Genomic DNA, 66,572 nt, shown 5'->3' on the forward strand with positions numbered 1-66,572 from the left:
ACGAAAGCATAATGACGAGGATAAGAAAGAGACTACGCTCTAATCATTTTATAGTCTCTGCACCATCCAAGTTCATGTACACGTTGCTCTTGTCTTTGTTACTTCCTTTATTTTTTTACCTTTGTTATTGGTTTTTCCTCCGCATTTCTGGCTAATCAGATGTCGCACTTGAGATAAGCTGGACCCATTTATTGCAGTAATAAACGCTGTTCCAAGGAAGATGCAAAAGACGTGAAAGACGCCGAAAGAGAAGACGACGAAAGCGAAGATGACGAAGAAAGCGAAGACGATGCCGGAAGCGGAGACGACAACAAAGGAAAGATGACGAAAAAGACAATGTCGACAAATGGAACAAAATTGTTTGTTCTTTCTCAACACTTTTCTTTTTCTTTTCTTTTTTTTGTGAGGAAGAAGACGATTCGCTACGGTTACAGGTTGATGTCGTATTGCATTTTTTTGACATTTCGTTTGTGGTATTTCGCTTTTTTGGATTATCTATTAAAGTTGTTAGTCTAAATGTGTTGCATTGTTGCATACAGTAGGAAAATGAACGTGATGTAAGTCTTGTTAACTTGTTAAGGACATATAATAATTATGCTCTGAGCGGAATGTGGTTTCAGACGTTCTTACTTGACAAAGTAACTCAAGTTCAAGTCAAGTTCAAGTTTGTATGACATTTATTTTCCATCTTTTTTTTTCATGTAGGAAATCACATGCATGAAATTATTGTACAGGAAGGCAGAACCTCAAAAAAGCAAAGCTTGTGGTGAGCTGCCTTACAAAAATACATTACATCACAAACACAAACACAAAAAAACAAACCACGAAAACATGATAATAGTTCCCATGACAACATTGAAATGAAATATTCCTCAAAGGGAGTAGTATGGAACGCCATTACGGAAACAATACAAAATTCATTTCACTCCAGCCAATATTCATTTCACTTTTAACAAATACATTTCACTCACCAACATTTATTTTACTTTTAACAAAAATACATTTCACTTTTAAATAAAAAATTCATTTCACTTTTCACAAAAATACATTTCACTTTTAAATAAAAATTCATTTCACTTTTCACAAAAATACATTTCACTTTTAAATAAAAATTCATTTCACTCTTCACAAAATGTATTTCACTTTTTAACCAAAAACATTTGACTTTTCCCCAAAAGTCATTTCACTTTTCAAGAAAAAACAAAATCATTTCATTTTTTCCGTTAAAAAAAAAAAATCATTTCACTTTGGCGTACCATATCACTCTGACGAAACCATTTCACTGCGCTAGAATCATTTCACTCTCATAAAACCATTTCACTCTGATCAAAAAAAAAAAAAAAATACGTTCCTCTTTTTTCCCGGCCAAAAGGTGGCGCCAGTCTGAGAAGAGTCACAGTGCCATGGCACTTTGTTAGCACTGAGCTGAGGTGAGTAGCTGGCCGGCCGGCTGGCTATGCAGTACCTAGATTTAGCGCGCTACGCCGGCGCGGCAGCGACGCGAGGCGAGCTAGCAGTCGACGGCCCTCGCCTCGGCCTGTCACTCACATGCACGCTCGTGCCGTTACATGCATACTAAGTACTACATCGAGAATTGAATCTACGCCTGACTTGCTGAAGTAATGCATGCATCTTGGACTGGAATAGAGGGTTCGATTTATCGCAATACTCATTTTCAAAGGTGGGTACCGTACGGTATGGTTACGTTTCAGGCCCGTGACTGGGGGGGGGGGGGGTACAGGGGGTTCGAACGAACCCCCCCCCCCCCTTCTAGCGAGCAGGGTCCGCTTCTTCCCGCGCAAAGCTCCAAATACGACCGAAGAATGATTTTTAAAGATAAACAACAACAACAACCAAAAACAAAACAAAACAAAACAAAACAAACAAAAAGCCAGCATGACCCAAACTCAACTAACGTCTCTTGCGCTTCTTCATATTCACTACCACAAAGTGATCAACCTGGAAGAGGTGGTTGATATCTTCAGCAACACAAATCGAAGAAGGATGATGCTGAACTTGGTATAGATAATATAGGTATAATATAGGTATAAGAACAAGGGCGCCGGAAGCGGGGGAGGGGGAGGGGTTGCAGGGGTGGCACTTACCCCCCCCCCCCCAAAAAAAAAAATAAATAAATAAATAAATAAATAAATAAATAATAAATAAATAAATACATAAATAATTTTTTTTTTTTTTTGGGGGGGGGGGGGGGCAAAACGGTTCCCCCCCCCAAGTGCTCCCTGTAACAAATAATCAATCAATTATGTAAAGAACAATATGAACGATAAAGGCACTTTTCTCGTCTAAAAGGTGTCAATTTCATAAGTAAAAATGCAAAATGCGAAAATCATAATTCATTATTAATATGCATTATAATACCTATACACTATAACATTTACTTATGAGTGAATTTAGCGTATAGATGGTAGCCTCGCATCCTCGAGTGTGCCCCCGGAAACATACCTTTAGTAAACCTTACATTTTCCCTTTCTTTGATTTGATTTGATTTATTTCTGCTTAATTCCGGTTACATCAGATATGATTATGTACATGTCATTTATAACAAATAGTATTCCCTTTCTTGTATGCTTTTTAGCAATATAAGAATAATTTTCATTGCTCGAACAATGCGATCACGTTTAAGCTTTTAATGAATACATTTCAGACGAATGGCGAAGTGAAAGTGGCTAGCTCGCTCTGCCCGTACATCGGGGGGGGGGGGGGGGGTGGGGGGCTTCGAACCTCCTGAACCCCCCCCCCCCCCCCCCAGTTACGGGCCTGAAACGTACCCATACCGTATGGTACCCACCTTTGAAAATGAGTATTGCGATAAATCAAACCCTCTATTCCAGTCCAAGATGCATGCATTATTCAGCAAGTCGGGCGTAGATTCAATTCTCGATGTAGTATGCATATAACGGCACGAGCGTGCATGTGAGTGACAGGCCGAGGCGAGGGCCGTCGACTGATAGCTCGCCTCGCGTCGTTGCCGCGCCGGCGTAGCGCGCTAAATCTAGGTACTGCATAGCCAGCCGGCCGGCCGGCCACTCACCTCAGCTCAGTGCTGACAAAGTGCCATGGCACTGTGACTCCTCTCAGACTGGCGCCACCTTTTGGCCGGGAAAAAAGAGGAACGTATTTTTTTTTTTTTTTTTTTTTTTGATCAGAGTGAAATGGTTTTATGAGAGTGAAATGGTTTTAGCGCAGTGAAATGGTTTCGTCAGAGTGATATGGTACGCCAAAGTGAAATGAATTTTTTTTTAACGGAAAAAAATGAAATGATTTTTTTTTTCTTGAAAAGTGAAATGACTTTTGGGGAAAAGTCAAATGTTTTTGGTTAAAAAGTGAAATACATTTTGTGAAGAGTGAAATGAATTTTTATTTAAAAGTGAAATGAATCTTTATTTAAAAGTGAAATGTATTTTTGTGAAAAGTGAAATGAATTTCTATGTAAAAGTGAAATGTATTTTTGTGAAAAGTGAAATAATTCTTTATTTAAAAGTGAAATGTATTTTTGTTAAAAGTGAAATAAATGTTGGTGAGTGAAATGTATTTGTTTAGAGTGAAATGAATATTGGCTGGAGTGAAATGAATTTTGTATTGTTTCCGTAATGGCATTCCATAGAGTAGTACAGAGAGGCAACAATGAGTATGAAAATATATTGTAGTGACAAGCTACAGGCTGTGGCAAATGTTGCATATACCTGGGTACAGCAAACCTCGCACGAGCCGAAGCTCTAGGGACTGAAAAAGAAAAAAGAAAATGCGACTTTCGCGAGAGTCGATTTTTTTTTGACTCACAGTTATGTACATGTATAGTACATTTGCATGCATGCATGTGTGCATGTGTGTGAGTGTGTGCATACATGTGCTGTGTCTACAGTGCAACATAGGTAGCCACTGCTGGCAGACATTCTCTCAGCTGTGTGCTTTCATCCCTGCCGACCCTGAAACAAAACACTCTCCGAGACCCCCGGTACCCAAACTATACAGCCAGCCGGTCATGTACAAACAAGCAAGCTCCGCCCATTTGGCCTGTGTGTGTGTGTGTGTGTGTATGTGTGTGTGGGTGTGTGTGTATGTGTGTGTGGGTGTGTGTGTGTGTGTGTGTGTGTGTGTGTGTGTGTATGTGTGTGTGTGTGTATGTGTGTGTGTGTGTTGTGTGTGTTGTGTGTGTGTGTACATGTGTTATGTCAAACTTTCATGTTTCATGTAGTCATATCACGATCTTCCCTATTATCTTTTATTGTCTACTCGGTCCCTCTGTGAAGGTGCGCATGGAGGAATTGGAGAAAAAATGACTTTCATTATAAATCTATTCGTGATCACTGCACTATCCAATATGTTCTATTCACCGTAACCACCTTATGACACGTCTCTATAGATTCCCACAATATGTCAGAGACGATGAAACGTTAAGAACTACCTAGGTGTTAATTTTAGCAACTGCTTGCTTGCAGTCAAAACGTTTAGCGTATGAAAGGGAGTTCATCACATATTGTCTAGCTGGATGTTTTGAACACCATGCTGCCTAAACTACATTACAATTGGTGATTTGTGTGTGTGTGTGTGTGTGTGTGTGTGTGTTCAACACTGATATGCTATAAACACGAAAGGGTTTTCTTTAAAGCTGGTATCTCACTGAGCGGCGAACGCTTCTGCCATTAGCGACAGTTAGCGACTTTTAACGATGTTTAGCGACAATTAGCAACACTTTAGCGAATGTTTGCGAAAGTGTTTGCGAACACAGGTGGCGACTATTAGCGAATGTTAGCAAATGTTAGCGACAATTTTGCAAATGTTAGCGACAGTTTTGCAAATATTAGCAACTGTTTGCAAATCCTTTGCGACAATTTTGCGAATGTTCTTGGACCTAGAAAAGTACCAGGCGATTGTGTATAGTAAGACCCAAAAAACGACATAAAACCTTCCACTGAATTCACATCTCTTGTGACAATCGTTCAAGATGGATTTCCAGGATATGGAAATAAATTTCTGCCAAGAAGAGGCTCAAGGTGTTGCTATCCTTTAAAAGCTGCTTTGTCAGGCTGCTGCTACAGCTATTCCCTCTAAAAAAGAAAGAGTGAAAATGTTCACTCTTAAAGAAGTGAATAACAGAAAAGAGTGAGTTTCAAGTGAAATTAGAGTGATTTTTGAGTGAAAATGTTCATTTTCACTCATTTTTGAGTGACCTCAGGGATCACTCCAAGATTTTCGAGTGATCCCTGAGGTCACTCTAAAATGAGTGAAAATAGATATTTTCACTCAAAATTCACTCCAATTTCACTCAAAACTCACTCTTTTCTGTTATTCACTCCTTCAAGAGTGAACATTTTCACTCTTTCTTTTTTAGAGAGTTGTGCAGCATAAGAGAAATAAAATAGAGAAAAACAAGAAAGGAAGAAGAAAAGAAAGAGAGTCAGAGAGTGCTTGTCGCAGAGGACAGACTTTAGTCAATATGAAAAGCTTTTGAAGCAATTACAATCATGATGGAGATGTCAAGAGCTTCAAGAACTTTCTTAGAGTGAAACCTTGTCTGTTTCAGAAGCTTTTTTATAGGAACCATGTGGTTACTTGTTCGCTAGCAGTGGCGAATCATATAAAAATGTTAGCGACACCGTATTACGACCGTTTGCGAATTCTTACGAGTGTTTTGCGAATGTTTGCAACTGTTAGCGAAAATACAAATTCGCAAAGGTTCGCAAATAAGTTTTGAACATGTTCAAAATTTTTTTGCGACAAGAAAAACTGTTTGCGACAATAAAAACCGTTTGCGAACTTTCTTGCGAATGTTAACGAACCTTTTGCAACCGTTTACGAACCCTGGCGAATTCCCAAATTCGCTACGTTCGCAAACGTTCGCCGCTCAGTGAGATACCCCCTTAAACGTTTATGTCTGAATGCACAGTGGTAGTTATTTAAGCTTCAAACAGGAAATCATTGTCGTGTTTTATAGTTTTTCATGTTTTATTTGAAATACATATCGTAGTTTGTACATGTACGTGTTATTTTCACTTTGTGTAGCCGTTGATATATGCGATGTGTCATTGTATACAGAGTGCATTATGCGTGCATGTGTGGTTTGATGTTTTATTTCTTTCTGCACTTTACTTTAAATAACTAAGATTTATAGTATTCTACACGCTAACTGATTTACAAAAGTAAATCAGATCAAATCAAATCAAATCCAAGCAAATGAAAGAGTATGTAGATAGACATGACTGTCATATCTACATGATTATGGCAAAACAAAATGAAATTAATACTCATGTTACGTATCTATCTCTGCTTCCCCAAAAATGTGTATCTCAATGCGATCATTATGACATGTCTTCAGTGGTGTATATAATGAGAGTACAGTAATGTCTCCTGGTATTTACAACGGGTTTACACTGTTATACTTTTTTAAACGTGCTGTGCATATGTAGGTCAATTGATGCTTGGATATCTTAATAATTCACATGATATTGATATAATGTTTTGTGTATGTAAGTAATTGAACTTGAAAAGAAACGTTACAACAACAGATGTTATTAAGCACAAATCATCATAATTATCTTAATCAAAGGTGAATTCGAAACATGATTTCTTTTGTCTCAAGTAGTAATAATTGTATACTATTCTTATGGCTTATACTTGTGCAGTGCATGCATTTTGTTATTTCAATATCACGACATGTGAAAAGCCGATATTTCCACTTCTTTTCTTGTTTTTACTTGGTATAACTCACGTGAATTTCGTTTGTTTTTCTACCTTCTTCACTTCCCCCCGCTTTGGAGATGGTGTTGCTCCTTTTTCCTCGTTCTTCATTGTCCAGTATCTGTCTGAGTGCATTTCCTCAAATTCTGTTGTTTCTGTGTATTGTGTTATTGTTGTTGTTGTTGTCGTCGTTATGTTTTTTTTTGTGGCCGATTGCATATCTTCCTTTCCGTTCAATTTTCCTGGCACACCTGGCCCCATAGTGTCTGTGCCACAATGTGATATGTTATATAGTTTATACGTTTGCATCCTAAAATCCTAGTAAGTATTGTTCATAGTATCAACATCATTATATCAATGAGTAAAATGTACAATAGTATATAGAAGAATTTAAAATGAATATGTCTTATTGGTATAACAAATTGGTGCTGTTGTTGTTTTGTTCCAGTGTTCCACGTTTTACAAGCGTGGCTTTTTTAGTGGAACACTGTTTTCCATCATTGTGATTCTATACTATTTTTGTTGCCATGACAAAGTGCATTGTTCTTTTTTACGACATCATTCGTGTATAATTTATATTGTATTGAAAAAAAAATCCTTTATCGGACGAGTGTAAGAGAAATGAAAAAAAAATGTATCACTTTGGATTATGTCAACTTTTTCTTGTCTTTTCTTTGTGATGATGGAAATGAATAAACTATTGAATTGAATTGAATTGAATTGAATTGGTACATAAAATCTATGTTAATGAATGCATGACAATAGAAGCCTCCAAATTACAGCTCATCTTGATTTCACTGAGGTGTGTTCTGAAGAGATGCAGTCCTTTTGATATTTTACCCGAGTATGCATTTACCGTCTCAAGGCATTTATTTTTCCTTCATGATCGTTTAATATTATGAACCAAAATTCGTTAGTCAGTGTTGAAGTCTGAAGAATGCAATGAATGACAACAGTGAGATAATGGAAACGGAAAGGTATATGAAGTAAACAAGACTTTATTTGATGATAATCAGAAAAAAAAATGTTCCCTCACTCTCAAATTCATTCCTCATGTATCACTGTGTTATATGTAAATAGATAATTAATGCTGTGATAGAATGACAGAGATACCGTATGATACCCATGGAGTCGTTATAACGACACTTTGTCAAGAGTACCAAATAATCTTGAGAATATGAATAGTCATTTGTGATTATTTGAAAGGTAAACTCGAGTAACTTTGACAAATAACGACTTTTACTTTCCTTCTCTTGTTCTCAGAATAGTGCTGTGAGATGCTGTGTGTCATCATGGAAGGTCATGTGATTTAGTTAGATGTGGAAGTTGTGATAGATGCTTACAATATTCATATCTTTATGTACTATGTTAAGTTTTTTTTCTAAAGAATGTATAAATGTCAAACAATCTATTTCATTCCGCGAATATTTCGTTATGCATGAATATATAATTACACACGTGTAGCCATTGCATTATCATTGTGTAAGATATGTGATGTAGTTTTAATACTGTTAAAATGCTATATCAAACACAAATACATTTTGAATGATATCAAACTTTGGTTATTACATCGCAGTAAAGCATGTTTGCTTGTTTTGTTTTTTATCACAGGCCCTACTTTTGTCACAAATTGCACTTATGATTCTATTGTTCATGTGTTTGCAATGTGTTTAGTGTATTACATTATCTGTTATTTTGTAAGTGTTCTATCGCTTTATCTGTGGTATCACGTGTAATTCCAACCATGTATGAATGTTGCTTGTAATATATCGCATTATGTGAACTGAGCTAATACTTCTCTCGTCTTTTTGCATTTGCTTTCATTGTCTTGAATACATCTAATAATCGAGAAATAGGCCTATACATAATGACACTCTGATGTTATGAAGTTTGATGTTTACACGATATTATACGTTATTTTCGAATCATACATAATTATGCTATGCAAGAAAGGTTACACAAATGAATTTCAGCAGTATATATATATATATATATATACATTCAAATGACTTGATTGTTATGTATAACTTGTCAACGGTATAGTCTATACACATTTGTGTGAAAATCCATACGTAGCTGAACAATTACTAAATGATAACGACTCGATGAATGTTTTTGTTGTTGTTACGCAGTTGCATCTGATTTTAATCAATTAGCCATAATGTTGTGCTAGTAGTGAATTGACAGATGGTTATATAAGTGACGTCACAGAAACAATGTAAGTTTGGAAGGTTTGTGGATTGGTACACATTGATATCATCTTCATCTGGTGAAAATCAGATAAGAAATAATCTCGTTTGCATTCCATTTTCAAATGATTGCAGTAGTCTGCGTGTTTCTACAAATTTCCAATGTCGAACAGTAGTTCTTGTGTGGTAAATTCGATGTGAACGAAACTTGAGAGCTAATGATCTGATGAAACACCTTTAAAAGGGTGAGCTTATGATGTTATTTAGATTGATGCTGACAAGATATTTTACGTTATGTTTGAATCATGTAAATATGCTATGCCAGAAAGGTTACGCAAATTAATGTCAGCACATATGCATACATTATCCAATGGCTTGGATATTATGAATAACTTGTAACTCGTAGTCTATACACATTCGTGTGAAAATCCATACGTAACTGAACAATGTTGTTGTTGTTGTTGTTGTTACGCAGTTGTATCTGATTTTAATCAATTAGCGATACGATATAAGTTGTGTTAGTAGTGAATTGACAAACGATTTTATAAGTGACGTCACAGAAACAATGTAAGTTTGGAAGGTTTGTGGATTTGTACACATTGATATTGTCTTCATCTGATGAATATCAGATGAGAAAAAAATTTCGTTTGCATTCCATTTTGTAACGATTGCAGTGGTTTGCATATTTGTCCAAATGTCCAATGTCCAACAACGGTTTTTGTATAGTAAATTCGATGTTGTGAACGAAACTTGAGAGCTAATGATCTGATGAAACACCTTTAAAAGGGTGAGAGTATGGCCGGAAGAATTTCAAGTCATTTTCCCCCGTGAAACATATTGTGCCTCGGGTGCTTGAATAGCTTATTCCTTCACATGATGTTGATGTGATGTTTATGTATATAATCAAACCTGTAAAGAAACTCAATATCAATATCTGGTATCTCAATACGAATTATCATATCACAGTTAAAGTGAATTCCAAACATGATTTCTTGGGTCACAAGTTGTAATAACCGTACTTTTCTTATGACTTATACTTCTATAGTGCATGCATTTCGTAATTATTAAATCACGACTTGTAAATAGGCAACATGTCCACTACAGGCCTGTATTAATTTGTTTTGTTTTTTTTTTGTTTTTTTTTTTTTTACTTGATATAACTTGCGTTAAAGTACAGTTCATCGCAACTTCAATAAGGATTGTTCAAGAGACATATCGTCCTTTTGATATTTGAGTCTGCATTTACCGTCTCAAGGTATTAACTTTCATATGAACTGAATTTCGTTAGTCAGTTGAAGTCGGTAGAATGAGATTAGTGCCAGATGGGAGATAATGCAGTCCGAAAGGTCTGTGAATTAAGAAAGACTTTTTTTGACGATAATCAGAATACGTGTTCTCGCACTCTAAAATGCATTACATTATATGCATGTGTTTTATGCAAATGGATAATATTCCTTCTGTTATAGAATGACAGAGATACTTTATGATACCCATAAAGTCGTTACAACGACACTTTATCAAAAGCAGCAAATAGTTTTGAAAATGTAGATAGTCTTTTGTGATTATTTGAAAGCTTAATTCAAGTATGTATGACAAATAACAACTTTTGCTTTCCTTTTCTCATTCTGAGATATGAGATGTTGTTTATAATGCAAGTGAGATGTGAATTATTTTGATATGGAAATACTATTTTTACATGCTCACAATATATTTATGTACTCTATCAAGATTTTCACCAGTGTGTTAATGTCAAACAATCTGTTTCATTCAGCGAATCGATTGCAATGAATGAAATATATTATGTAGTATGCAGCTGTACAGACGTATAGCTACTGCATTATCATTTGTTTGTTAGGTGATGTAGTTTACTATCAAAATACCATATCAAAAATAAAGATACTTCCACGAATTATATCAAACTTTAGCTTTTACATCTCATTCAAATTTGATTTGAAACAATGGCAGAACTTTTTTCACAAATTGCACTTTTGATTCCATTGTTCATAATGATATGTTTACAAGTTGTATGGTGCAATGCATTATCTGTCATTTTGTAAGTGTTATGTCGCTTTATATGTGGGATATCACATGTATTTCCATCCATGAATAATTATGTAGCTTGTGATATTATGTGAACTCAGTTATTTCTTATCTGGTCTTTTCCAATTTGTTTTCCTTTTCTTGTATAACTTAATAATCGGGAAATGTACATGACAGTATGATGTTCTTTATAGTTTGATGCTGACAAGATATTTTACGTTATGTTCGAATCATGTAAATATGTTATGCCAGAAAGGTTACGCAAATTAACGTCAGCAATTTTAGATACATTATCCAATGGCTTGGAGATTATGCATACCTTGTAACTGGTAGTCTATACACATTCGTGTGAAAATCCATACGTAGCTGAACGATTACCAAATGATAACGACTCGATGAATGCGTTTGTTGGTGTTACGCAGTTACATCTGATTTTAATCAATTAGCGATACGATGTAAGTTGTGTTATTAGTGAGTTGACAGATGATTAAAAAGTGACGTCACAGAAACAATGTAAGTTTGATAAGTTTGTGGATTTGTACAGATTGACATTGTCTTCATCTGGTGAAAATCAGATAAGAAAATAATCTCGTTTGCATTCCAATTTCTAATGATTGCAGTGGTTTGCGTATTTCTCCCAATTTCGATGGAATCTGCTGTAAGATTATGCATGTGTAAAGAGAAACACAAACAAATTACAATTGCAAAAAGAAAAGAATCAGGATGATAGCCTTTTAATGTTGGAATGTGCAGATTTCACAGCTTTGTGCACTTGGAGTGTATAAACATTATTGTATATGTATAGAGAAAGCATTCTTTCGTTTGGAATATAAGTCTCCCATTCTTATTTCGTCTCAAATGCAGAGAATCAGAATTGTTCTGATTTTTTTTTGTTCAAACTGAAAAATTCGAAAAGGAGCGCAAGGAGCACCGTGATGTTTGTTTCTGATATTGGTAGACCTCTATTCCGTATAAGAGGCAAATGGCACATTTTACTGATGTGATGGAGTAGAACATAATACCTAGGCTAGCAATGCTTGGATTTTCTCACAGATAAAGATAATAAGAAAAGGTGAGAAATACTGAGGCATTTGTATAATGTTCAAAGTGTGACAGTTTTATCAATGTGTAAGAATAACAAGCATTTGTTGTTGTTGTTGGTGGTGGTGGTGGTGTTTTTTTTTTTCTTTTGTCGTTGTGTGTTTATGATATTGATATTCCTTATTCCGTAAGCGACGGAAGATATATTCCCTGAGGTGTTACATTGATATAGCTGTGATAATCTGGACATTGGTAAACTGACTTTTCTCAAGAGTTGAGAACTATTCTCAGAAAAGAATAAAAACATTTCAATATATATAATCTTTAAGAATGGAAGAATTGAGAGGTGTGAAATGAGCAGCATACATATAGGTCATTGATACTCCATATTCAAGGAACAATAGATATATTTTGCACCTTAACATGTGATAGAGAGAGGTAAGCAATGCACAGAAGAGCTGTGCTGTATCATCACAATACAAGAATGTATGTGTGTAGATGACATAATAGATGCTTATTGATAATGAATTGGATTTTGATGGTTACATAACCCATCACCGATACCAAACCTTGTGGCAAGTATAAGTGTATAATTTGTCGTCTACGAATTTCTCTTATTGATCAATTTCAGAAGTTTGAAATACATTCAAGTATCATCACATTCTGTTTGATACGACTTTACATTATCTTTTTTAATCTATTGCTTCTCTATGTTCAATTTATGTTCTATTTTTCATTGAAGTGCTAATGCAATTATATACGAATTACGTCGAACTAGCTAAATTCAGTCATGTCAAAGTCACATTTGTCAGTGACACACAAACTTGATCGTTGAATTTGGATGACGAATCTTTTTTTTTTACTCTTTACTATTATAGGAACACTATCCTAATCAAATTCAAGTCTCTGTCGTCCTCTCTATGGAGGTTTAACAGCCAAGACGATGATTATGTTTATAATGTATATTCCCTTCTATTTTGATATGATTATAGATGGATCTATGCATTCCTTACGGAACCTGAGTAGATAAATGACAGAAGTGTTTATAAGCTCACATGTTATGATTCGTTTTTTGTTTGGTGGCATTGCTAGTTTTCTATAAGCTGTGTTATGTCGTAACTAAGACGATTGTTATTGTGCATGCCGTGCCGTATATATGTATCTTTCTTGTTTAGTAAATACTTGTGATCTTTTACCTCTTCTTTCAATTATATCCAGCTGGATTTGTGGTTTATATGAGCTTAGGAATGCAAAATAAACAAGCGTAGTATGTGCACATCAAAATGTGTGTTTCCTCTGCGTATGTATTTGGTTATTTTGAAAATGTGTTTTACATTATACATTTTATATATTATATGGATGCATCTATATGTATATGTACGTATATATATATATATATATATATATTATAAGTAAACATATTAAGGCTTTCATTTTGAGATTAATTGATTTTTTTTCCTACTATGAATGTTGTTCATTCTCCAAATATTACCTCTCCAACTCCTATACTTATATGTATATATATATATATATATATATATATATATATATATTAATACATATATATATATATATATATATATATACATATATATATTCGTGTATGTGTGCTTGTGTGTGTTTTTCACGTATTGTATATCGTATATTGTGTGTATAGGAATGAAAAGTATTGAAAATTATGTTGTTGGTTCCGGCTTTAATGCACATGGAAGGTTCACTTTTCAGTAAAATGCCGAAAAGCAAAAAAAAAAAAAAAAAGGACATTACGAATTTACAGTGTTACTATGTTGTAAAGCGAAAAATGATAATTAATCTTAAATAGTTTATTTGACGAAAATCGGTTTTGAAATCGCTGAGATATCAAAAAACAAGGTAAAACAAAGAGATCCTAATGAAAGGCGTGGCCTGTCGCCTTTTATTATTATCACCTTTTTGATATCTCAGTCATTTGAAAACCAATTTTCATCAAATAAACGTTGAATCCTTTTTTAAAGTAACATGCTCTTTCTTATTTCATGAAAGGTTTCTCATTATCTCACTTAAGAATGTTATAGACCTCAATCTTCACCTCAACCAGTACTGTACAATCCCTTTAAGATAATTGTATACGCGTATAGGCCACCTGTTAACGGAATAGAGATATGAGTAGAAAAGAGATACCGAATTTGAAGGTATGTATATCGTCTGCTACGTGTTAGTCAGCTGCCATTTTGTGTCAAGATTTCCACTTGTTACTTCCGGTTTTTGACGAACGTTGCTTCACCTCACATGGTTTCGGCTTCTTTCGGCCACCCCATTTTGATACGTGCGAACATAGGATATGCCATGAATATTCATTTCATTTCATTTCATTTATTTTCATGATTATTTTTCAATGAATGATAGAAATATATCAAATGTAACAAAATTGAATATATGATATCCAGCTAGGAGACATACATAGAAAACTGTAAACATATAACACATAATGTAGGTTTTTTTTTTTCTATAATCAATAGCGCAAGAATACTATGGTTGGTAAATACAAACCAGTACAAGCAAACAGGTAAATCGAGGCTAGTAGGTACTTCTATATACAAATTACATTTTGTATTTCACAGATTGTACAAATTAAGAGGTAATCTGCAATGATTCCAAAGGTAATGTTTGAATATACAAATCTACAACCATTACTTGTTAAACATTATCAATGGTTTAGCATGTTAGCAAGAATACACCTCGTGCAAAATGCATTTTGACTTTGTTGATTCATGATACTATCAACATCCCTCATGTGACTATACAAAATATCTAACTATGTTCAATATATTTTATGATAATTGTTGTCCTATATTTATTACAATGTATTTAGATTACTTAGAATTCATAACCCATCAAAAATAGGACATTATGCCTCTGGAAGTCTTCACAGCTTCTCCCCGCAGTTGTTTTTTTTTTTCATTATTACTTATTCTAAGTGTAACACTCATGTTGGCGTCCAAAATCACCATCATGCATGTCATTTAGACACTCCACACGCTGGACAATATTCAGTCAATCTCCAACAAACCATGTTAACCCGTTTCATACTGAATTCTGAAATCCACATAGAATCAACACACAGGCTACCAGGTTCCCGAATGAAGGAGGTTAAGGGCATTAAAAGGGAGACCGAGGCAGAAGAAGGAGGTCCTCTCTCCGTGAGTTCCAGTGATAGACTGTTCTTTATTAAGAACCCTTTGGCCCGAATTCACGAAGGTGGTACAATTGAAACCACGGTTTAAACCATGGACAAAACCGTAGCTCTTTTTTAACGGGGCGCCAAGTGTCGCATGACCTATTTCGTTATGAAATCAGTAATTTGATCGACGAATTTGTCATGTTGTGGACGAAACATGACGTGAGAGACAGGGCCTCCAGTAGAACAACCCAGGAACGAGGCAAAAGAGTTTCAGTCCCATACTGCCAAGGACTGTCGGAGAAATCCAACGTTGGAAGTGTTCGTATGTGCTGTGGTGTTTGAGGGAAAGGGAGAGGTGTTTTAGTTTGCACTTTTTTTTTGTCTTCTAAGGCCGTTTGTAAGAATTTAAAGGGATTGACATTCGGTGGAGATGAGGATTTTTTGAGCTTTTAACTTTTTCGCGAGATACTGAGTACTAAAAAGTACTTATGAAATGTTACAGAGTATCCATTTCAAGAGGAGTTTAAAGTTTGTTTGATGAAAATCGGTTGTGAAATGGCTATAATTCAAATTCAACATTTGTGGTAATTAATTTATATGTATTTAACAATGTCCTCTTTTAACTTGGCTATAATAATTCCAACATAATGCACCTGTTTCATACAGGGATAACATTACACTCATGAAAACCTATCCAAAATTCCAAATTCAGTAATTCACGGATTCCAATAGCTTACAAGCAAATAATAGACCTACTCAAATGTGAATTACGCGAAAAAAAAAAACGAAAAGGGCACAATTAGAATTAAAGTTCAAGTTGAAGTTCAAATTTATTCGTTTTTCCACAATAAAATATTTGAACGTAAATCTCACTTTCATGAGTGACAGAAACAAAGCATGTAAATTTGTACAGAGAAAACAACAATAATTAAAAAACTAAAAGTAGCGATACATTGCAAAAGTTTGCTGAGGTATATAACCGAAAGTGAAATAATTGTCAGCATGCACTGTGTGAAAAAAAAAGGAGGGACCCACTAAAACGACAATGCTTGTAGAGTGCCGGCCCCTCTTGTATTAAAAGCTCGATGTAAAAATTGATTGAAAACAGCAAAAAAGCAACACAAAAAGTTAGGCACAAAGAGTTTGGCAGCTCACTAAGATCGAGAGAGACGGATAAACAGTTACATACAAAACAACAACAAACAAAATAATGAGCATGAGAAAAGACGGGGACAGCAACAAGACTACTTGTATGAAAAAAAAAATCTCTTGACGACATGAGAGGAAACAAGACTATAGCGTGACAAAGAGGTGACAGAATAATTATACAGGAATATGCAACAGAGACAACGATCCTCGGAGGTTTGAGGAAGAAAGAGAAGAAGAAAAAGGGGGGAAAAGAATATACAACAAACCCTTCAACTGCGAAGTATAGGTTAAAGAAGATCTTGTCATAATTTAGTCAAAGCTTAGGCAATAGTAACAATGATATAAAGAACGGCAAATTACATGTGATTACCTTTATTTCCCAAATAGTATAAAAGCAGCAAAATTTATGATTTATTGTATTGTACAAACAATTTACGAGTAAAACATTTCATGTTTTTTCATAACCTTGCGTGATATATTGATATCAACCGCATATTTTTTATCTGATTTCAGATAAAACTTTTTAGATGTACGTATAATGAAAAGCACTTATTGAAGTATCGAAAGAGATATCGAGACTACGATCGGACTATTAGTAAAAAGTAACATAAAATGTACTAACAAAAACTGACATCAGCATCAATAATCGTTATACGCATGATAACCCAAAGGGTTGTTATTGGAAGTAATAGTCAGTAAAAGATATATCGGTCTTTCTTCCAGCTACCGACATAGTTACTCTGATTTCATATTGTATATTACAAACCATGACAGACTTTTGACACAAATACATTACAATTCGAAGTGCGAGCATCCCTATTATGTTACAGTGAACTTCCTTCGGCGGCTTGATGTTCACTACGTCAGAATAAAGCAATTTGCTTTCTGCGAATGACACGTAAATTACGTCGTACTTCTGAAGCCTTGTACCAGAGTGCATTCATTTAAGACTAGTATGGATAAGAACAAAACAACAAATAAGTGGAGGAACGTCAGTGGGTAAACGTTTGATGGCTTTCATCTGAAGGAGAACGTAATTTAAAAAATACTAATACTATTCTACAATTTGGTGAGCCTCTAGAATTCAGCTACGTTCTGAAATATCATTAGCCCCGCTCAGATTGTGCGATTTATTTCAAAGCGATGTCGAATTTCAGAAGATTGTTTGTCTCAGGAAGTGCAAGATTTATATTTCATTTTCGTTTCAATTATCCTGCATCCCAGAAGAACAATACGCGATATTGTTCAGCAGAGCCGCATTGAAACGGATCGCATCGCTATAACTTGCGCGACAAAATCGCTCAATATGAGGCAGGTTTCAATGTCACGGACCATGTTACTTTATAGATTGTTTAGATATTGACCCGTTCCATACTGAATTCTGAAATCCCCATAGACTTGATACCAAGGTCAGCTGGTTCCCGTAGGAAGCCTCTTCAGAGAATTATTTCAGACAACATATTGTTTGATATCATATGACGCTAAGATGACGACGTATAATCTATTGTGACGTCAGCTCGCTCAGTACGTCCTCCGTCACGTAGTCTTTCAGACAGTCTAATGAATATTTCCAGAGCAATTCTTGCTTCTCCTCGCTTCTGCATGGTTAAGGAGAGTGTAGAAAGAAATGCACGTGACACACTCTTCACAATGAAGTTACACAACTACCATGCCTATTTTCTTTCTTTCCCGATCGATGAAGATCGACTCTAGACATTACTGACGACATTGAAAGAGCAATGAATAAAAAATAAATAAGAAGTGACTCAAGCAAGTGATAATATGTAGAAATCAGGCGAGGAAAAGAAGATAAGGATAAATGAAAGCAGAGAAAGTGACTACAGTCATTTTGATTCGAACAACATGAGGAATTACAAAAGGGTGTAACGGACATAATTTCTCTACTATTAAAGTGAAAATTGTTTTATGGTTCCCAAATCACTGTATTTTCAGCTAAGATATTGTTTTCTCTCGAGAAATGTGTATTCACAAAGAATTGTCCTCCCCTTTAGGAGAAAATGGATGTCCAGTATATTGCGATGGCCTCTAGTTGTACTCAGTAAAGACCAAAAGTTGGTATTCAAACGCGGAAACGCATCATGCACATTATGTACGCTAAACAACCATTGTACTTACTTTGGCAGTGACGTCAGAGAGTGTGGTTTGGCACTCTCGAAGTAGAGGGCGCTTTTCCCGTCATACTCCGGGTTAGCAGCGGCATGCAGAGTAGTCACAGCACCGTCAAATGGGGACCGCATCATCTCTGACATGGGAGAGAAAACCAAAACCCAAACAGCCACAGAGAAATGTTGATTGAGTGAAAGCAGCAACATTATAAGAGCACATCAGTGAAAGTTTGAGGAAAATCGGACAATGCAATCGATACAAAATTTTTGAATTTCAAGTTTTTGATGTTGGAACCGCTGGATGAAGAGACTACTTCATTGTGTGACATCATGTGTGGACCACTATTATAAAGAAAATAAATAGAAAATTTAACAAGCTTTCACTTAACTGGCATAATAAAAAGCACTTGACTAACCGCTGTCGGAAATCAGGGGGAATAAAAGCTTTAAAGTTAAATTAGCAGGGGAAAAAAAGAGAACTGACTTGTTTTAAAAAATCGACATAAAGGGGCTGCCCAAATGATCAGGTTGTAACGTCAACTTCCCGCTATTTTTTTTTTTTTTTTTTTACAGGAAGTGTCCCCGTCTGATTTAAAGAAGCTGTATGATATGTATATAATTTTCGAGCTTGCCATTAGAATAGATGAAGTCACTAACTAAACCTGACGTCACAACTAACTAACAATCATTACGACTTTATTTCCAAGTGGACAAAATGACGTCATAACTGGCAGTGATATGCTTCTACAGATAAACAGAAGTGTAGAAGTCCCAACAGACGGCATTGACATATAGAGCTTTTAGTATTATCTCCACAAAAAACAACGGTTTGCCAAGTGCCTTTACGAACATGGATATACCTTTTTACGATCGATCTGCTGCGACGCTTAGATGCAAATGCGGTTAGTCATGCAACTTACTTGATGCGCGCACCATTTTCACGATGGCTTTTGATGCTCCCGTTAACTGCTGACCCTCACGCTTACTGATATCCGTATCGACCAAGCCGGGGTTCAGCGAAAATACGCTAACCCCTGACCCCTCGAGTCTCTTTGCCAATGAGAACATGTTCATAATCTGCGCGTGTCCATGAAAGAGAAGAGCGAACACATCTATATAAAATCATCGAGTTTTATTATACTACAATGTATACAAGTATCATCGTGTGACGCTTACGTTCTAAATGACAGAGCACTGTAATTGATGAAGTGTTCAGGAAACATTGTAGGTACTACTGATAAAAATAGGAATGATTACAGGGAAAAGCATATGAAGAGTTTGTTTGCAAAAACCGATAAGTCCATTTTTGAAGATTTTGAAGTACACTATCTGTCATAAAGTACAAAATAATACCTTTTAAATGATATATTGGTCACTACACATAAAGGTACATTTTTGAAGTTATGGTCAAAAGACACTAAACATTTCTTATTATTCTCTTTATTTTTCTTGACCTTTAATCGCAAATATCTCCATTTGACTAATATGGACTTATCGGTTTTTGCATACAAACTCTTCATATATACAACGTCTATTTTTTAAAAAAAAGTCACATTCAACGTATGTCTTTTTCTATGCTTAGTGAGAGTTTTCACGAAAGAAATGTATGTAAACATCGAAAACAAGTTTAAATCAATTGAAAACGTCAATATAACAATAAATTTCCCACAATTCTCCATGATTAAAGGCAGATGATATCTTAAGATTTTGAATTCTATAGATTGTTCATGTCACGACTCACCTGGTACAACTTGGAGGTATTATATCTCTTGCTTGTGTCACGTATTTTCAATGATTGGAAGTCGGTTACGTCCCAGTTAGCAAACTTGTACATGACTGAGGCAACCGAGACTATTCGGCTATCCGGTCCAGAGGATTTAAGAACCGGCAGAAGGTGAAGGGTCAACAGGAAGTGCGATAGGTAGTTGACCTGAAAGTGAACCTCAAAGCCGTCAGCGGTTGGTTCTGAGATGGTGGTAGATGGCAGAATAGAGAGAGGGGGAGGGAGAGGGAGAGGGAGGGAGAGAGAGTGAGAGAGAGAGAAGAAAAGAGAGAGAGAGAGAATCAAATGAATGCATAATGATTTTTTCATTTTCATTCAATTTGTATCCCATCAGAATGTAACACAACGTTGAGCTATATGCATTATATTATCATGCCACATTGTTGGTTACAAGTAACTACACACAGCCCTGTCGATGTAAACTACGGCGTATGGGCAATATAGTGTATGTATGTCCTATCACCAGAGGTCAGGAAATCCCCATACTTTAGCAGTCTTTAAATCACGACTCAGAATACATCTTTTCTTTCTTTTTTTATTTAACTGTTCACCACCATCAAGTACTTCAGATGCTTATGCAGCGCAGATAAATGTCTATAGGTTCTGCGCTTTGTGGATGATAATGTACTTATTCAAATCGGAAGCTGTTATACCGTGGTAAAACTCTATGGTAGAGAGCAATATGGTTAATCATTGAATTATTTACTGATAAGATACCGAAATCATTCATTTTCTTGACACTTCCACAGTGTTTCTACTTTAACAGGCAATCTATATGTTAAACGAACACACAATAATACACAATATTACGCCCACTTTCTCTTTCGCTTTGTGATATTATCCCTCTCAATGGCCCTTGATGACATGAATGATTATGCCGAGGCATTGTTCAGACTGAGTTTCACAATGTGCTTCACCTTATGTCCGCGTACAAGCGAAGACGTGGGTTCTTTGTAGATATATGATGCAGGAAAATTGTAGAAGATATAATCATTTACGACAAAATTGAATGTGGTATTTGATGAGTTCTGGGAATACGTAAAGGCCTCGTCACACTTAGAGCGAATGTCCAACGAATGCTCAACGAATTCAAAAAATAGAAGATACGTTCGCATTCGTTTCTGATATTGTCACACACCTTGTTTGACGTTCTTAGTAATCATAAGCTATTTGTAGGAATTCGCAGAGATACTCTGGAGATTTGGGGCACGTTCAAAATAAAACAAAAGAGAAAGATTATTGATGGCTTCAGCGTATTTTTGCAATTCCTTTCGAATAGCTAGTAAGTATTGTAGAAACATAAAGAACTATTTTAGTATTAGCAACAGCTGCGAAGGTATCTTCAAATTTTCGAATTTGTTAGGCATTCATTGGGCATTTACTCTAATGTGACGGGGCCTTTAAGGGACATGTCGGCTGTCAAGGGTAAAGGGGTAAAGGGGACAGCAGCAGGAGAGAAGGTAAACACGGAAGGATGGAGAAGGAATCCAACGTTTCTACCAAATAAAGACACATGAAAGAAACCTTAATCTTTACCTTTATTACGTCTATAGAAATTGAAATCAAGGACCTAAAGTGCAGCGACAAATGACAATATCTCCTCAATATGATCGTTTTTGAAATGATAATTATTTGATTGTGACTACATCCAACTATCTCAGAAGGAAATGTAAAGACTAGGCCTAGGCCTACATTGTTAGGAGAGACTAGTCGAGTAGCACTGGTTCTACCTAGTCCAGTTGCTAGAGAAGTGACCTGAGACTAGACGCACAAACTTGATTGTGGTTTGGTGAAATATAGTTTGCTCTCTAAACCTGTAAAAGCAGTATTAGCTGGCGACTTGCAATATGTAGTACATTTTGTGACATCAAAATTGAGAATATTATGGAATTAGATCTGTGCATGAAGGGTCCTTGACGTCACAGAGAGCTGCACACATTTTTTTTTAATTTTTCGAACCACAAACTGACCTTAATGATCACCAACAAAAAGTTAATAATAATAATAATAATAATGATAATAATAATAACAATTATAATAACAAGGAAAAGTAGAAATTACGCGGTGCGTAATATATGTCCCCGCCGGAAGTAGCATTTAGTAGCAAAATGTACATTATAGGTAAGAAATCAAGGTCAAAGGTCAAAGAAGTCAAAGGTCAAAATTCTGTGTAGAAGCTTTGAAGCCCTCACCTAGTGACATCACATAAAGTAAACGGAATCGAAATTGGGTTAGAAATGGCGAAGGAGTAGCATTTTGTAGCCAATGCACAATATAGGTCAAAAATCAAGGTCAAAGGTCAAAGAAGTCAAAGGTCAAAATTCTGTGTAGAAGTTTTGAAGCCCTCACCTAGTGCCATCACATAAAGAAAACGGAATCGAAATCGGGTTAGAAATGGCGAAGGAGTAGCATTTTGTAGCCAATGTACAATATTGGTCAAAAATCAAGGTCAAAAGTCAAAGAAGTCAAAGGTCAAAGTTCTGTGACGGAGTTTTGAAGCCCTCACCTAGTGCCATCACATAAAGCAAACGGAAGTGAAATTGGGTTAGAAATGGCGAAGGAGTAGCATTTTGTAGTAAAATGTACAATACAGGTCAAAAATCAAGGTCAAAGGTCAAAGAAGTCAAAGGTCAAAATTCTGTATAGAAGTTTTGAAGCCCTCACCTAGTGCCATCACATAAAGCAATCTGAATCGAAATCGGGTTAGAAATGGTGAAGGAGTAGCATTTTGTAGCAAAATGTACAATATAGGTCAAAAATCAAGGTCAAAGGTCAAAGAAGTCAAAGGTCAAAATTCTGTGTAGAAGTTTTGAAGCCCTCACCTAGTGCCATCACATACGTCCCAGTTAGCAAACAGACAGACAGACAGACAGACAGACGGACGGACACACGGACACACACACACGTATGGAGCCCGTTTCATAGTCCCCTGCTCGAACTCGTTCGGCGGGGATAATAACATAATTATTAATAACATTATAATCAATAATATTATTATTGTAATTATCATTGTTATTATTGCCATTATTATTGTTATCACTATTATTTTACTGCAACGAAGCCATCGTGAAAACTTAATGTATTATAATTCGGTTCACAAAGCTTGGAGGAATATTATTGACAAATAAACAAATGCCATCAAGACAAGAATTTGTTTGAGGTAGTAACATGTAAGCACTGCTGCTACTGATAGCCCCAACAAGTATTATGAGATTGTAACGTCAAAATGTTAAACAGCTTCATTATACCAAACGCACCACCCTGATCAAGGTATTAGGGAGCATTAGATTCGCGGCGCGGACGTTTTAGACCATTGTAGACGACGAGTGCGTTGGACGTTCTCCTCTCTCTCCCTGCGTCATGCTGAAAGGGAGCTTTAAAAGTCCATAGTCCCGGTGTAGAGGGCGCTGTTGATGATACTGCCGATCACCGTTCGCATTGATACGAAGATTACCGAAGTTGAGCTGTCATCAAGAGTAGGTGTTGCTAAGTAACGTTGCCTTCGTTGTCTTCTCTGCCCATCGCGCAGTCTGTAGTAACGCCAGGGGGCGTGCATATGTGCTTGTTATTTTGACATCACAACAGAAGTTTGCTAAAGCTGCCATCCCCCTCAGCCGAATCATGAGCCGAACTGTGATCCGACCACTGACTACAGTGAATCGGACTTCTTCGGACTCGGGGAAGTTGGCCAAAGCGTACGCGCAAAAGAGGAGTCGATAGTGTAGGTCTCTATAGGACACTTGCGCCGTGCGCCCACGTACGCATTTGACTAAAACACCGGGACCATGCACCTTTAAGTTACGCGGAGACGCAACCTATAAATATAAAATGGCGCCCCCATATGATCAGTGCATCAAGTAGCTCTCAATGCGTGAATTGAGTGGACGTAATATAGCACAGAAAGCGTAGTGAAACTCAAACGACGGGAGCTATAAATACTTTGACTTTGATGAGCGAATGCTCAGAACATTTTTTTTCTCTCTCTTTCTCAATCTGAACGTCCCCGTCGCGAAAATCTAAACCCTAGTATCAATAAAGTAGAACGTTATTTCGCACGGACTTACCTTCAGGCCCCCAAGCTAGCCCAGCATTACAGATCAATACGTGTAGGGGAAACCCCCTGGCTTTGTACGCCTCCGCGAACGACTTGGTGCTGGCCAGTGACCCGAGGTCAAGGGTCATGAGCTCTAGGTCCAGTTCGTCGACCTGTGTCAAATAGGAATATTCAGCAATGTTGTACTTTTATACGCATAATAGTGTGTGTGTGTCAGTATCCATGCTTGCGTATATTCTCACTGTAGGCGCGCACACACAAACACGCACAAATACGCACATACGCACATACATACAGTGTTATCTTGATACATGTATCAGAATATATGTGCAATATACATAATTTTCTTTTTATATAATCTGCATTATCATGATTCATTCCAATGAACGAATATGAAATGTTATGTGATACATCTCTTGTCTGCTCAAAGCGCAGTAAAATGGCAACTTCATAGCGCACACAAGTGTATTCCAGCCAGTTTCTATCAATGTTCCTGCTATATCATCTGTTACAAAACCTAGAGATTCTAACAATGGACAAACAAAAATGCTTTCCTCATGTGCCACACAAATTGACATTAAAGTTGACCATCATTGAATAACTTAGATGCATTATGAAACGGACATCGCTTTAAACAATTCGTCCTTGGTATGGGTGAAAATACAATTCTATCATTATTACGTACATTATGATAATATTCCCTTAATGTAATGCGTGAATATAAACTCTGTGGTAATAAATTGTATGTATCACATACGTGTGTAGCTACATTATTTTATAGAAACTGATAGTCGCCTATTAATGAATTATTTTGACAATTTTACGACATCTGCCCTTCCCGCGTCCACATACATTAAAGAACAGGAGTTACACTTTCGCCTTCCGCTATAAACTACAGACCTGCTCGAATATCATATTTTACCACATAAAGAGGAAACACTGTAATAACAATCTCTAGTGCACTAACCTTTATTTTAACTCTCGCTTTGGATTCGTCCGCCTTCTCTGCCGCATGATCTTTCTTCATGCGTTCAATTGCCTTTCACATTCACAATCAAGGAGAATTGAAATTAGAAGCGGGTATGAAAGAAAGAAGAAAAGAAGAAGAAAAAGAAGAAGAAGAAGTAACATACGACCGTCATTTCAGTTACACTGTCTTGCACCCCTAACGATGTAATAAAATGAAATGAAATGTGGCATTGCACGTAATGGGTAACGCTAAATTCTTATACATGTGCACAAAAACACACGTCTTCCCTTTACATTCCCTTAAAATGTCGAGAGTACAAAAAAAAAATAAAAGAAGAAGAGGTATTTGGGGTTCGAGACTTGATCAGCTTCCTATACAGAGAACCGATGGTATTGTTATTGCTGTAAAATTAATGACACAAATTGTTGTAAATGGTATTACCATTTTGTTGCTCCGATAGAAAAGAATTGTATTCCTGGGGTGAGTTTATGTAGATATGCACACACGCACACACACACGCGCGCGCGCGCACGCGCGCAACCTTAGCCGAAACCTTACCATGCTTACGTTTAGGATAATTTAACATTATGCTTCATCTGCTGTAGTACATATTACACCTTACCTCCTGTACTTTGGTCTCAGAAAGACAGGTGTATGGTGTTAGGAGTACATATTACACCTTACCTCCTGTGCTTTAATCTAAGACTGACAGATGTATGGCATTAGGAGCACACATTACACCTTACCTCTTGTGCTTTGGTCTCAGACCGACAGGCCAGGATGATTCTAGCTCCAGCCTGGGCCAGACATTTTGCCGTCTCGTATCCTATACCTAGAGAACATCATAATAGGCAAATTATTGCCTCTTGCTATAGGTTTCTGTTATAGCTTTCCTCACTAACTGTGCATATTAATTGATAACCGTATGATACTAATTATATAAAATCTATCACGTTTTTAGTGATGAGTTATCTACCCAGCAAATAAAACTATTTTTTTTTCCTCCAATACATTCAACAGTCATGACATTAACTGTGATGGGTTATGTACTCATGTACCGATAGTGGTTAACGTTTTACGGACTCTGTTCCAATAGTTAATTGCTCTTTTCCATCACCTTTACTTTTGTGTCAAGCTTGAAAAGTATGTAGTTACTCTAACTATACATTTCTGATATACTTATTACTCGTCTTTATCTAAACCAACTTATTACATCCGAATTTTTAGAAGAGTATGATTTGTGACACGCATGTAAACTTTCCATTTTGTTTCACCCTTTTGCTGGATAGACACAACTATCATTTGACTCGAATGAATGGAATGGAATTGGTATTGAAGTTAATCACAGGGTTCCGACAACGCTCTCTTGACCACGCTATCATCATTTTTAAAAAAAATAATTATAGGCCTATTTTCGTATCAATTGTAACTGTTTCGTTGATGACAAATTGGATGACAAGAAACGTTACTATTTTGGGAGTTCTCCTAAGAAGTATTTTCTCATACCTGTGTTAGCTCCTGTAACGATGATCGTTTTTCCTCTCAAGTCTACCTCTGGGAGCCTCTTAGGTGACCCAAAACTTGTTCCCATTTTGACCTCTGACCTCTAACCTTGCAAGGCAAAATGATAAAAATACAAAGAAACTTAGGGAAAACATCCAAAACAAGTCGACATTCAGTTGATGCACTTTTCTTTAGGATTCTAAATCTGACGATGTGACCCGAGCTTTTTCATTTTCAAAGGTATCACATTGTATGAGTGTAAGTTATCTTTGACCTGTGTTCACTATGGTGGTGTATTTTTATGTGTGGGGGAGAATTTTCTTTAGATGACGTCATTCATATCATGTGGTAATAATTTCCGCTTTTGATTCTAGAAAAATTTGACAGTGGGGTAAAGAAATTGAGAAAAAATGGCATTTAAAGGTATTTAGGCAAGAACATCCTTTCAAAAGTAAAATAAGTGAGAGAGAGAGTCTGTGTGTGTGTGAAAACATACGAACTGAAATACAAAGATGACAGATGAACAACTGATTCAATTATTATGGTGGCTATCAAGCAAAATATTTTTTTTTGCAATTTGCTTGGAAAAAATCCTTAATAATAAAACGATTAGATAAATCATGTAACGATTTCAGGTGTGCCACATACTGTATGTGTGTGTGTGTGTGTGTGTGTTAATATTACCACCATGATTACGACAACTATAATGGACAAGATGTTAATTCAGTTAAACACGTTGATTTTTTTCTTGCACCAGAGGTGATCTGCATCAACTCTACAAGAATCACAATTTCTCTGAAGAGATAGGTTAATGTTAAGTCGGTTTTTGATCAAAAAAAAAAAAAATCCACCCAAGAAAAGGTGACATGGTGTACGTTCCGTTCACTATATGTATATAAGCAGTGTCTTCACTTATGATAGCGGTATTACTTTACTGTTTTTTGTTTTTAATGCAAAGCAAGAATTTCAGCTTCATCTCAATCAGATTGTTATGTCATTAACGTAATTGGCTATTGATCCAAAATGCATTTATGTATGTGTGTGTGTGTGTGTGTGTGTGTTTGTGTGTGTGAAAACATATACGAATACGCACACATATATGAGTACCTGAATATAAGAACGACCCAAGTCCAAATTTGGCTATCGCGTTTGAAAGCCATTTACGTAGTCATGCAAATAGAGATAATCATTCAAGTGACTGTTTTATATTCAAATTTGAATTAATAACACCCCAATAACCGAAAACACTTAAGGGTGTAGGGAATTTTTTATTAATTTCCATTTTCCCTAACTTTTCTCTCATGGACTTGGGTCGTTCTTATATTCATATACTCATATTTATGTATGTATGTATGTATGTATGAAAGTACTATATGTGTATTATATGTATACAAACACAGACATATACGTATAATGTATAACATCATGAACATTCACAAATTCACACAAGAATGGTAAATATTGACGTGTAAACACTAATTCATTTGTCTGCGTGATTTAGGGCTTATCAATGGATTATCAAAATTATAAAAAAAAACGTAGAACTGAGTGACAGAGTCCTTCATGTAAGGTTAAATTGGTTAAATGGCCGTAAAACATTCAAAATAAAATGACATCTGTTTTTTTATAAGATGTTAACGAATTATTATGTGTCAGTCTTAAGCAGAGACTACATGACTCTGCAAAGAACGTTGTGCCTTTATGAAATTTAGTTGTAGGCACCCATTAGTCCAAGTAACCCATGCAAAGCGGTATTGGTTTTAAATGGGACAGGGTTATTTGGTCCAAATAAAATAATATATAAATAAAAAAATGATCATCGACTTCAGGTAAAAGCAAGCAATCAACACAGAATGTGACATAAAAATGTAGAACCCAGTCTGGCGATATTGCAAATGGTTAATGCGGAGTAAATGCGCTTAGTCATGGTCATTGTATACATGTAATGGTGGTCGAACTTTTGCTCTTGATAAACACATGACTGTATTGAGTCGTTTAACCTTCATTACCACCGCCGAGTAACACGCCGGAGAGCCTGGAACTAAACAATGATTAGAATACTGTCTTATGGTATAGCGTTCAAAAGCCTTGGGTTCGATGTGTTATAATCCAATTATTATGAGTTATTGATTATTTCAATGCTCTATTTCGCGTGCATAAAAATAAAAGCCGACACTACAGTAATAGAAGTCTGTTTCCGTGCAGAAAGAATCGCTCTGTGTTGGATATCTCAGGCATTTCAAAACCAATATTTATCAAATAAACGTTGAAATCCTCTTGAATTACATTTTCTTTCTCATCTCATAAACGATTCTCATCGTACTAACAAACGCTAGAAATCTGAAGTTACGTCTGAACCAAAATGATACATCACCACTTTAAGTTCGCTGACACTATACGGTATATGCACACAATGGGTTTCAATCTGCAAGTACTGGTATTATACCCAAACAACCTTACATTTCATCCGTGTAATCTACATGTATTACCGTATTACGATTTAGTTTGGGTGTGAAATTTGTGCACATCTGAATCATTCGCACAGAAATGGTAAGGAACACTAGTGACTTGAGGTGATCGTATAGAGCATTTCAAATTTTATTGCTTTAGAGGCATAATTTACCATTTGCAGATGAAACAAAAACCTAGCATTAGTGCTTTAAATTGTTCTAAAATGTGAGTTAGGGATAGAAACAACCACTGTAAAAATTTGAATCCGTATAATCGATGTCAAGTGTTGTTAAATACACAAAATATAAACAATAATTATGATAAAAATGTTTCCAGACTAAAGCGTATACAGTTACGGTTTATTGAGAAAAACACTGATATGTCCTTATATTTTAGGCTTTATTGCAAAACTTTTATATGGTAGGATGTTTTATGACACAACAGACCTACACATATGAATCAAATGTAATATCTTGAACATTTTTGAAATCACTGCTCCCAAAGGTAAACTGGACCTTTAACATTGGAGTGGAGTGATATGTACGAGCCCACTCTGTAATCAAGTTATGCGATTCTGTTGCCAATGAATGTTACCGAAATACAAACATTAAAAAATCATTTTCCATCATTTCAACAGATTATTTCAATAGCCTGCTAATTACACGATGCATTCCAGCGCTTTCCAGCTCTTTTAGTCAGAATTCTTGTGTACTTTTCTGAAAATCGTATGCGTGTTACGTGCGTAGGCCAATCGGTCCTTATATTTCCCTGATATGTAATGTTTGCGACCACACCTAAAGTTGCCCACCTGCTAGCCAAGCATACCTAACCTTTGGCCCTTGGACTCATCTGTCCGAGCTAAAACCGAAAGTCCCTATACAGATCGTGATCACTGTAAGACTTAACACTTTTACTGCAGCTCAGATATGAAAAGTACCTGTGATTGATAAAATGCAGGTGCTTACATTTATTTATTGTGTCATGTCTGACACTCAGTTGTAATCAGTACCCTGGATGTATAGGTACCTGCAAATGCCTGCATAATACTCGACATCGAGTATACAACGCATTTGCCACGAGGGTCTGTGTGCTTAAAGCATACAATTTATTAACCTTTGAAACCCTTCCCGCACGATAATATCACGTGCAGTGAACAGTATAGAAATAACTGACATATTTACGCTTTGATAACGGCCGTATAATTATTTACACACAACTGCAACAAACACTATTATAGTCACATCAGTAAACATTCAATTATGATGCGCATGGCACTGTGATGACATGGACACGTTCTTACCTTCTGAATGGTTCACAAAGATACAGGTGCTAGTACAAGAAGAATTAGGCAGACACCTTTTAGTCACAAGCACAGGCCTTGCTGCAATCAAGTGGATCTGGACTATACAGTCCTTTTGAACGAGTGGAGTACGCCTTCACATCAAAGCGTGAACAAGTCCGCTTATTACTGCGACCTTGCAACGAGTGTGTATGGCATACACATTCACTAAAATTGCTTTATGAAGCTCGACAGGCATAAAACGATAAGTCATTTCGGCCTCTGTAGCGTGTGAATTCAGCGACTGTTTCGTTTGCATCCGTTCGCTTTTCAATTCTGTATGTGCAATATAGCAAATCATACCTATACAGAGATAGTGCATTGACATTGGACTGTATAGCATCCAGTCTCTACAAGGGCGTATATACTGTACACCATTTTGTGAGCATGAAGCATTCGCGAGTTTCGTGGGGACCAAGATTGGTGAAAATGCTGCACACAAAAGTGTTTGTCTACACAATGCATTAAATGCCACTGGTAGTTCACGAAAATATCATATCGCATTAAAGGCCGTCGACTACACTCCGCAAAAATTCCATGCCATGAATATTAACCCTGGTTTTACAAAATACACACTGTACATCTCTTTCTATTTCTCCCTTCTCCTCTGTAGCTGACGCGCACATTTCACTTCAGTTTACATTATTTTACAACGCTTGCAAAAGGAAAAATTGATTCAAATTATTAATATTTTAAGTGCAGTAATTTCATTGATTTGATTTATCATTTTAATATCAAGGTTTAGGTAGAAGAAGCGTCATAAACCGTTAAAGGAAAAATGATAAGATCCGTTAGGCCCTAGTGTTTATAAGTTTCACGTCAAATTAATCATTTCAGACTGTCTCTTACTATTTGACACTTTTCTTTTAAGTAAAAATAAATAAATGAAATAATCCAGTAAAACAAAATACGAGATACGAGAGGGGAAAGTGCATTCCAATCTCTTTTATTAATCTTATTAGTACTTAGCAATGATTGCCAGATGACGTCACTTACAAAATTTTAATTGTTTTTTGTTTATAAAGTTTTCTCATTGGCATACCAAAATCATCTGAAGTAAATATTTCAAAATTATAGAACCAACGTATTTAGATAATCGTTTGGCCAATGATTTGGACAATGATTGACAGATGACGTCACTTACAGAACTTTTTTTTGTACAGTTTTCTCATTAGCGTACAAAAGTCAACTGAAGAAATATTTTTAAGAAATAGTGAATATGGCCGAAGAATGTGAATTTGAGGGTACCAGGCCTATATATCATAAATCAGCACAAGTCAACATGTATTTGCATTACATACTCTTCCTGTGCTAACGAACCAAGTGTGTACAAATGTAACGCATAATATACCTTTGGACAGTGGTACACAGAGCATTAAATCCTGCAAGCTGCAGTAATTGCGTATATACACCATGAAGGCGAAGATCATACTAAAATTTCGATGTATTGTAAAGGTATCAATTTTCATCGATTTTAGAATACAACGTTTACAAAATTAATATTATACAATGTGAACAAAATAAGATTTCTTTGTTGACAACATGGCCATTCGAAACATAGTTCGTTACCTTCACAGCGTTTTATCACGTGAATAGATGTATGCCAATAGATGTTCAATAACAGACAACGTTATTACAACCAGAGAATAGAACCGCTGGTAGTAGTAATTTCATATACAATACTTCAATTTCAATTTCAAATTAAATCTCAATTTCATTTTCAGCACTGTTCAAACAACAGAGACTGTCTCATGGATAGGAGAGCCTTAATGCAGTTGTCGATACTGTCATAAAATTCCACGCTAGTAAATGATCTTAATTTGTTGATCAATTGATATAGTAATTGATTAATATAATTGTTAATTAATATAACATACCTTAAGTCTATTTTACTTTTTCTTTATTTCTCTACTTGCACAAATAAGATCACCATTGCACAGCAGCAATGTCACACCAAGATATGAACCAAGATGTGGATACGCGTACGCGTACATATACATTCTATCAAAACATTTCTACACTTTTACAGTACATCTTATGCGGGTTTACTACAAATGAAATGTATCACAAGATACGTTACGGCGTAGATCGGATCGTCTTAAAGGCGTGGTAAGAGACGACAGCCGCGTAGAGTTCGTTCAGCATGGCCATGGGTCGAAGGAGAATACCAATTACTAAGCCAACCTTTTCTCGAAAGAACAACCTCTCCACGGGCCATGTATCCTTCTCAAGGCTATCCGCTACCCAATCTACCGCCGAGGCCATCCCGGTGTAGACCAAGAGCACCAGGGTCCAGCGAACCTGGGCGGGGCCGGTAATCACCTGCCTCTGAACCAGCAACAGGAATGACGTCATAAGCCACGCCCTCACCATTTCGTACAGAGAAAAGAATATGGCAAAGGAGGCTAGGGCGACGTTTTCCGCCAGGTTGGAAGATCGGAAAAGAATCCCGATCGCAGAGATGAGACGGAAGATGGCCAGGGCGAAGACTCCGAAGAGAGATATGAGTAGGACGATGTCGTCGCCACCAAGGAAGGACGAGAGCGTGGACGATCCCGACGGGGTGATGACGCTGTCACAGTCCCGTGTGAGGCGTTGCTGATGGAGACAGACTACGACCACGGGGAGATAGAAGAGCATAGTACAACACCACTGGATGTATACCAGCGACTCGTTACGTTGCTCGCCGGCACTTCCCCTGCCGCCTTCCTTCTCAGAACTCTCCCTTAGGAGGACATAGGAACAGATGAAGTAAGCTAAACCTGCTACAAAGGATAGGATGTAAGTGCGCTTGAGAACCACCGGTAAGAGTGGATCCATGTCCCGCTGGTCACGGGAAAGAAGTCGAGTATGCTCATCGGGATCTGCATCACTCTTCATGAACCAGCCTGTGAAAATTCCTCTCAGACTCTTCTTGATGGACAGGCTCTTCGGTGACCCGGAAGTAATAAAAGACTGAAACTCCGGGCAACCCTGGTCGAAGCGAACGAGGTGACTGGGTACTATGGATGTCCAGATAGTCCACATAATGGCCGCTCCAATTATACCACACTCCACGTAGAAATGAGTCATCGAGGAATCTGTAAGAAACAAGTATTAAGAATATTATCTTAAATCCTTTTTGTTCCAGGGATGTTGGATATTGTCCTGCTGGAGAAAATACAGTGTCGCACAGTGTTTTCACAATGTGTTCACATAGTCGTGAAAATGCTGGAATGCAACAGTGTGACGATGATTTTCACACTGTGATGTAGGCTTTCACAGAGAGTTCGCACAGCAATGCTCTGTTGCACATTGTAAATTAGTGATTTACAACGTGTTCAAAATGTTAAAACGCTCGAATTTAACAGTGTGAAGAAATTTCACTAGTGCACAGTGTGTCCACACTGTTTTTTCACGTTGTCACGTTGTGGGACGCTGTGGTCTTTCCTGCACTGTGTGCACACATTTTTGTGTTTGTTTGTTTGTTTGTTTATTTATTTGTTTGAATTGTTTTGAGGGGGTTGTTTTGTTTAATTTTTGTGTTGTTGGTGGTTTTTTTTTTTTTTTTGGGGGGGGGGTGCTAAAAGCTACTTAAAGCACAAAAAGGGAATAAAGACAAGGCGTGGGATACCATGCAATGAGAATGGTCAGACTTGGGTATGATATTCGAGAATAACTGTAGCTAATAGAGTCCACCTATGTCACTCTATGTAAGTACACACACAGCCCAAGAGTCTTAACTCAACTAGAGTGGAACCATATTATACCGACATTATCGAACTTATTGTTGGCAGGGATTTCTATCTTATAGCAGGTCTCTACAGGACATTAAGTACCTTGCTTTGATATCATTTATGACACCACTCATAACAAGCATCATTTTATTAATAGTATTGTCATCTCAAAGATACCTACCAGCACAACAAAATGAAAACGTCGTAGTCCATTAAAATATACAAGTCATAAGAGCGGATAGGAGTCACATTTATGATTTATATAATGGATACATTCCATAACAGGTATGATTCATATCATGTTTGCCCCTTTATGAATAAAGATCACAGGCATAGTGTTAATATTTAATGGGTACGCATTTCAACAGCAAAGATAGATAGGCAGAAGTCATTTTCATCCCGGTGGCCCCCTAGAGACCTAATTGCGTGAGGATACCGAGGGAGTGGGAAAGGTTGACCTGGACCGGATAAATTCAAGAATCCCTTTTAGAGGGGAATACAGCTTAATCACTGATATTTGTCATATACACACAGGCGAATAATCTTGATTGGAGTCGTTCGATGAACGTACTCTTCAATACACATTTTCTTCGCTGACCGCTGCTATTCGTAGTTAGTAATGTACCCAAGTGGGCAGCGTATGATTCTGACGATGACCATGAACCCCCACGCTATTTGGTCTTTAACGTGTTCCTATTAAAATAACATGAATTTGTCTGCGTGTTTGAATACGTGTGTGTATGTGTGTGTGTGAGAGAGTTTGTGTCTATGTGTATGTTTGCCTCTAGACAACGTGCATAGGCTTAAATGTACAGTGTCTTCTTACGAGTGGATGTCGAAGATATATCCATTGCATTTATCCTAACTCGACACCTCTAACAGAAGGTAAAAGTCAATGAGAATATTCCTCAAACTCATGAATAGAGCCCCCTGTGCCCAACACATTTGAAACATATATGAGGTAAACATATCGTACAAAACGTCAATATCTGAGTCAAAGCATTTACTGATTTTGAGATGACCTTACAGTATTTCACCTACACCTTACTTGTAGATCGCAGGAAATTCCCAAAAGTGCCATTAAGGTTGCAGGCTGTCCATGCAACGACGAAGTTATTTCCGAGGAGTTCACCAACCGGAAGTAAAACACGGAAGGTCGCCAGCCAAATGTTTCCTCCGAGGAGAAAAGCTGATGCGTAGCAATTGAGAGCAGTGTCGACGAAAATTGCGTCGTGGTACAACGCAATGCAAGCAGTACCTGCTGGGAGCAATATGAGGAAACTTATGTCGAGGATCTCCTCGAAAATTAGACCGACGTTTTGAGATTTCATCATGAGACATTCCACCGATCCCGCCAATCGAATCGGAACCCCAATGATGGCGATTACACTAAAGACGTAGAATGCAATTGCTAAGGATTGGTGTCGCCTGGATAGCTGTGACTTGTTCAGGCCGGAGTCGGGGAAAGTGCGATACTCTGTCTGGATTGTTGGCCCCTCCTCGGGACCATCCTGTGGAGAGACGTTGATGCTCCCACAGGAAGTGAGCTGCTGGTTGTGGAAATCTATGGATGAGAGCTCTGATGTGGGTGAGAAGGGTCTTGCATTTTCCTGGTTTAGACTAGAGGAACTGGGTTTGCTGAGACGTCTTCTTTGTGAAAACGAACTGGTGTTGCAGTCTTCTTCCGGCGACTTAGACCTCTCCGAGGAACTCCTGAGGGTAAGTCTAGGAGACATCGAGTCAAGCGACCTGGGCTGTGAGTTCCGCCGGGAGGAGGCGGCTTGGCCTTGTGCCGTCCCCGATCCTACTGTGGCACCGGTCATTAGAGTATTGTGCAGAGACGTCTCAGCTGACGATGACGATGACGGGAGCGACGATGAAGCAGCGTTGCTATCGGATTCGACGTCGAGTAGCCCCAGCGCCTTAGCACAGTGACGACACTGTCGTGGCCAAAAGACGGTCTGTCTTCGGTGATAGTTCTTCTTGTTGCACGCGAACCAGACAAGAATACAAAACATGACAATGTTAGCCGAGCTCAGCCCCGCATGACTAACGATGCCATGGTACTTCTCTCCCCCGGCGCGCTGGGTAAGCGGCGGAAGGAAGGACAGACTGAGAAGAAAGCTGAAGAGAAGGCAAAGAAAAATAGTGCTGCAGTACCGATGTGTGTTGATGGTCAAGTCATCGCCAGCCGCCATCTTGAGCCGTTGAAGCCTTGAGTCCGAGTATACACGGACAGGGTGCTTATGGGTAATGGCGTGTGTTATAGCAAAATCAGCTTGTCCTCAATGGGTTAAGCTCAGTTGTCTCTCCAAAATAAAATCTAGTAAGACATCCGTTGACTATCACGTAAGGGAGAGAAGTGACTGAATTGCATCTCTGGCTGTACCACTTTGTAATGTAGATCTCATTTTGTCTACATAGAGCTGCAATTTTTCTCTCACCAAGTTTCAGTTTTGCACTCATCAATAGGGGCGTCATCTAAACCGATTCATTAACATACACACCTAGATGGTCTACACAAGTGAGTGTCAAGAGCAGTGACCATTATATACTTAGTGCTTTAATGTTCTATAAACAGACTGTTTTTGGTTTCGCATGCATTATAAAGAGTAGGACAAGTGCTCACTGTACACACTAATAAGTGCATCGTGACAGACAGTGAATAATGCATTTTCAGTTTTCAATCATATTCAGGCCGTAGAAATTTTAATTGATTTGATCAGTGTTCTGTTTGTGAACAATTTGAAACGTAAATTTGTCTTACAGTGACTGTTAAGGAGCGTTTAAACGTTCAGTCAAAAAGCGCCTTTCTTGTAACATCACATATTATGTGATGCAGTGTGTGAGTGTGTGTGCTGCATGTGCCCATATATACATTTCGTCTTCAAGCTATGTAACAAAATTGTATTTAGAAACCTTATAAATTGTATTAGTTTTTTTTATATCTGCTGTATAATTCATGTGGCATATGTTTGTCATTATTATGCCTTAATATTGCCATGATAATCCATTGATTATGATAATCCATTATATATATAATATATTATTTTCTATTTATATATATGCAAATATACATTTAGGCATTGTATATACTAGTACCGTACAATTTGTGTCATTCAAAAAAGGGTGTATGCACGTGTTTAATGTTTTTTTTTATACAATCATCATGTTTCAATAAAACGACTGAATAAAAACTTCGTCGTATTTAGTTAACAGATTAAACCAGGGAGAGAAAATAAAAGAAAAAAACGTATGGGCGCTGTTTCTGGCAGAAAAATTGTAGTAACTCCCCCCACCCTCTGAAGGAAGTAGGATAATACAACCAGCATGGAAACAGCATTACCTACATACAGCTTCAGGAAGTACGACGGAAGACATAATAACCACCACGGAAGGGTGCAACATTGATATACGATACGCATAACAACCATTCTATATCATATTGCTTTTCAAAGTAACACTTTCGGCTACAGAGCAATCATCCAAAAGAAAGTTCCTCCTAGAGTCTAGTTTACCTCCCAGGTTGGCTAAGTTGTTTATTTATGCTGCTTAACAACTAGTGTTAGTTCATTTGAGTATGACAGACAAATATACAAGCCTGGTAAACATCAACCGAATGGAGGTATACTAATGACTGCAGATTTTGCGCTGATGATGTTTTGAAGGTTAATTGAGTTCTACTTGCATTGGTTCATCACTATCACGTTTATACGAAGAAGCAATAAGACCAGTTCTAATACACTGACTGTGTGTACTGAAGCCTGTTATCGGTCAAAATGGTAAGAAAAGGGATACAAGAGGTGCTTTTCAGGGGCGGCGCAGCCGTGGGGGCCGAGGGGGCTCGGGCTCCCACACTTTTTGTGCACCATACAAAGGAATACATAAGGTGCCATCACTTTGGGCTCCCACACTTTTTTCAACCCGGAAGTACGTAAGTGGCACTAAAATGGGAGGGGAGAGAATGAGGTGAGGACCTTTTTTTTTGTTGTTGTTTTTTTGCTTGTTAGCTGAAGAAACCCGGAAGTGGACGGCGAGAGATGAGCTGAGGACTTTTTTTCTTTGCTTGTCAGCTGAAGAAACCCGGAAGTGGACGGGGACGGGGAGAGATGAGCTGAGGACCTTTTTTTTTTTTTTTTTTTGCTTGTTAGCTCATGAAACCCGGAAGTGGGCCCCACACTTTTGAAAACACTGCGCCGGTCCTGCTTTTAGAACACAAAAATGCAATACAGGGAGAATTGACACTACAACAACCAGAAACCGTGTGTACAAAAATATGCACATTGAATCATTACAGACAGATATTACGGCGGTTTTAAAGTTTACGTCCATTTTTAATTAACCTTATCAAAAAATGCGAAAAACAGTTTCTGATAGTAGCGAGACAGTGGAGCAGAACTGAGTCAAAGAAATGAGATTTGAGCTTCCCATTCTATCGCAGAATCTTGGTAAGAGATATATTTAATGACAAGCATAAAATTGTGGGATGGTATAACATTGTAATAATGTTATGATGCTATATTCTTATAATCATATATCTTTTATGTTTGCCATGATAATTGTTGCAAAAATTCTGATAATATCGAAACTCTTGCCCTTTTTGAATCCATTTTAATTCCTTTTGACAGGGCTTTTAAGTTGTTGATTTGGTAACGTTTTCCAAAAATTTTCTTTAAAATTGTGTTAGGAATTGATCCATAATAACACTTCTTTTGGATAACTTATTTAAGATAGTGTGTGCTTTCTTTTAGTATCATACCTGGCTGTATAAGAATATGTACTCACTGAAAGACAATTAATGCTATATAACTTCCATGGTCTTACAAAATTAGATTACAAATCCTTTGTAGACTATGTCATATCAATATTTATTGTGACTTTGGTTTTGACTGTGCTAACTTAGTATTGTACACTGACTCGGGGCTCCCCTATAAAACAGGCCTTTACGGCTCTGAACTTGATTATTTTGCTAAAGAAATTAATGAAGAAATAAATTCAAACCTAAAAGTGGCGAAAAGGGGAAAATATACTTTAAGTATATATTTTAATGCTTATGTATCGCTGTAAAGTGTTTGCTTTGAAGAAGTGTATACCTCCCAAATGTTTATCAAACTAACTTTAGGAAAGATTCGGCAAGGTAACTTGCACTGAACAATAGAGGGCGTACGCATTTTGTCATTGTACCCGCAGATGGAGACTATGGATTATATGACGACTTTGGGGTATTGGAAGATAGTGATTCGTCATCTACCTTATCGAATAGCATTCATTTTCCTTTGCAAATATTTTCGCTTGACGATAGAGGGCGTACGTGTTTCAGCATTATTCTCGCAGATACGACGATCTGGGATCTTGAAAGATAATACTTCGTCATTTAGACCATCTGATCAAATTACGTTCATTTTTCTTTGCGAAATATTTTCACTAAGTTAGTGTAAATAAACTGATCAAAAGTGAATACCGTGTATTTTTCCCTAATATTCATTAGATGAAAAGTCAGCATTTTTATAACCCTCATTAGCACCCTAATCAGTAATACATGACAACATCATCACTAACAGCCTCCAAACCAAAACATCAAAAGTGCGTTCACCCTGTCTGTGCCTGGGAATTTAGACAGTGTGTACATACAAACCTAATGGTTTCCTGACGTTGCCACGATGCATATGTACTGCCAATATAGGCCCGCAACGACCCACAAATCATTACATTCCACTTTACGGCTTCCATTGTTAATGCACCCCTACCATGTTTACACGTTAGGCCTATGAATTTCATGACTCTTCACACACAGAGACTCTATGAATGTATAATCAAAATGGCAAACCAATCAGCGGTAGATGATGTGTGCTTTTTCTGTAATTGCACCAATATGAGCACTTGATGTTTTGAATTTAATCTGTGCTATACCGAGTTCTGAAATCCCCATAGGGCTAGGCTACATAGGCCTATATAAATTAACAGGATTCCGTATGAAACGGATTAATAGAACAGTCCTTTTCTCCAACATGAATGTACATTTCATATGCCTATTATTGATTACACATGAATTAATTGGCCAGTTAACTGTATTATATCCTTTCTGTCATGAAATGACCTTTATATACATATATATTTTTTTTGTTTTGTTTTGTTTTGCTGTTACAAATGAAACGGCTGGTGCAGAGACTAACCAGCAAAACAATGTGTTCGGGAAGTTTGGCAGTTCGCCAAGAGTGAACCCAGATTTCTTCTTGTTTTTGACCTTTTACAGCTATGAAGGTATGTTGAGATTTGTACCATCTAAGTTTTGTTAGATATAGAATATGTAATATGACTGGCATTGCATAAATGTGGGTAGTATTCAAGACATTCTTTCCTAAACTGGTATTCACCTACAAGTTTGTACACTGTATCGTTACAGTTTGTGTCACACAGTTTGTGTATGTGAAAATGATTGAGAGTGGTTTGTTTTCACATGGGTTTCGTAGTCTGTATCGACATTATAACTCATTGTATTCCTTTGTTTAACAAAAAAAGGGGGAAAAAGGAATTGTGTAGAAATGTTGAGGAAAGTAATGATATAGTTAAAATGGTTGTTATAGTTCTGAAAGTGACTGAATTATCGATGATTTAACGAACTTGTTTTTAGTAGTAGCGTATGAATATTGTGTGGAAAGGTTGGGGCCACACCACCGAACTAAAACATAGTGGAATGCGTGTCCCTATTCCCAACATACACGAGACCGTGCAGCCAAATTAACGTGTTGCGTCGCCATCTTGTTAGGGCAATTTTTCCTTATATGGAGTGCACGCTTAGGCGCGGTCAGACTGGGCCACTGGTACGCGCGCAAGCAGGAGTACGCCGTCCAGTGGCTAGTGATTATGACGTAACAATGCACGTTTGTACATGACAATAGTCTTGCGCTTCGGAGACACAGCCCGCACTCCATATAAGGAAAAATTGACCTAACAAAATGGCGGTGGTAGCAAGTTTTTGGTGGCTGCGTATTTCCTGGGTGAACACGCATTCCACTATGTTTTAGTTCGGTGGGCCACACATGGGTGCCTGTAAAACTCACAGGCGGATGGATATTTTAGTTTGAGTAGTGTGATAGGGCTCTGTTTGTGTGTCCGAACACTTTCTCATTACTCCTCTGTAGGGCTTTGTGTGGTTGCTCATTATTGTAGGCAGGTTGTTAAGACAAGACCACACAGAGTTGTGGTCTGTTGATATATTATGTGTGTATAATGTAATGAGAGTTGAAGTGTAAACTAGTGGGAATAGTATAGGGAAATTTCTGCACAGCCTACAGTTGAAGCAACAAAGGAGTAAGACATTTGTTTTTGTTATATTTGAGGAAATTTTGCGAAACAAAATACAACAAACAAGCTGATCTGTATTATTGTTAGGGATTATTACTCACCTGCATGTATTGCATTATAGGGAATACTATTGCTCTAATTGTTGTTGAGGAAGGAAACAAATATCACATTGTTGTTATAAATGAAAAGCAAGGTTTAGGAAGGATTTTCCGAGAGTTGCGAATTACAACTGAGTTTTTCAATGAAACATTCATTTAGTTGTGTTTGCTATATCATATTTGTAGGGACACATAACTTCTAGTTCAAGTTCACGGATGATTATTTTCATCCAAGTAAATGTATGAATAACAAAATACAAAGTATACACATCGTGTTATTTGATCAGAATGTATGTGAACTTCAATACTGATCATTCTGCTCCATTTTTGTTTTAATCGCATACAGAAATCTCAACACTGTTGTTGAATCTACTCATGACCGGCACATCACTGTTATAGTAACCACAGAATAAACAGGAAACAATCAAAGTTTAAATACGCTTCCTTCTCCTGTGTTTCAACGGTGCGCTCGGTCTACTGCAGCAACGTGGAAATTAGTTACACTCCCGATCACACAACACTTTCATCGAATATAAATTACCGACTGAGCTTTGAAAAAGACAAGCACGCACACACACATACACACACACACATAATAACAACACCTAAATAAGGATAGGCTAGGATTATTAAGATTCAAAATCAATATTTTGAATAACGATACACAAGAACAACTTATTCTTCGCGACAGCAAAGAAAGCGAATGTACCTATACTGTAATGTTTGTCATTTCCTGCGTTATTCTTCCACAGGGCCTACTTCCTTCCCCTTTCAAAATACATCATAATATTCCTGCGATTTAAGCGAAGGAACCACACGTGTACGTCTACCTTTACGTCATTGATAGAAACGATTATAAATATTTTCCCCTTGTCAAAGGTTATCGGAAATCCTTGGTTGTTGTGCAAACGCGATTGAGCCTATAAGGTCGATAGTTCTCATTACAGAAACGCAAGGCGAACTGACACACATACACACACACACACACTCGGGCATCGCGTATCAATAATAACGGAATTCGCAATTTTATGCACGTCCTAAAATTACACCTCCATTTAGAAGGCCGTGTGGTGTCTCTCGTGTTTTGAAATATTAGCTGCCTCCGCAGGTATAGTTCGACAGTATGTAGCAGGATACGTATTCACGACAACTTTGGCGCACACTAAACGTGGCTCAAGCGGGAGATCATTTTATTACAGCTTCTCTTTGCGGGTATGCTTGCTGCAACTGCATCCGTAGCCGCCGCTTGGTATACACAGAGTACGGTACGTAATCTTGTTTATGGCAAGGATGAATGGGTGTGTATCTGTGTGTGTACACACAATCGTACACGTGACGCGTGTGTTGAAGATGTGTGAGCTGGCTAATTTACCGATGTATTATGTGTACAGGTACAGATGTGTATTATCAATTCATCGTAGCCTTATAATCTTGAAAATAATACTCTGCTAGAACACAGAAGATATGGAGAGGAAATTATGTTTATTTTCCTCATACGAGGCAAGCCTTCCATTGCTGAATTGCATTACAGACTGACAGACGTATCAAAGAATAACATTATCAAAGGATGTGTACAGTTCTGGTCGAGGTGAGGATTTAGCTTTGCGGGATATTTAGAAACCACTCTATGAGATGTCAAAGAGCATGCAATTCTAAAGGGGCATCAAAAGTTTATTTGATGAAAATCGGTTTTGAAATTACTGAGATATCCATAAACAAGGTGAAACAAAGAGATCCTAATAAAAGGCGTAGCCTGTAGTCTTTTATTATTATCACGTTTTTGGATATCTCATCCATGTGAACACCAATTTTCATCAAATAAACGTTGAATCCTTCTTAAAATTACATACTCTTTCATTTTTCATAAGAGGTTTCTCGTTATCTCACTTTAATAGGAATGTAAAAAACATGAATCCCCACCTCGACCAGTACTGTACAGCCCCTTTAATGTAATAAGACGTATTGTGACAAAATTGGTATAGAGACACCCCTCTCAAGATAATGTACCAACCCAGGGTGTGCAGTGTGTGTGCACACGAAAGTGTGTACGGGGTATAGACGATGTCAAGGGACACACGCAGCGGGTACAAAGGTCTAAGTGCAAGAGGTGTAAAAGGACCCTGGTCGGAGAGGGAAGAGTTAGATAGATAGTTGGAGAGTTAGAGTTAGAGTAGTAGATAGTGAAAGTAGATAGCCACAGAGCTGTAGGGAGAAGGGCTCTGCCCTGGGGTGTAGATAGAGCTGTTTGGGAGATATGTTTTCCAAACTTTCTGGTGGCTTGGCTTGCTATCGCACATATTGCTTGTATCTTTGCTTGTAATACCGCCTTCTCGGAGGACGACTGCACAGGCTCTGCTTAATAAACACACAGTAACGGTATGTTATTCTCCATGACTCAGTCTTTGATGTCAACTTTGTAGTTGTAAGCACTGTCGCTGATTGTCTGCTGTGCGATGTTTGTGATGGGTGTTTATGGTTAGTGATGTGCGGAGTGCAGAGTGAGGGTGTGATGGTAATGTGCAAGATCACAATATATTTTTGTGAAAACGAGCCTACAATCAACCCCCCGTAAGGCCAAAATTCGCTACAAATGGTGGCAGCGGTGGGATCTTGATACATTACTGATATACCTCAGCTCATCTCGACCAGGATATGATATGGAATTGGAAGTGCTCAGAAGTGAAGCAAAGTGCTCTGAAAGATGCCTATATATGGCTCTAATTGATGCAATATCACAAGCGGTGTGTAGAGTGAGCTACCCCAGAGTCAGAGCTCAGTTTGTGAGCTAACTCATTTGAATAGCTCAAAGTGCAAGAGTGATAATTTGTGAGCTCATTTGGCAGCTCAATCTGTGAGCTGGAGTGATTAGCTCAAATGGTAAACTCATTTCGCAGCTCCAATTGTGAGCTCATTTTCCAGCTCAAATTGTGAGCTCATTTTGCAGCTCAAATTGTGAGCTTATTTTGCAGCTCAAATTGTGAGCAGGATCCCATAGCTCAAAATTTGAGCTGGCTCAATTTGTGAGCTGGATGGCAAAGCTCAATATGCAAGCTCAATTTGTCTGCTCGTTTTGACAAGCTCAATTTGTGAGCTCGATTTGTGAGCTTGATCAAGGAGTTCGACTTGCGAGCTCAATTTGCGAGCTCAATTTGTCAGCTTGATTTGCGAGCTGAAATAGGGAGCTGGAATTATGAGCTCGATTTGCTAGCTCATTGCGCAAGCTTCATTTTCATTTTCATTTTGGTTTACAGGATCAAATTACTGACAGCTTGTTATCTAGTGAGTAGTGTGCAAAGTGTGGTGCGCTAAATCCCCTCATATGGACACCAATGAATTTGGAAGTGTTGATTTATGTTTCGATTATTGGATGGATGCCAAAATGCGTTTATCAATGTAAGTCGGTAAAAGTGGACACTGTGTGATAGCCAATAATTTACTTGCTTGATGTGTTTCAAAGCTATACATGTTGTAAAGTTCATATGAATTGAAACAAACATGGACAAGAAAAAGGGGCATATGGAGGAGCTTGAGAGGGAATTGGCTGAACTAAAAGAAAAGATCAGTTACTGTCGACTTGAAAAAGAACTGCTGGAGTGGTAGAAAGTGCAAGCTCAGGAGGAGTTGGGAAGGAAAAATGGTACTGAAATGAACCCAGAGTGTTCAGGAGGAACCGTGGGAAGTCCACGAAGGTCTGACACGTTGACACAGGTTCAGTGTCATGACACGGACTCTGAGGTTAGATTCAATGTACCTGGTACTCCCAATGCTCAAAGAGAAACTGTTGGACTTGATTCAAATGCGTCGACAGTTCCAATGGGTAGGAATGTTAATTTTGCACCACAGCAACAGCAATTTCCTATTTCATCGACTCCCCAAGATTTGCATGTAGCGCAATTGGACCTGAACAAATCAATGCTACCAGAATTCAATCCGCACCCAATGTCGGCCATGATGTCACATGCTCCACATGGCATGCAAGGACATGTTAAACCACAGCGACCTCTCTTGGTACCAGATAGGTACAACGGAAAAGCGGCATGGATGGATTACCAACATCACTTCGAAGCGTGCAAGGAAGTGAATGGATGGAATGACTTCGAGGCAGCCTCATTTTTGATGGCAAGTTTGCAGGGCGAGGCTCTCCGATGTGTTAGTGGTGTGAACAGTAGAGTGAGATGTTCATACCATGAGCTGCTGCGAATACTGGGTCGCAGATTTGGCACAGGTCAGCAAGCCGAGAATTTCTTAGCCGAACTAAGACATCGAAGGCAAGGCGCAAGAGAAACCTTGCAAGAACTGGGATAGGTAATACATGAACTTGCAATAAAAGCATACCCAGAACTTCCAGCAAACTCAAGAGAAAGGTTGGAGAGAAACCACTATATTGACGCGGTGGAGAGTCAAACAATCCGCGAAGGAATCCACAGAGCGCGACCATCTAATTTAGATGAAGCCATCCAAGCAGCGCTTGAAACTGAGAATTTTGAAAGGATTGAAATGCAAAGGAGGAACGAGCGTCTCAGGTCTGGAAGATATACCCGAGGCCTGGAAAATGAGAAAGATGTACGCCTTCAGCAATTGGAGGAGATGATGCAGCGGATGAATCGCATGCAAGATCAAATAATGGGATTGTTTGCCAATGTGAACTTGAACGCCCCACAGAAGAGGGCAGGAACCAATTAGCCACCCTCCCCTTCTACTAAACGGAAAGTCGGATAACCTCCAGTTGGGAGAAGGGAGGAGATGCTTTAAGTGTGGAGAGATAGGGCATCTCATTCGCTACTGTCCTCATAAGAAAAGAAAAGACAAGACACAGGGAAACGGAGAACAGCCCGCCGGGAGGCTCGATGGCAGGCTAGAAAACCCTCAGGGCCAACAGAAAACAAACCCAACAATGAAAAACAGCCAATAAACAAAGATCCAAGTAACATGATCCCAAACATAGTGTCTGGTGCAAAGCAGGGATTGTATGTCAGCGGAACAATAAGGTCAACAAAATGCAGGTTCTTGATTGATACCGGTTCTACAGACACTATCATAAGTGCCTGCATTTACCATCAAATGGACAAGAAATGCCAGCCAGAGCTTTTTCCATTCACAGGAAGAATCCAGCAAGTGGATGGGAGTGCACTACATGTTTTGGGTTCTGCATGGGTAGATATCAGAATCGGAACGACGATCCAATCAGTCAAAGTGTTATTTGCAGACATTAAGTGCGAAGGAATCCTGGGGATGGATTTCCTCCTTCCATCTCAAGGTATCTTGGACTTCAATCGACGCATCCTTCAAATATACGGTGAAGAGATACAATGCACCACGCAGAGAGGCGAAACCTTTGTTGCACGAGTCAAAGTGGCAAGCACCACAACCATCCCTGCAGGACATGAGGCCATTGTCCCTGGACGGATAATTGATAAAGGTTTGAGTATGGCAGGAACGGCTGTTATTGAACCATTGGAGAATGGTGGAGAAGTCGCATCGAAGGGAGTGATAATTGGCAGGACCCTGGTGGATGCAGGGAAAGATGTCATACCGGTAAGAGTTTTCAATCCCGGGGACTCAACGTGTGAAGTCCAAGAAGGACTTACAGTTGGAATGATAACATCTGCGGATGTGCAAACCCAAGGCTGTGACTCTGATGAACTTCCTCCCCATGTACAGGACCTCTATGAGCGAAGTATCGAAAATTTAGATCCACAATACCATCAGCAAGTGAAAATGTGTCTTGTGGAGAATGCAGACGTGTTCTCAAAGAACAGTCAGGACATCGGTCGCACGGACATTGTGCAACACAGTATCAAAACGTGGGACGCAAAGCCAGTGAAAAGAGAAACCAAGGAGGTTCCCGCTGTGCAACCAGTAGGAAATAGAAAGACAAGTGCAAGACCTGTTAGACCGTGGCGTGATTGAGCCATCAGAGAGTCCTTGGGCAGCGAACATCGTGCTAGTAAAGAAGAAGGATGGATCAAAAAGGTTGTGTGTCGACTACCGCGATTTGAACGAAGTGACGATCAAAGACGCCTATCCTATACCCCGAATAGACGAAACATTCGATGCATTAGGCTCCGCCAAGTGGTTCTCTGCACTTGACCTACCTGCAGGGTACTGGCAGGTAGCGCTAGACCCAGATGCACAAGACAAGACATCATTCATTGTACGAAATGGACTGCATAAGTGGAAGGTGATGCCGTTCGGGCTCACCAATGCTCCAGCTACGTTCGAGCGCCTCATGGAGAAAGTGATGAAAGGACTCCAATTGGAGATACTTCTAATCTACTTGGATGATGTCATTGTGTATGGCCGAACTGTAGAAGAGGAGATTCAACGTCTGTACGTGACATTCTCAAGGCTGAGAGGTGCCCATTTGAAACTAAAGCCCAGCAAGTGTCATTTGTTCTGCAAGTCAGTGATGTACTTAGGTCACGTGGTATCAGCCGATGGAGTTTCAACAGACCCTGCAAAGGTGCAAGCCATAGTTGACTGGCCTCGACCACAGTGCAAAAAGGAAGTGAGGAGTTTCATAGGACTGGCTTCGTACTGTCGACGTTTTGTTAAGGGATTTGCAGAAGTGGCAGCCCCCCTGCACAAACTTACAGCAAAGTCAGCCAGGTTCGAATGGAATGAAGCTTGTGAGAGTTCGTTTCAGGATTTGAAGCGACGACTGCAGAGTGCGCCAATATTGACTTTCCCCACCCCAGAGGATGACTTCGTGCTAGATACAGATGCTAGCTCAGAGGCGCTTGGAACTGTGTTGTCCCAAGTACAGGATGGGCAGGAAAAAGTCATAGCGTATTTCAGCAGGAAGCTCAATAAAGCTGAACGGAACTACTGCGTAACCAGACAGGAGCTGCTAGCCCTCATAACTGGTCTGAAACAATTCAGACAGTATCTGTATGGCAGGAAGGTGATGGTACGGACTGACCATGCCTCTCTCAAATGGCTCCTTCACTTTCGTAACCCAGAAGGGCAATTGGCTAGATGGATTGAACAGATCGCCGAGTATGACATTCACATCGAACACAGACCAGGCAGGAACCACTCCAATGCGGACGGATTGTCTCGCATGAGATGTAAGCAGTGTGGAAGACAGGAAGAGGAAGACGATATTGGAATCCCGACACTCAACTTGCAACTCCTTTGCAGGAGCAGGCAGGATCAAGTGTCAGAGGTATCGGTACTCAACCGTCTATGAGCACAGCCAACTTGCGAGAAGCTCAGCTTGCTGATGATTCCATGCACTGGATAATAGAATTGAAAGAAAAGGACCAGGCCAGGCCAGAGTGGGGAGAGATTGCACAGAAATCAGCAGCAGTGAAAACATACTGGGCCCAGTGGAGCCAGCTAGAAGTTAAAGATGGGGTACTATGTCGTCGATGGGAATCAGACGACGGGAGAACCATCAAGAGGAAACTTGTTATGCCAGAGAAGCTCCGGATGGATGCTATTAGGGATGTGCATAACGGCTCGTTGGGTGCACACCTCGGGCAGAGGAAAACGCTGGCAAATTTGAAGAGTAGATTTTACTGGAGCGGTATGGCTGCTGATGTACGCTCGTTCATTAGAATGTGCAATTTGTGCGCAAGAAGGAAATCCCCTACGAAGCAACGCCGCTCCTGCAACAGAGGAGGGTGGGTGCGCCTATGGAGAGAATTGCACTTGATCTGATGGGACCATTGCCAAACACAGAGGCAGGGAATCAGTGGATCCTTGTTGTGGGCGATTACCACACTAAATGGGTAGAAGCTTACGCTCTACCAGATGCTAGGGCAGAAACGGTTGCCAAGAAGTTGGGAGAGGAATTTGTCTGCCGTTTTGGGATTCCACCTGAGATCCATTCGGACAAAGGTTCAAACTTTGAATCGCAGTTATTCAAGAAAGTGTGCCAACTCATTGGGGTAAAGAAAACCCGCACAACGGCGTATAACCCCAAATCTGATGGCATGATTGAACGCTTTAATCGCACTCTGGTCAACATGCTAGCAATCTCAATCGAGCAGACTACTCTCAGAGAACGTGGGATGTGCAACTGCCTTATGCAACATCTGCGTACCGTTCTCGGCCTCATGAAACACCCGGTGAGAGCCCCAACATGATGATGTTGGGAAGGGAAGCAAGACTTCCCATCGACCTCACCACCATCACAGTGGGAGATGAGGATGAAGAGAAACCAGAGGATTATGCAGCTGCACTGCGCAGACGAATGATGAGAGCTCATGACCGTGCAGAAGCATGCACGGGCAAAAGTGCAGTGCGTCAGAAAAGAAACTATGACCGAAGAACCAACTCCCCTGGACTAAAGGAGGGTGAATTTGTTTGGCTGTATGATCCTTCCAAAAGAGAAGGTGTTTCACCTAAGCTACAACTGCGCTGGAAAGGTCCATTTCTGATAATTACTCAGTTATCTGATGTAGTTTTTCGTATACAATCCTCCCCACGAGCAAAACCTTTAGTGGTTCACAGCGACCGACTCAAACCATATGAAGGTGAGAAACTGACTGCATGGACTTTGGAAAGGCCTCAATCCGCCACTGAAAGAGACGAAGACAGGTCAGCGTCATCACCCCAACATGAGCTGGACGCTGCCACTGAGATTCCAGAGGCCAATGAGATTCCAGAACTGTTGCAATCAAATACAGTCGACATTCCCTCTCACGCTCCTTCCCAACCGAACAATGGCAATGTTGATGAAAATCGTCGCTATCCAAAACGCCTCAGAAGAAGGCCGGAATATTTTAATACGAACGTAGACCAGTAATGTGAGCTATGCGCAAATAGATTTTGTAAAATAGTAGGTTAAAGCCTTTGCAGTGACTGGCTAGTGACTGGAAGGAATTATTATTTGTTTATCCCTGTCAGATGGCTGACTATAATGATCGCCGCCACATCGGGAGGGTGATTACCTGTCGCAAATGCGATAAAGTGTGCCGGAACAGGGAGGATTTGTATCGTCATTTGCGGCAATGCCACCATAATAAGGGTGGATATGACTGCCGTCAATGTAATTATTCATCAACTAAGTCCAGTAATCTAAGGAGGCTGTCAAAATGAATCTGACATTGGTGATAGAGTATAGGTTGTTTTGGTGTCAATAGAGGGAGCTGGTGATCTGGAGACAAATATTTTGGAATAATAATTTAAATACGATTTGAATAGTATGTGACAGGAATGTATGGTTAGGGTGTGAGTGTGAAGTGAGTGAGCAGTGAGAGTGAACAGTTGCATTTGAGGCTTGCTGGCGAGAAGGTGCGCAGACGGGTTGACAAGCCAAGAACAGGGCCTGAGCATCATTGCATTTAATTCGGCTGCGTCGCTTGGTGCATTCCCCGTAGACACCGCTGGCCGTCACTCAAAAAGGAAAAGGAACCGAGAAGCTGTAAGTTTGCAGAATTTGGTATTATTACTCAATTTAGCACCCGGTAGGAAAGAAATCCTTTTTTTTAATCGATTAGAATAGTAATAAAGAAATGTTAATGTGAAAGAGTATAAAGCAAATACCACCACGTGAGGTTCTTGAAATATAGCTTGAAATGATGTTTGTTTTTGTGTACGTAATGAGCCAAAATATTTAAGCCAGAAGGAGGACTGGTTCGGTAGCGAGAGGGGTAGGTTATTTGTATTACGTCAAAAATGAGATCGTTTGAGTAACAGAAATGGCAATTAGATTTTAATCCTGAACGATGAGTTTTGTTGCTGGTGTAATTGCTACGACATTTTTTTCTGAAAATTGTAATAATTATGATATTAGTAATATTATCGATTTGTGTTGATACATATATCTACGCCAAGGACGATATGTATGAGGATCGATAAAGCGTAGCTGTGAATCGATTCAGACACAGAAATTAATGTTAAGAGAAAGTATGTTTTTTTGTGAAATTCGGATATAAATGTTGGAACGACGATAGATACAGTATAAAGAGCATATATGCAAAGTTAGTAAAAGCAGCTAGAAAAGAGTGAGCTTTTACGGGAGAGATTTGTATTGTTTGGTAGATTAATTCTATCGCTGGATAGTGATAACTGTCCCATTAATGGTGTGAATTTTTATCTATTCGCAGAGGTTTCTTAAAACGAGTACTTCTGTGCTTATGTATTTCATTCTATGGCAATTTATTGCAACAGAACCGAAATGTGCCATAATTTGTGTGTATTTTTTTGTAAGAAAGGTCAAAATGAACAGGAAAGAAGAAAGTTAATGTGATAATAAGCTGAGGATGTTCGGATATATTTGTACCTTAACACAGTCCTGCAATGGTGAACACAAATGTTGTATTATAGGAGTTGAGGATTAATAGTCGGGTAGAAATGTATTTTGACAAGGGATTGTTGTTATATTCATAGCCGTCCGTATCCAGGCACTGAGTATCCGGACTTGTCCGAGGACGTATCCGGAGTCGGATACCGCCCAGTCTTTGAGACTTCGAGTAATCCCACGCCCCGCTGTGGACGGAACCAGGCAGACACACGCGAACCGGACAATACCCACGCCAATCGACCGTGTGTATCCGGCCACGCCGTGCTGCCACACCCGTATACGCTTCACGCCGCGACGGACTGCAGGAACCGCGTATCCGACGCCAGGATCCGGCTTCGCATGAGCAACCCTGTACAGGCATCGCGCGGGTATCGACAACGGGAAAGTGCCATGGATAATGTAGGGACTTGATTTATAGGGGGGTTTTCATACGTAGAAATGCATGCGCTTATATAGGGACTTAGCAGAAAGGAGGATAATATAACAATTTGTTTATATACAAAAAAAAAATTTGTTTTGTATTTTTCTTCCTTTTTCTTCCTTGTCGTACTTTGGTTGAATAAAAGAGTCGCATGACCCACTTGAGTTGAAACGATAATTCACTGTATTCGGTTTATTATTATGGCGGTCGTCTTCTGAGAAACCCTTTGACAATAATTGGCGACCACGAAGGGACCTATCGAAATAATTTTAAATTGTTAGAGGGGGTATCGGATAGGTGACACTATTGTCTCGGTAGTTTTCAGTAATCTCTCCCAGGTGATAGTAATTTAATTACTGTTTTAAGTATATATTTGTAATTGTAGCCTGGTAATTCAGTGTATATTCTGATTGTGTGGAGATTTTGATTGTGTTTCAGCTTCCACTTAGTCTTCTTCCGGCCTGTGCCCACGGGGAAAGCACCGTCATTCACGCGCTCGTCTGCTTTTGGAAGTGCCGGGTATAGGTTCTGCCGGTGAGGCTCTGTTGGTAAGTCAACCCTGTGCGAGAGTAAGAGAGTGATTGTGATGGATCTAGAAAAGTTAGCCAAGGTAGGGCAGACCTTAGGGTTAGAGGGGACAGAGTTGCAAGAGTTTATTAAGGCGGAACAGGACAAGGCGAGAGAGGCACGAGTGGAAGAGCGACAGAGGATGAAGGAAGAGAAGGAACTGACTGAACTGAAACTTAAGTTAGAACAGGCTAGGTTAGAAGAGGGAGGTAGTAACCGAGTTCAAATAAATACAGTTAGGGCTCCAAAACTTCCAGCATTTCAGTGTGGGAAAGATAATCTAGATGTGTATTTACACAGGTTTGAACGGTACGCTAATGCTCAGCACTGGCCACGTGATGTGTGGGCCGTTCATTTGAGTGCTCTTTTGACAGGTAAAGCATTAGACACATACTCGAGACTGGATGACGACGAGGCACAAGACTACGACCGAGTAAAGGCCGCAGTACTCAAGCGTTACTCTCTCACGAGCGACGGCTTCAGACGGAAATTCCGTGGGGCAAAGCCGGAAACGGGAGAGACAGCAGCGCAGTTCGTGATACGGATACGGAGCTATCTCGAGAAATGGTTGGAGCTATCCGGCCACAAGCCAACCTTCGAGGAGATGGTGCAACTGGTGCTCATCGAGCAGTTCTACAACGTCTGCTCCAAGGATATGGAGACGTTCATTAAAGAGAGACAGCCGACTGACATAGACGACTTCGTGGATATCGCCGACAGGTTCATTGAGGCCCGCTCGGGATGGCATCTCGGAGGGCAGACGGGTGGTAAGTCCCGAGGTCACATTAAACCTGAATCTCGTACTAACACTTCCACAGGTGATGCTCGACCCCAACCGGGAGGAGCAACGACTCCCCGCCCGGACGGATGCTTCATCTGCGGAAAGAAGGGGCATATCGCCAGGTATTGCAGAAGCCGAGAGACCAGGAAAGAAAAGGCTGCAGTCGGAATCCAGGGTGGACAGAAACCGGATCCGAACCGGAAAGCTGACGACAAGAAGCCCGACAACCGCACTCCGGAAATGCGAACCGGAGCAAAAGCTGGTCGACCGGATGAGACAGATGTTAGCCCGGTATCGACTCGTAGCAGCGGTTCAGAGGGTAAGCGTCAAATGTCAGAGCACGGCAACGCATGCCTCGTAATCGATTCATGTTTTTCTTGTGCAGAGCCAAGTCCGGATATCCGGATAGCGGATTCGGATCTGCCTCTGATGAGTGTTGCGTGTGGAGAGCAGCCAGTTAGAGCTATGCCTGTGAGAAAAGGCATAGTAAACGGAACGCACGTGGACGTACTACGTGACAGCGGTTGTTCGACAGCGGTGGTGCGCACGGAATTGGTGAGAGCGGATCAGATGACCGGATCGCAACGGACATGCATCCTGATCGACGGCTCCGAGAAGCAGTTCCCAGTCGCCACAGTCATGATCGATTCTCCCTTCTTCGTTGGTGAGTTAGAAGTACTGTGCATGAATAACCCTGTGTACGATGTTATTCTGGGCAATGTTGCAGGTGTTCGTGAGCCTAACGACCCGGATAGCAGCTGGCAGGCGGATAGTGGGCTAGCCGTGGAGACTAGGGCACAGCGCAGGGAGGCAGCCAAACCTCAACGAGCGATGAAAGTGCCACGACAGGCAGACATTGCAACAGCCGACGAGTTTCGTCGTGAGCAGAGCAATGATGAATCGTTGGAGAGAATTCGACAACAAGCGGAGAGTAGTGAGGTGAAGACGAGCCGAAATGGGAATCAGTCACGCTTCATTGCGAAAAAGGGCTTGCTGTATCGCGAGTTCAGAGCAGGATGCGGCGAGCGGCAGGAAGTCTCGAACCAACTGGTGGTTCCTCGCAAATATCGACGTCAGATTCTGAGTCTAGCACACGAGTCGATACTCGGAGGCCATCTCGGCGCACACAAGACAACGGAGCGGATTTTGCAAAACTTCTTCTGGCCCGGCATCGGAGCAGACACAGTCAGGTACTGCAGATCCTGCGATGTGTGTCAGCGTTCTCTGCAGAAAGGGAAGGTGAGCAAAGTCCCCCTCGGAACCACGCCTTTGATAGACGAACCATTTCATCGCGTGGCGGTAGACCTTGTGGGTCCGATAGTGCCGGTGACGTCACGCGGGAACAGATACATACTGACACTCATGGACTACGCCACTCGCTATCCTGAAGCAGTACCCCTTAGAAACATCGACACCACGTCAGTCGCGGAAGCATTGTTCACGATTTTCTCACGAGTAGGCTTCCCGCATGAGATGTTAACGGATCGCGGAACGCAATTCATGTCCGACGTAATGAAGGAGGTGAGCAGACTGATGTCCATCCGCCACATCACCACTACTCCGTACCACCCGGCCTGTAATGGTCTGGTGGAAAAGTTCAACGGGACCATGAAACAGATGTTGAAGAAAATGTGCGAAGAGCGTCCCCAGGATTGGGATCGGTACATTGACGCGTTATTGTTTGCCTACAGAGAGGCTCCACAGGCGAGTACGGGATTTGCGCCATTTGAACTCCTGTACGGACGAGCCGTACGCGGACCTCTGATGATTGTGAAGGAGCTATGGACCGACGACAACCCAGAGCCAGAAACAAAATCGACATATCAGTATGTCATGGATCTCAGGGAGAAACTGGAGGACACATGCAAAATGGTGCATGAACATCTGAAACAGTCCCATGACAGGTACCGAGAGCAATACAACAGGAAGGCGAGACCCAGGTCATTCAAAGTCGGAGATGAGGTACTATTGCTGCTACCAACCGACCATAACAAGCTCTTAATGCACTGGAAGGGCCCCTTTAAGGTAGTAGGCAAGATTGGAAAGCTCGACTACCGGATCGACCTCGGGACGAGGACGACGACGTTTCATGCCAACCTGCTCAAGCAGTATCATCGCCGCCACGACGAAGATGCAGCAGGACTGGTAAGCCACGACGTCGCTGGCGTATCCGTCATTGAGGAAGACGAGAAAGACGAGGACGTCGACGACCTCGGCCCCGAGCCCACGTCGAATGAGCACCTCATCCAGACGCCAACACTCAAGCAGACGCAAACGGTAGCCGACGTAAAGTTAGGCAGCACTCTGTCTGACGAACAGAGCCGACAGTTGAGGAGACTGATCGGAAACTTTCCCGATGTCCTGACTGATCTGCCTGGCGTGACGAATCTAGGCTGCCACGACATCGAGTTAACTGATCCACGACCGATCAAGTCCCGGCCGTACCCGCTTCCGCATGCTCTCCGTAGAGTAGTCGACGACGAGGTAAAGGAAATGCTCGATCTCGGAGTGATCGAAGCATCATCGTCGCCTTACGCTTCACCGATAGTATTGGTGAAAAAATCGGATGGTACGAACCGATTTTGTTGCGATTTTCGCAAACTCAACTTGGTCACGGTACCAGATGCCGAGCCTATTCCCGACCAAGATGAGATCTTCGCCCAACTGGCGAACGACAATTATTTCAGTAAGCTAGACCTGACCAAAGGCTACTGGCAGGTTCCGCTTACAGAGAGGGCTAAGCCCCTCACGGCGTTCGTGACGCCAAACGGCTTATACCAATTCCGAACCATGCCGTTCGGGTTGATAAACGCCCCTGCTAGTTTTAGCCGAATCATGCGACAGCTTCTTCGAGGGATGGAGTGCGTGCACAATTTCATTGACGACATCTTAGTGCACACCACCACATGGGAAAAACACCTGGAGGTTCTGCGAGAGCTCTTCAAGCGTCTTCGCCAGGCAGGTCTGAAGGCAAAACCGTCGAAGTGTTTGCTTGGGCAAGAGAGCCTGGAGTTTCTTGGGCATCAACTCGGCAGAGGCAAGATCCAGCCGCGGACCGAGAAGGTAGAGGCCATCAAGCAGGCAGAACGACCGCGAACCAAGAGGCAACTCCGCTCATTCCTTGGCCTAGCGAACTATTACAGAAAGTTCGTGCCGAACTTCGCGGCCCTCGCGGTACCCCTCACCGATCTGACTCGGAAGGGGGAACCAAACCAGGTGAGATGGGGGGAAGCGCAAGAAAATGCGTTCAAGTGTCTAAAGGGGAAGATTGCAAATGCACCCATTTTGCATCTCCCAGACGTCGATCGCACCTTCTTCCTCCGAACTGACGCTTCGGAGAACGGAATCGGTGCTGTGCTACTTCAGGAATTTGACGACGAAAAGTTCCCAGTAGCGTTTGCCAGCAAGAAGTTGCTCGATCGAGAGCGAAGATACTCGACGATTGAGAGAGAGTGTCTTGCTGTCATATGGGCAGTGCAAAAGTTCGAGCCGTATCTCTACGGGAAGGAGTTCGTCCTCGAAGTCGACCACGAGCCCCTCCTTGCTATGCGGCGAGGCAAGCTCGCCAACGGACGAGTGATGCGGTGGGCTCTCGCTCTGCAGCCGTTCCGTTATCGGATCGAAGCTATCAAGGGGAAGGAGAACGTTGGAGCCGACTACATGAGTCGCATCCAGCAGTAGCACTGATCAGTAAGGAGTCAGGTAAACAGTGACAAGGATGAAAAGGTGTAACAGAGAAATGTCCAAACCAGCGTTTTTCTGTTTATACACAGAGTACGTAGAATGATAATGTCACACGGGCAATCTAATTTCACCAAAATATTTTCTGAAAAAGGGGGTAAATTGTCAAAATGAATCTGACATTGGTGATAGAGTATAGGTTGTTTTGGTGTCAATAGAGGGAGCTGGTGATCTGGAGACAAATATTTTGGAATAATAATTTAAATACGATTTGAATAGTATGTGACAGGAATGTATGGTTAGGGTGTGAGTGTGAAGTGAGTGAGCAGTGAGAGTGAACAGTTGCATTTGAGGCTTGCTGGCGAGAAGGTGCGCAGACGGGTTGACAAGCCAAGAACAGGGCCTGAGCATCATTGCATTTAATTCGGCTGCGTCGCTTGGTGCATTCCCCGTAGACACCGCTGGCCGTCACTCAAAAAGGAAAAGGAACCGAGAAGCTGTAAGTTTGCAGAATTTGGTATTATTACTCAATTTAGCACCCGGTAGGAAAGAAATCCTTTTTTTTAATCGATTAGAATAGTAATAAAGAAATGTTAATGTGAAAGAGTATAAAGCAAATACCACCACGTGAGGTTCTTGAAATATAGCTTGAAATGATGTTTGTTTTTGTGTACGTAATGAGCCAAAATATTTAAGCCAGAAGGAGGACTGGTTCGGTAGCGAGAGGGGTAGGTTATTTGTATTACGTCAAAAATGAGATCGTTTGAGTAACAGAAATGGCAATTAGATTTTAATCCTGAACGATGAGTTTTGTTGCTGGTGTAATTGCTACGACATTTTTTTCTGAAAATTGTAATAATTATGATATTAGTAATATTATCGATTTGTGTTGATACATATATCTACGCCAAGGACGATATGTATGAGGATCGATAAAGCGTAGCTGTGAATCGATTCAGACACAGAAATTAATGTTAAGAGAAAGTATGTTTTTTTGTGAAATTCGGATATAAATGTTGGAACGACGATAGATACAGTATAAAGAGCATATATGCAAAGTTAGTAAAAGCAGCTAGAAAAGAGTGAGCTTTTACGGGAGAGATTTGTATTGTTTGGTAGATTAATTCTATCGCTGGATAGTGATAACTGTCCCATTAATGGTGTGAATTTTTATCTATTCGCAGAGGTTTCTTAAAACGAGTACTTCTGTGCTTATGTATTTCATTCTATGGCAATTTATTGCAACAGAACCGAAATGTGCCATAATTTGTGTGTATTTTTTTGTAAGAAAGGTCAAAATGAACAGGAAAGAAGAAAGTTAATGTGATAATAAGCTGAGGATGTTCGGATATATTTGTACCTTAACACAGTCCTGCAATGGTGAACACAAATGTTGTATTATAGGAGTTGAGGATTAATAGTCGGGTAGAAATGTATTTTGACAAGGGATTGTTGTTATATTCATAGCCGTCCGTATCCAGGCACTGAGTATCCGGACTTGTCCGAGGACGTATCCGGAGTCGGATACCGCCCAGTCTTTGAGACTTCGAGTAATCCCACGCCCCGCTGTGGACGGAACCAGGCAGACACACGCGAACCGGACAATACCCACGCCAATCGACCGTGTGTATCCGGCCACGCCGTGCTGCCACACCCGTATACGCTTCACGCCGCGACGGACTGCAGGAACCGCGTATCCGACGCCAGGATCCGGCTTCGCATGAGCAACCCTGTACAGGCATCGCGCGGGTATCGACAACGGGAAAGTGCCATGGATAATGTAGGGACTTGATTTATAGGGGGGTTTTCATACGTAGAAATGCATGCGCTTATATAGGGACTTAGCAGAAAGGAGGATAATATAACAATTTGTTTATATACAAAAAAAAAATTTGTTTTGTATTTTTCTTCCTTTTTCTTCCTTGTCGTACTTTGGTTGAATAAAAGAGTCGCATGACCCACTTGAGTTGAAACGATAATTCACTGTATTCGGTTTATTATTATGGCGGTCGTCTTCTGAGAAACCCTTTGACAATAATAGAGTATAGTTTGTTTTGGTGTCAATAGAGGGAGCTGGTGATCTGGAGACAAATATTTTGGAATAATAATTTAAATACGATTTGAATAGTATGTGACAGGAATGTATGGTTAGGGTGTGAGTGTGAAGTGAGTGAGCAGTGAGAGTGAACAGTTGCATTTGAGGCTTGCTGGCGAGAAGGTGCGCAGACGGGTTGACAAGCCAAGAACAGGGCCTGAGCATCATTGCATTTAATTCGGACAAGACAAGCCTATCTGCTGATAGGAACCCTAGAGGGCGCTTCATTCTGGGAACAGCTGGCACCAGAGGACTACAGATTACATAATCTCCAGCTGGAAGGAAGTTGTACCAGCGTAACATTTGAACCCACCACAAGGCACTGCCTGGCTGCTTTCCGCCCCAACAAGACACACCCAGCCACCAGATATGTGATGTGTGAGATGAAGAGGCAGCTGGTTGGTGACCATGGCAACTCGTTGGTGTCGTCCAACCCGGTCCAGACCTTCTACGGAGGAACCACGATGAAGGTGCTCACACAGGCTGCCATGTACTGCGCTCCGGGTGAGGAGGAGAAATTGATGGTGTGTGCTGGAGATGAGGCTAGCTCCGCGCAGGGGTACTGCTTCAGGATAACGAGTGGCGTAGTCCATGAGTGTCAGTATGTATCTGTTCCCGCGTGACGTCACCGGCACTATCGGACCCACAAGGTCTACCGCCACGCGATGAAATGGTTCGTCTATCAAAGGCGTGGTTCCGAGGGGGACTTTGCTCACCTTCCCTTTCTGCAAAGAACGCTGACACACATCGCAGGATCTGCAGTACCTGACTGTGTCTGCTCCAATGCCGGGCCAGAAGAAGTTTTGCAAAATCCGCTCCGTTGTCTTGTGTGCGCCGAGATGGCCTCCGAGTATCGACTCGTGTGCTAGACTCAGAATCTGACGTCGATATTTGCGAGGAACCACCAGTTGGTTCGAGACTTCCTGCCGCTCTGTCGGACGAACAGAGCCGACAGTGGAGGAGACTGATCGAAAATTTTCCCGATGTCCTGACTGATCTGCCTGGCGTGACGAATCTAGGCTGCCACGACATCGAGTTAACTGATCCACGACCGATCAAGTCCCGGCCGTACCCGCTTCCGCATGCTCTCCGTAGAGTAGTCGACGACGAGGTAAAGGAAATGCTCGATCTCGGAGTGATCGAAGCATCATCGTCGCCTTACGCTTCACCGATAGTATTGGTGAAAAAATCGGATGGTACGAACCGATTTTGTTGCGATTTTCGCAAACTCAACTTGGTCACGGTACCAGATGCCGAGCCTATTCCCGACCAAGATGAGATCTTCGCCCAACTGGCGAACGACAATTATTTCAGTAAGCTAGACCTGACCAAAGGCTACTGGCAGGTTCCGCTTACAGAGAGGGCTAAGCCCCTCACGGCGTTCGTGACGCCAAACGGCTTATACCAATTCCGAACCATGCCGTTCGGGTTGATAAACGCCCCTGCTAGTTTTAGCCGAATCATGCGACAGCTTCTTCGAGGGATGGAGTGCGTGCACAATTTCATTGACGACATCTTAGTGCACACCACCACATGGGAAAAACACCTGGAGGTTCTGCGAGAGCTCTTCAAGCGTCTTCGCCAGGCAGGTCTGAAGGCAAAACCGTCGAAGTGTTTGCTTGGGCAAGAGAGCCTGGAGTTTCTTGGGCATCAACTCGGCAGAGGCAAGATCCAGCCGCGGACCGAGAAGGTAGAGGCCATCAAGCAGGCAGAACGACCGCGAACCAAGAGGCAACTCCGCTCATTCCTTGGCCTAGCGAACTATTACAGAAAGTTCGTGCCGAACTTCGCGGCCCTCGCGGTACCCCTCACCGATCTGACTCGGAAGGGGGAACCAAACCAGGTGAGATGGGGGGAAGCGCAAGAAAATGCGTTCAAGTGTCTAAAGGGGAAGATTGCAAATGCACCCATTTTGCATCTCCCAGACGTCGATCGCACCTTCTTCCTCCGAACTGACGCTTCGGAGAACGGAATCGGTGCTGTGCTACTTCAGGAATTTGACGACGAAAAGTTCCCAGTAGCGTTTGCCAGCAAGAAGTTGCTCGATCGAGAGCGAAGATACTCGACGATTGAGAGAGAGTGTCTTGCTGTCATATGGGCAGTGTAAAAGTTCGAGCCGTATCTCTACGGGAAGGAGTTCGTCCTCGAAGTCGACCACGAGCCCCTCCTTGCTATGCGGCGAAGCAAGCTCGCCAACGGACGAGTGATGCAATGGGCTCTCGCTCTGCAGCCGTTCCGTTATCGGATCGAAGCTATCAAGGGGAAGGAGAACGTTGGAGCCGACTACATGAGTCGCATCCAGCAGTAGCACTGATCAGTAAGGAGTCAGGTAAACAGTGACAAGGATGAAAAGGTGTAACAGAGAAATGCCCAAACCAGCGTTTTTCTGTTTATACACAGAGTACGTAGAATGATAATGTCACACGGGCAATCTAATTTCACCAAAATATTTTCTGAAAAAGGGGGTAAATTGTCAAAATGAATCTGACATTGGTGATAGAGTATAGTTTGTTTTGGTGTCAATAGAGGGAGCTGGTGATCTGGAGACAAATATTTTGGAATAATAATTTAAATACGATTTGAATAGTATGTGACAGGAATGTATGGTTAGGGTGTGAGTGTGAAGTGAGTGAGCAGTGAGAGTGAACAGTTGCATTTGAGGCTTGCTGGCGAGAAGGTGCGCAGACGGGTTGACAAGCCAAGAACACGGCCTGAGCATCATTGCATTTAATTCGGCTGCGTCGCTTGGTGCATTCCCCGTAGACACCGCTGGCCGTCACTCAAAAAGGAAAAGGAACCGAGAAGCTGTAAGTTTGCAGAATTTGGTATTATTACTCAATTTAGCACCCGGTAGGAAAGAAATCCTTCTTTTTAATCGATTAGAATAGTAATAAAGAAATGTTAATGTTAAAGAGTATAAAGCAAATACACCACGTGAGGTTCTTGAAATATAGCTTGAAATGATGTTTGTTTTTGTGTACGTAATGAGCCAAAATATTTAAGCCAGAAGGACTGGTTCGGTAGCGAGAGGGTTAGGTTATTTGTATTACGTCAAAAATGAGATCGTTTGAGTGAAAGAAATGGCAATAAGATCTTAATCCTGAACGATGAGTTTTGTTGCTGGTGTAATTGCTACGACATTTTTTTCTGATAATTGTCATAATCATGATATTAGTAATATTATCGATTTGTGTTGATACACATATCTACGCCAAGGACGATATGTATGAGGATCGATAAAGCGTAGCTGTGAATCGATTCAGACACAGAAATTAATGGTAAGCGAAAGTATGTTTTCTCTGAAATTCGGATATGAATGTTAAATCGACGAGAGATACAGTGTAAAGAGCATAATTATATGCAAGATTAGTAAAAGCAGCTAGAAAAGAGTGAGCTTTTACGGGAGAGATTTGTATTGTTTGGTAGATTAATTCTATCGCTGGGTGGTGATAACTGTCCCATTAATGGTGTGAATTTGTAATTACTCGCAGAGGTTCATTCAATTGAGTATAGCTTTGCTTATGCATTTCAATGTGTGGCAATTTATTGCAACAGAACCGAAGTGTGCCATAAACTTTTATATTTTTTTGTAAGAAAGGTCAAAATGAACAGGAAAGAAGAAAGTTAATGTGATAATAAGCTGAGGATGTTCGGATACATTTGTACCTTAACACAGTCCTGCAATGGTGAGCACAAATGTTGTATTATAGGAGTTGAGGATTAATAGTCGGGTAGAAATGTATTTTGACAAGGGATTGTTGTTATATTCATAGCCGTCCGTATCCAGGCACTGAGTATCCGGACTTGTCCGAGGACGTATCCGGAGTCGGATACCGCCCAGTCTTTGAGACTTCGAGTAATCCCACGCCCCGCTGTGGACGGAACCAGGCAGACACACGCGAACCGGACAATACCCACGCCAATCGACCGTGTGTATCCGGCCACGCCGTGCTGCCACACCCGTATACGCTTCACGCCGCGACGGACTGCAGGAACCGCGTATCCGACGCCAGGATCCGGCTTCGCATGAGCAACCCTGTACAGGCATCGCGCGGGTATCGACAACGGGAAAGTGCCATGGATAATGTAGGGACTTGATTTATAGGGGGGTTTTCATACGTAGAAATGCATGCGCTTATATAGGGACTTAGCAGAAAGGAGGATAATATAACAATTTGTTTATATACAAAAAAAAATTTGTTTTGTATTTTTCTTCCTTTTTCTTCCTTGTCGTACTTTGGTTGAATAAAAGAGTCGCATGACCCACTTGAGTTGAAACGATAATTCACTGTATTCGGTTTATTATTATGGCGGTCGTCTTCTGAGAAACCCTTTGACAATAATTGTCAAAATGAATCTGACATTGGTGATAGAGTATAGTTTGTTTTGGTGTCAATAGAGGGAGCTGGTGATCTGGAGACAAATATTTTGGAATAATAATTTAAATACGATTTGAATAGTATGTGACAGGAATGTATGGTTAGGGTGTGAGTGTGAAGTGAGTGAGCAGTGAGAGTGAACAGTTGCATTTGAGGCTTGCTGGCGAGAAGGTGCGCAGACGGGTTGACAAGCCAAGAACACGGCCTGAGCATCATTGCATTTAATTCGGCTGCGTCGCTTGGTGCATTCCCCGTAGACACCGCTGGCCGTCACTCAAAAAGGAAAAGGAACCGAGAAGCTGTAAGTTTGCAGAATTTGGTATTATTACTCAATTTAGCACCCGGTAGGAAAGAAATCCTTTTTTTTAATCGATTAGAATAGTAATAAAGAAATGTTAATGTGAAAGAGTATAAAGCAAATACCACCACGTGAGGTTCTTGAAATATAGCTTGAAATGATGTTTGTTTTTGTGTACGTAATGAGCCAAAATATTTAAGCCAGAAGGAGGACTGGTTCGGTAGCGAGAGGGGTAGGTTATTTGTATTACGTCAAAAATGAGATCGTTTGAGTAACAGAAATGGCAATTAGATTTTAATCCTGAACGATGAGTTTTGTTGCTGGTGTAATTGCTACGACATTTTTTTCTGAAAATTGTAATAATTATGATATTAGTAATATTATCGATTTGTGTTGATACATATATCTACGCCAAGGACGATATGTATGAGGATCGATAAAGCGTAGCTGTGAATCGATTCAGACACAGAAATTAATGGTAAGCGAAAGTATGTTTTCTCTGAAATTCGGATATGAATGTTAAATCGACGAGAGATACAGTGTAAAGAGCATAATTATATGCAAGATTAGTAAAAGCAGCTAGAAAAGAGTGAGCTTTTACGGGAGAGATTTGTATTGTTTGGTAGATTAATTCTATCGCTGGGTGGTGATAACTGTCCCATTAATGGTGTGAATTTGTAATTACTCGCAGAGGTTCATTCAATTGAGTATAGCTTTGCTTATGCATTTCAATGTGTGGCAATTTATTGCAACAGAACCGAAGTGTGCCATAAACTTTTATATTTTTTTGTAAGAAAGGTCAAAATGAACAGGAAAGAAGAAAGTTAATGTGATAATAAGCTGAGGATGTTCGGATACATTTGTACCTTAACACAGTCCTGCAATGGTGAGCACAAATGTTGTATTATAGGAGTTGAGGATTAATAGTCGGGTAGAAATGTATTTTGACAAGGGATTGTTGTTATATTCATAGCCGTCCGTATCCAGGCACTGAGTATCCGGACTTGTCCGAGGACGTATCCGGAGTCGGATACCGCCCAGTCTTTGAGACTTCGAGTAATCCCACGCCCCGCTGTGGACGGAACCAGGCAGACACACGCGAACCGGACAATACCCACGCCAATCGACCGTGTGTATCCGGCCACGCCGTGCTGCCACACCCGTATACGCTTCACGCCGCGACGGACTGCAGGAACCGCGTATCCGACGCCAGGATCCGGCTTCGCATGAGCAACCCTGTACAGGCATCGCGCGGGTATCGACAACGGGAAAGTGCCATGGATAATGTAGGGACTTGATTTATAGGGGGGTTTTCATACGTAGAAATGCATGCGCTTATATAGGGACTTAGCAGAAAGGAGGATAATATAACAATTTGTTTATATACAAAAAAAAATTTGTTTTGTATTTTTCTTCCTTTTTCTTCCTTGTCGTACTTTGGTTGAATAAAAGAGTCGCATGACCCACTTGAGTTGAAACGATAATTCACTGTATTCGGTTTATTATTATGGCGGTCGTCTTCTGAGAAACCCTTTGACAATAATTGTCAAAATGAATCTGACATTGGTGATAGAGTATAGTTTGTTTTGGTGTCAATAGAGGGAGCTGGTGATCTGGAGACAAATATTTTGGAATAATAATTTAAATACGATTTGAATAGTATGTGACAGGAATGTATGGTTAGGGTGTGAGTGTGAAGTGAGTGAGCAGTGAGAGTGAACAGTTGCATTTGAGGCTTGCTGGCGAGAAGGTGCGCAGACGGGTTGACAAGCCAAGAACACGGCCTGAGCATCATTGCATTTAATTCGGCTGCGTCGCTTGGTGCATTCCCCGTAGACACCGCTGGCCGTCACTCAAAAAGGAAAAGGAACCGAGAAGCTGTAAGTTTGCAGAATTTGGTATTATTACTCAATTTAGCACCCGGTAGGAAAGAAATCCTTTTTTTTAATCGATTAGAATAGTAATAAAGAAATGTTAATGTGAAAGAGTATAAAGCAAATACCACCACGTGAGGTTCTTGAAATATAGCTTGAAATGATGTTTGTTTTTGTGTACGTAATGAGCCAAAATATTTAAGCCAGAAGGAGGACTGGTTCGGTAGCGAGAGGGGTAGGTTATTTGTATTACGTCAAAAATGAGATCGTTTGAGTAACAGAAATGGCAATTAGATTTTAATCCTGAACGATGAGTTTTGTTGCTGGTGTAATTGCTACGACATTTTTTTCTGAAAATTGTAATAATTATGATATTAGTAATATTATCGATTTGTGTTGATACATATATCTACGCCAAGGACGATATGTATGAGGATCGATAAAGCGTAGCTGTGAATCGATTCAGACACAGAAATTAATGTTAAGAGAAAGTATGTTTTTTTGTGAAATTCGGATATAAATGTTGGAACGACGATAGATACAGTATAAAGAGCATATATGCAAAGTTAGTAAAAGCAGCTAGAAAAGAGTGAGCTTT

The 66,572-nt window shown here is 40.2% G+C and overlaps 3 protein-coding genes across 3 annotated transcripts; 1 reads left to right on the forward strand and 2 right to left on the reverse strand.

The window, feature by feature from the left end:
• Positions 1–17,779: 17,779 nt before the first annotated feature.
• Positions 17,780–26,802, reverse strand: LOC139739259 (retinol dehydrogenase 12-like). Its single transcript, XM_071649873.1, has 8 exons — positions 26,718–26,802; positions 25,958–26,043; positions 25,209–25,280; positions 24,252–24,393; positions 20,146–20,369; positions 19,325–19,481; positions 18,415–18,541; positions 17,780–17,876 (listed from the first exon to the last, which is right to left on the reverse strand). The coding sequence occupies exons 1-8, from the start codon at positions 26,800–26,802 to the stop codon at positions 17,780–17,782; spliced, it is 990 nt and encodes a 329-aa protein (XP_071505974.1).
• Positions 26,803–32,580: 5,778 nt separating this feature from the next.
• On the reverse strand, positions 32,581–36,570 carry LOC139739237 (uncharacterized). The gene is made up of 2 exons (XM_071649854.1): positions 35,269–36,570; positions 32,581–33,584 (listed from the first exon to the last, which is right to left on the reverse strand). Exons 1-2 carry the CDS (start codon positions 36,416–36,418, stop codon positions 32,581–32,583), a joined length of 2,154 nt encoding a protein of 717 aa, XP_071505955.1. The 5' UTR covers positions 36,419–36,570.
• An 8,992-nt stretch (positions 36,571–45,562) lies between these two features.
• Positions 45,563–47,533, forward strand: LOC139739238 (uncharacterized). The gene is made up of 2 exons (XM_071649855.1): positions 45,563–45,848; positions 46,782–47,533. The coding sequence occupies exons 1-2, from the start codon at positions 45,563–45,565 to the stop codon at positions 47,531–47,533; spliced, it is 1,038 nt and encodes a 345-aa protein (XP_071505956.1).
• Positions 47,534–66,572: the final 19,039 nt, after the last annotated feature.

The sequence above is a fragment of the Diadema antillarum genome, unplaced genomic scaffold (assembly GCF_040938485.1).
Source record: "Diadema antillarum isolate AM-2024a unplaced genomic scaffold, OU_Dant_1.0 seq00000791_RagTag, whole genome shotgun sequence".
NCBI classification, from domain to species: domain Eukaryota; kingdom Metazoa; phylum Echinodermata; class Echinoidea; order Diadematoida; family Diadematidae; genus Diadema; species Diadema antillarum.

Coding starts and splice junctions, on each gene's coding strand:
- LOC139739259 (XM_071649873.1), bottom strand. CDS start 26,802: ATGGGAACAAGTTTTGGGTCACCTAAGAGGCTCCCAGAGGTAGACTTG. Junction 24,394..25,208: donor AAGCGAGAGTTAAAATAAAG/GTTAGTGCACTA, acceptor TATTTGACACAG/GTCGACGAACTGGACCTAGA. Junction 20,370..24,251: donor GCTAGCTTGGGGGCCTGAAG/GTAAGTCCGTGC, acceptor CCACCATCTCAG/AACCAACCGCTGACGGCTTT.
- LOC139739237 (XM_071649854.1), bottom strand. CDS start 36,418: ATGGCGGCTGGCGATGACTTGACCATCAACACACATCGGTACTGCAGC. Junction 33,585..35,268: donor GAATTTCCTGCGATCTACAA/GTAAGGTGTAGG, acceptor TGTTTCTTACAG/ATTCCTCGATGACTCATTTC.
- LOC139739238 (XM_071649855.1), top strand. CDS start 45,563: ATGTCGGCCATGATGTCACATGCTCCACATGGCATGCAAGGACATGTT. Junction 45,849..46,781: donor GGGTCGCAGATTTGGCACAG/GTCAGCAAGCCG, acceptor CTGCATGGGTAG/ATATCAGAATCGGAACGACG.